The sequence below is a fragment of the Biomphalaria glabrata genome, chromosome 4 (assembly GCF_947242115.1).
Source record: "Biomphalaria glabrata chromosome 4, xgBioGlab47.1, whole genome shotgun sequence".
Taxonomy (NCBI): Eukaryota; Metazoa; Mollusca; class Gastropoda; family Planorbidae; genus Biomphalaria; species Biomphalaria glabrata.
In genome coordinates, this window is record NC_074714.1 from 28,557,101 (window position 1) to 28,629,189 (window position 72,089).

A 72,089-nucleotide genomic window follows, 5' to 3' on the forward strand; every position below is an offset into this window, starting at 1 on the left:
CCACGTGGACTACACCGCAACACAGTGGTTACGTCCCCTTGCATCATCAGTGACGCATCCTCAGTGGTTACGTCTACATGCATCATCAGTATCTGACCAGTGATGACCACTGCCCCTTTCCCCAGATTTCCCAGATCACCCCGCCCTCGTGGTAGCCTAGGTACTCTGGTCCCGTGACAACAAAATAAACATTAAAGCACAAAAAAATACTTATTTCCCCCTTCCAATAATAAACAAATCTAATTAAAATATATTAAAACATAAATAATGACATTAGATCTAAAATATAAATAACAGAAATGAACTTAAAACTTTACACATTAACTAAGGGTCAGCTAGGTTAACATTCCTTAGCTAGGCCCGTAGTGGGTTACGGTTGTTCTGCTACACACACACAAACGGTTGTGGGCTCACAGCCATTTGTGACAGTCTTAATCTAAATCAACTTTAACAATCTGTGGGGTATTCTTTCTTTTAAACCAAACTCACCAACCACTAGCCAGATCCACTCCTGTTAAACCTAAATCTACTAAAATTAATACAACAGCCTCACTAAACAAACCTACTAAAGAAGTAACACCAAAATACCTTAAAACCTTAGTAATAAATTTTCAAAGCATTAGGAACAAAACAGCAGACTTAGAAATTTTATTAGAATGTGAGAAACCAGACATAATTGCAGGCACAGAAACTTGGCTATATCCTGAAATTTATAATGCAGAAATTTTCAATAGTAATTATGAAATTTTTAGAAAAGATAGGGCTGATAATCATGGAGGAGTTCTTTTAGCAATAAAAAACACTCTTATAGCAGAAGAAATTACCTTACCTAACTCAAAAAATATAGAATCAACATTTTGTAAAATTAATACCACCTCAACATCCCTAATAATAGGCAGCATTTACAGACCACCAAATTCTAGTTTAGAATACATGCAGGAACTATGTAATCAGATTACGACACTTAAAGAGACAAATAAAAATGAAGTTTTTTTGGATTATGGGTGATTTCAACCTACCTGATATAAATTGGAAAACACTAACCATAGATAAACACCAAAACCTTAAGGACATAAATGAGCTTTTCATAGAAACTTTACACAACCTAAGTTTAGATCAAATCATTAAAAAGCCAACTAGATTAAACAACACATTAGATCTCTTCTTAACTAACAGACCTGGATTAGTAGTTGATTATGATATTATCCCTGGTCTATCAGACCATGAGATCATAAAAATACACAGTCAGATAAAAGCAGTAGCCAATTCAAAACCCAAAAGAAAAATCTTACTCTGGAATAAATGTAACCTAACACAACTACACCAAGCTGCATTAAACTTTCAACAAACATTCTTATTAGAAAAAGACATTAACCAACCAGTCGATGACCTCTGGAATTTCATTAAAAACCATCTTAAAAGCATTATAGAAAATCAAATACCAACTAAATACACATCAAACAAAATAAATAAATGCTGGTTTAATAATAGACTAAAGAAGCTTTGTAAACAGAAGGAAAACCTATATAGAAAATTTAAAGAAACTAATGCAGAAAGAGTTTACAAAAAGTATATAAAAATTAAACACTTAACCCAAAAAGTAAGCAGACAGCTGCAGAGTGAATACATAAACAATGTAATATCTAAAGACAACAACAAAAACCTATGGTCATACATTAAGTCTAAGAAAATGGAAACAACAGGCGTAGCGCCATTAAAAGATGAACATAACATAATACATAATGATAATGAAACTAAAGCAAACATTCTAAACAAATACTTTGCATCAGCATTCTCAGCCCCAGGAGACAAAGACATATTACTGAATTTGAACCAAGTAGACAACATAGAAGATATAGCAGTACAAGAAAATGGAATTCAAAAACTATTAGCCAACACCAAACCAAATAAAGCTTCTGGACCTGATGGTATTCCAGCTAGATTACTCAAAGAATTAAGTAATGAGCTAGCCCCAGTGTTCAAAATACTCTTTCAGGCTTCACTTAACCAGGGCAGAGTACCAAAGGACTGGAAAAATGCTAATGTCACCCCCCTATTTAAAAAAGGAGAAAAATCTGACCCAGGAAACTACAGACCAGTATCACTTACCAGCATCACATGTAAAATCCTAGAACACATAATATGTAGCAACATCATAAACCACTTAGACAAACATAATGTCCTCACACCATACCAACATGGCTTTAGGAAATATAGATCATGTGAAACACAACTAATAGGACTAATTGATGATTTTTCAAAAGGTTTAGATAATAGTGAACAAATAGATGCTATCTTACTAGATTTTTCTAAGGCTTTTGACAAAGTTCACCACCATAGTTTGCTTAAAAAATTAAAATATTTCGGCATTAATGGTCCACTGCATCAGTGGATTAAAGACTTTCTGATAGGGAGAGAACAAACTGTAATAATAAATGGCTCTAAATCAACACCGATAACAGTAAACTCAGGTGTACCTCAAGGAACAGTCTTGGGTCCACTACTATTTTTAATTTACATAAATGATTTACCAAATTGCATTACTTCAGGAACAAAAGTCAGATTATTTGCAGACGATTGCATAATATATAGAACAATAAAAACAACACAAGACACAGATATTTTACAAAGAGAATTAGATGAATTACAGAAATGGGAATCAAATTGGAGCATGTCTTTCCACCCAGAAAAATGTCAGTTGTTAAGAGTAACAAAAAAACTAAAACAAATTAATTCCACTTATCTTATTCATGGCAAACCAGTAACACAGACTAAAAACGCAAAATACCTAGGTGTTATAATAAATGAAAAACTGTCATGGAATCCACATATTGATGAAACTACAAAAAAATCAAACAAAGCATTAGGATTTATTAAAAGAAATTTCTATAAATCAAATAAGACCATAAAACTAAAATGTTATTTAGCCTTGGTTAGGCCAATAATAGAATATGCATCCTCTGTTTGGGACCCCTCAACTCAAGAAAACATTAAGAAACTAGAACAGACACAAAATAGAGCAGTGCGATTCATAACAAACGAATATTCACATTTGACTAGAGTAACACCTTTAGTAAAATCACTAAATTTAGAAAGCCTTCAGGACAGAAGGCTCAAAAGTAAAGTAGCAATAATACATAAAACACTGAACCATAATCTTCAAATACAAAAACAAAATTTAATAAAATACTCTGAAAGACACAAAGATAAAGGCACATTCCTCGTCCCATATGCTAGGACAAATTTGTACAAATACTCCTTCTTCCCTAGTGCTATTAGAGCATGGAATGGGTTGCCTGAGCTAGCCAGGAAAACCAGTGACTTGGCAGAATTTAAGTCATTGGTTAATATGCATGACTAAATGCATGACGCGTAGGACGTAATCATCTTCTTTTTTGAAGTAACGTCTGTATTATATAAGATAAGATAAGAAGATAAGGAAGAAATCGGTTGTATTTGCAATATGGGCTTATAAATTCATATTAGAATTTTTTAAAGTAAAATTTTTATGTAAAAGTTTCTTAAAAAATTAGACATTTTACGCGCGTAAAAACGGTCGAATATCCATCGTTCTGTTGGTGCTTTATTCTGACAGAAACAGGCCAACTACAAGAGATCTCGATTAACACGAACATAAGTTACGAATGAATGAAATAAATTAATAAAGATATACTTACATTGCTTGTGTCTCGATTATCACTCACACTTTAGTATCGGCCCTCGCCCCCATCTTACTTTATTTGACTACTTTTGACCTGACTTTTTTAATACGATGAATAATGAGTTTTAGATGTCAGGAGAAAGCGTTTCTGTAGTTAAGAATGCAAACAAATGCTTACAGTGCTCCTTCAGACCGCATAGCTGTCAAGAAAAAAGCTACCAACGTAACTGTTTTCTTTTGTCGAACGCTGAAAAACACTTCTCTAAATGCAATAGTGACCATTTTTTGTTTTGTCCGGGACGGACATATATATATATGAAGAAAGAAGTTCCTTTAATTGTAAAGTGCCTTTTAATTGTGAAGCATTTCGACATAACATCTATACAAGGCTAACATACAGGACAACTCCACTAGATGATTTCCTTCTTCTTGTATACAACACACTCGTGACTTCCCGCAAGTCCCCTAACTCCCCAGTACCCAACACTTGACCGTGTGTCACGGTTGACCACATAGTAACCGTGTTACAACAGTCCTCCCAGGGCAGAGAAAAGTTTTGATCGTATCAAAATTTCATGAACCCAATAGTTTGGGTGTACATTAATAATGTTTTATATCGACAGGAAAAAACTAATATGTAATACAATAGCATCTTCTATTACGAGAAAACTGTTAATGTCAATGACGACTAATAAATCTTCAATAATATGTCATTGAAAGGAACATTTCCAATGAACTATCTCAGAAACATAAACTCTGCATATGTGTGACGATACGTAAACGCTTGCATATAAAAGTTTCATTTGTGCTTAAACGCTCGAGAGAAGAGTTGGATCCAATTGACATATTAAACTCAACACCCTAATAATAGTTACAATATGTAGTGTCTAGCTTTATTAAAATTTCCCCCTCCAGGTCACCCCGCCCTTGGTATGAGTCACCGGATCGCGTGATAATGGAAGGGACAAAATCTTTACACTATGACTCATACCATGATGGCGGGTTAAGGGTCAGTGGGTCATCATTCCTCGACCAGTCCCGCAATGGACTGCGGTCGCTCTGCTACACACACACCCACACACACACAAAAACAGGTGAGGGCACGCATCGGTTTGTGACGGCGGTAATTTTAGAAATTTAGTAACTTTAATCCCATTGGATCAAGCATGAATGTTATTTTAAAATTCAAAATACCCCAAATCCATTGGCCCGGCACCTCTGGCTATGCTAATGAGTTCGAGTCCCAATCTATATAAAAGGGGACGCGGGCTCTAACCCACGCTCACACCCGCCAGACAGATTTCTATATTTAAAAGGCAAGGCTGCAACTTAGTTTCTCTCATAAAGCCGCCTATAATTTAAACAACCGTGGTAGGTTGCTCCTGTTTATACAAATCTTTATATGTGTATTATTTTGTGCATTGATTAATGCTATGTAAATAGGTAACTTTTTTATTTTATCTTCAAAACATTTTTATTATCGATGGGCTATGTTCTCGCCTATTTTAATTATTTTATTATTTTCCTCAACCTAGCGTTGAGATGTTCTAATCTAGATCTACGGTCCTGAGAATACCCTTCCCACCTTTCGCTACAGACATACTCCTTTTCGACTCAAGCCTCATCCCTCTACAAGAAGATTCAGCTCCGAGTCCTTCCTGGCATCTACCAGATAAGCACAGCGGCCAACCGACCAGCAAAGAAAGTTAAGAACACAAAATAGAAACACTTATCCACTCCGTCATATGCAATCAATGATGAAATTAATCCACCTAATCTACCTAAGCTAGTAGTGATATTGTTGTTGTTTAATAAATTTGTATTTTTTTTATTCAACATATAGTCAGTTGATTTGTTCTAATTGTTGCTCGTAGTGTGCCTGCTCAATATTTACTTATGTGAGCGGGAAACTCAAAATTACTTCCCCTAGAGTAACGAACCAAAATCATTTTAAAATATTAAAACCTCGCCACAATATGTCCTGTTATATTATACAACAATATAACAAAATGCACGCATTTAATGTTTTTTTCTGTGTAACGATAATCTTTTGAATGGAAACATTGGAAGGTGAAAACTAGCCAATTAGTTAACACTTTATGATACATCAAATACATCTTCCAAATTAAGGGAATTGTTTACTTTGTGTTTCCTACATACTAGTTCCTCAGTCGACATCGACGACTACAATCAATGCAACAAACAAAAAGAATTGCTATATGAAAGTACACATTTAACATTTCTGGAATGAAAATAAAAAACAAATTCAGAAGCTTAATATCAATTCAATCTTGACAAGACAAAATTTAAAGCTATCATACAAAGTATTTGTTAATTTTCTCGGAAGGTTTCCATGCTGATCTTAGGTGATCACTTAACGCTACTCTACTTATGCCTGAAGAGTAGGAAGAGTCTTATCAAAGAGACGTGTTGCACTGTTTGCTTTAATGTGAAAAATAACGCCAAATTTGTACAATCTCTTTACACGATCAAAACAAGACTATGGCTTGAATATATTTCTCATCCATTTGTGAATTCGATGGGGGCCACCTTAGAGTTTGTGTGATAACACAAACTCTTTTTGTAATTTTGTTTAATTTAAAAATAGCTATCCTAGGGGGACAAACTCAGTACTTACAATTATGTCTCAAGAATGTTGAAGTTATTTCGTGTTTTCAATGTCAAATAAAATAATTAATTACCTAAATTTAATTGAGTAATTGGTTAATTGTCTAATTAATTCATGTTTTGTAAGGTGCAATAAATAATTTTGAATTGTGGGAGAAATAACGAGTACAATTATCTAATGGGACAAAACCTGGCATATTTAGCAACATAATGATGAAAGATTAATTACCCTTGTTAGTATTGTTATAAACCTGGTGGCGGCACAGATGGGGGTAGTGGTGTGTGTGTAGTCAGCCGACGCAAATCGCCCCAGGCCAGCGCTAGACGAGCGGTCAACCGTGACGAGTTACGACGATCGGCCGAAACGAGTATCAACATGATGGTTCGGGAAGGATCGACGTCGTGAACAGAGCTCAGGAGTGTCACGAGGAATGTAGTCATCTGACCACCCAGAATGGTCGAGCGACGCCAGCAGGGACCCTATATAAAGAGCGAAGGTATCAGAGGCCAGTCAGTCACAACGTCCCGATCTACAGTTCGTTACAACGGCTCAGTACAAGTCCGAGGCGAGACAGAGAGAGACCAGTGCAAGAGTTGACACGGCGGAGAGATATTTGTACAGTCTTGTGTTACGTGCTGCCAATTGTACAGTATTGGCTGTTATTTATTGACATTAAACTGTTACGTTATTTTGAAGCCCAGAGTTGTCAAGTCCTTTAAGTTGGTGGTGTCTGGTGCAGTTTGCAGAGAGCCTGGGTAGCGAGATTCGTAAAACTGGTGTCAGAAGTGGGATCGGATCTGCAATGGCTACTACGAAAACGTTAGACCAACTCCTTGTGAAGGAACTGAAGGAAGAGCTCCGTGGTCGAGATCTGAAGACAAGCGGCAACAAAGAAACCTTACAAGCACGCCTTCGGGAAGAACTGGTGAAGGAAAAAGAAGATCCGGACACATATCTTTTTGAAGTCGAACCGGACTTGCTGGAACAGCTCACCAGTAGCATGCAGCAACAGATCACCAGTACCATGCAGGAACAGATGGCAGCTATGCAGGGACAGATGGCAGCTATGAACTCGGGGCAAGAAAACACCAATTACAAGATAGACGCCATGAACTCGGTAATCAAAACGGAGTTATTGGCAATGAACCAACGCATACATGCTGTGGAGGAGAGAATCACCAATATTGACGAGCAGAGGAATCAGAGGGTCGACGCAGTAGAGAAGGCCATCGACGAAATGAAGATTGAAGTCCAACGCAAGCACACAAATGTACCAGAAGCAGATATGACGTCATTTGTACCTGAAGTATTCGGGAAAATGAAGCCCCCCGTATTTGATGGTTCCGTGTCCTGGTCAGTATACAAGAAGCAATTTGACGCAGCAGCCAAAGTTAACAAATGGAACAGTGAGGAGGAGAAAGCAACAGCCCTTGTGTTATCCCTAAGAGGAAAAGCCTCCGAATTGCTACAGTCTCTACCGAACCAGCAAGACTTTGCCGCCCTTGTCCAGGCTATGGAACTCCGATACGGGGATGAACATCTACAAGAAGTATATCGTGTGCAACTAAAGACCAGACAACAGCGCCTCGATGAAACACTACAGGAGCTAGAGAGAGACATCGAACGCCTCGCACATCTGGCCTACCCAACAGCCGCACAAGATTTTCTGGAGGTCATTATCACAGACGCCTTCATTGATGCGCTTCGAGACCCCGAGTTAAAGAAAGCCACCAGAGTTAGTGGTAGACGTAAGGCCAGTGAAGCCCTCGTATACGCTCTCTCATATGAAGCCGCTAAAGACGCATCTGGGGGCGTTCATCAAGGCCGAAAGTTGGAAGTCAAAGAGGAAGAATTCGAACAACTTGTTAGAAGGGTGACAGAGGCACTAGATGAACGACGAACAAACCAGATACCAGAAAATCAACCTAGGGCTCCTGTACGATGCTGGAATTGTGGTGAACTCGGTCATATACAAAGAAGCTGCACTAGAAGATTTCCACAAACTGGAACCCATTACAGATCAGAAAGGTATGCACGACCAAGTTCTCGGGGCTACCAGGGAAACTAGCACGCGCCGGCTTCAAGGGGCGGAACCCGGAGACACAGAGAATGAGAGCCCCTACAACCATCATCCCGGTCGCCGTGCTAGGACAGAGCAAGAGTCTGAAAATCATCGGAAAAATTGAATGTCAAAATTATCACTTCCTCCTAGATACTGGTGCCTCACGATCAGTCATCCGGACGGATAAAGTGGACAGTAGCAAGAAAACGCCAGTTAGAGTCTACTCGTTGAAAACAGCCAGTGGAGAACTGATGCCCATAAAAGGCCTGATCGACATAACAGTCGAGATCGGGAATCAGTCATTCGAACACGAATTCCTGATTGCTGACGTCACAGATGACTGCATAATAGGGCTCGACTTCATGCTGAAATATGGCTTTTCCTTAAATATCGGCGGAGGCACTTTACAATGTGGAGACCTCGAAGTACCCTTGCTTGGCGGCGAGAATGAAGAAGATGGCCGAGTCAGAAGGATTAAGTTGGTAGAAAATACAACCTTGCCTGCCAAGTCTGAAATGATCATTTGGGGGAAAATTGGGAAGGCTATCCCACGACAGGAACAGCGCTGGTAGAAAGCTTTGACACCAACCACAACGGGATAGCAGTAGGAAAGGCACTAGTCACGATTGGGAAAGACCTAATGGTACCAGTAAGAATTATGAACCTCGGTACAGTAGAGAAGCACTTTCGGAAAGGTAGCACCATCGCTGGTTGCCATGCTCTTGAGATGATAAGAAACTGTAGCAGTGAAAACCCCGTCGAAAGACTCGAGTCCAGTGAATCGCCGGTTACTAAATTTCTGACAGAAGTCAAAACGATATTGTCGAAAGAACAGTACACCAAAGCAGAACAATTCCTCAGAGAGTTTTCCGACATATTGCCATCTGATGAAATGGACTTTGGGCGGACAAATCTAATCCAGCATCGAATAGACACATGAAACACTAGGCCTATACGACAGCAACCACGTCGCCTGCCGCTAGCAAAACACCAAGAAGCTATGGACATCATAGAACGAATGAGGCAGCAAGGGGTTGTTGAGCCATCCAACAGTCCATGGTGTTCATCCATCGTCTTGGTAAAGAAGAAAGATGGATCCACGAGATTTTGTGTCGACTATAGATTATTAAATGACGCCACACACAAGGACAGCTACCCGCTTCCTAGGATTGACGACACATTGGACACACTTGCTGGGTCACAGATCTTTTCCACCCTTGACCTGAAGAGCGGTTACTGGCAAGTAGGACTACATCCCGAGGACAGAGATAAAACGGCCTTCTCTTCTGGCAATGGTCTCTGGCAATTTGCCGTGATGCCTTTTGGACTCTGCAACGCCCCAGCCACCTTTGAAAGACTAATGGAGCATGTGTTAAGAGGACTCAACTGGACCACGTGTCTTGTCTACTTAGATGACATTATCGTCATAGGCAGAACCTTCGAGGAACATATCGCAAACCTAAAGGAAGTATTCGAAAGAATCAGAAACGCTGGAATGAAATTGAACCCAAAGAAGTGCTCCTTGTTCAGAAGGAGCGTCAAGTACCTCGGGCACATCGTGTCGAAGGAAGGAGTCAGCACAGACCCGGATAAAGTTGAAGCCGTAAATGAATGGCCGATCCCCGCTAATATCCAGGAGTTAAGAAGCTTTCTTGGACTCTGCACGTACTGCAGACGTTTCGTACCAAACTTCTCTAGCCTCTGTAGCGCCCTTCATCAATTGACAGAACTGAAGCGGCCGTTTATTTGGACAACGGAATGTCAGGAGGCCTTTGAGCGACTTAAAAAGGCTCTTGTTTCATCACCCATTCTGGCCTACCCGATACCAGGCGAGACGTTCATACTTGACACCGATGCGAGCAATACTTTAATAGGCGCTGTCTTATCCCAAAAGGTAGATGGAACTGAGAGAGTCATAGCTTACTTTAGTCGGAGCTTGTCCAAAGCCGAGAGAAACTACTGTGTTACAAGACGTGAGCTACTGGCAGTTGTGGATGCCATACAACATTTCCACAAATACTTATATGGGCAAAAATTCATCCTTAGGACAGATCACGCTGCTCTTCAATGGCTGTTGTCATTTAAAAGTCCTGAAGGACAAGTCGCCAGGTGGATTGAACGTCTGCAAACCTATGACTTCGGGACACAGCACCGAAAAGGACAAACTCACCAGAATGCTGACGCGCTGTCCCGACGACCTTGCAGAATGGAATGTAAACACTGCAGCAAGGTTGAAGAAAAGGGGGGTATCATTGATTGCCAACGTCTTGGAGTACAAGCTTGTGGATCATGGTCCGACGAAAGAATCCGAGAAGACCAGTTAAACGATGAAGATCTGGCTCCCATTCTGCTTATGAAGGAAAACGGACAAAGACCGGAATGGCATCACCTTTTTGATAAGGGAGCTGCTACCAAGGCATATTGGGCGCAATGGGACTCACTGACAATTGACAACGGTGTTCTCAAGAGGGTCTGGGAGACCGCAGATGGAGAAAGCAATCGCCTGCAGCTGTTGCTGCCTAAAGTGAGAGTTGCCGAGGTGTTGCAAGAAATCCATAATAATTCTAGTGGGTCACACTTAGGTGTCAACAAGACCTTGGAAAAAGTACGCCAGCGGTTTTACTGGTTCGGCTACCGGGATGATGTAGAAGAATGGTGCCGAAGGTGCGACGCGTGTGCAGCAGCGAAGGGCCCGCACAGGAGAACGAGGGGACGTATGCAGCAATACAACGTCGGTAATCCCTTCGAAAGAATAGCGATCGATGTAGCCGGACCGTTTCCTGAGTCCCAGAGAGGAAACAGGTACGTTCTAGTGGCAATCGACTATTTTACTAAGTGGCCTGAGGCGTATGCGATACCAAACCAAGAAGCCACCACCATAGCGGAAACACTTGTAGAAAATTGGATCAGCCGATTCGGTGCTCCCATAGAGTTACACTCCGACCAGGGCCGAAACTTCGAATCCAAGATCTTCCAAGAGATGTGCCAGGTACTCGGCATCGAGAAGACACGCACAACCCCTCTTCACCCCCAGTCAGACGGGATGGTAGAACAATTTAACCGAACACTGGAACAACACCTGTCGAAAGTCGTCGATGATCGCCAAGATGACTGGGACACCTATATACCAATGTTCCTTATGGCATATAGAGGATCGATTCACAGCACCACTGGTTACACTCCAGCAAAGATGTTGTTCGGCCGAGAGCTGCAACTACCATGTGACTTGCTATTCGGGATCCCGGGAAATGTGCCAGCCTCTTCAACAGACTATGTCGCAAATCTCCGAAAACGGATGGAGAAAACTCACGCTCTTGCCCGCAGGAACACTAAGATCAGCAGTGACCAGGTGAAGACAAGGTACGACAAACGGGCCAATGCCGCTGGGTTTCAGGAGAACGATCTGGTGTGGCTTTACAACCCACAAAGACGAAAAGGCAAGTCCCCAAAGCTTCAAAAGGACTGGGAAGGACCCTACCGAGTGATAAAAAGAATCAACGATGTTGTGTATCGAATACAGAAGAGCCCAAGGTCGAAACTGAAGTCGTCCATATGGACAGACTCAACAAGTACTATGGTGAAGCTGGATCTGCCCGGGACGGACAGATCTAAGGAGGGGGCAGTGTTATAAACCTGGTGGCGGCACAGATGGGGGTAGTGGTGTGTGTGTAGTCAGCCGACGCAAATCGCCCCAGGCCAGCGCTAGACGAGCGGTCAACCGTGACGAGTTACGACGATCGGCCGAAACGAGTATCAACATGATGGTTCGGGAAGGATCGACGTCGTGAACAGAGCTCAGGAGTGTCACGAGGAATGTAGTCATCTGACCACCCAGAATGGTCGAGCGACGCCAGCAGGGACCCTATATAAAGAGCGAAGGTATCAGAGGCCAGTCAGTCACAACATCCCGATCTACAGTTCGTTACAACGGCTCAGTACAAGTCCGAGGCGAGACAGAGAGAGACCAGTGCAAGAGTTGACACGGCGGAGAGATATTTGTACAGTCTTGTGTTACGTGCTGCCAATTGTACAGTATTGGCTGTTATTTATTGACATTAAACTGTTACGTTATTTTGAAGCCCAGAGTTGTCAAGTCCTTTAAGTTGGTGGTGTCTGGTGCAGTTTGCAGAGAGCCTGGGTAGCGAGATTCGTAAAACTGGTGTCAGAAGTGGGATCGGATCTGCAATGGCTACTACGAAAACGTTAGACCAACTCCTTGTGAAGGAACTGAAGGAAGAGCTCCGTGGTCGAGATCTGAAGACAAGCGGCAACAAAGAAACCTTACAAGCACGCCTTCGGGAAGAACTGGTGAAGGAAAAAGAAGATCCGGACACATATCTTTTTGAAGTCGAACCGGACTTGCTGGAACAGCTCACCAGTAGCATGCAGCAACAGATCACCAGTACCATGCAGGAACAGATGGCAGCTATGCAGGGACAGATGGCAGCTATGAACTCGGGGCAAGAAAACACCAATTACAAGATAGACGCCATGAACTCGGTAATCAAAACGGAGTTATTGGCAATGAACCAACGCATACATGCTGTGGAGGAGAGAATCACCAATATTGACGAGCAGAGGAATCAGAGGGTCGACGCAGTAGAGAAGGCCATCGACGAAATGAAGATTGAAGTCCAACGCAAGCACACAAATGTACCAGAAGCAGATATGACGTCATTTGTACCTGAAGTATTCGGGAAAATGAAGCCCCCCGTATTTGATGGTTCCGTGTCCTGGTCAGTATACAAGAAGCAATTTGACGCAGCAGCCAAAGTTAACAAATGGAACAGTGAGGAGGAGAAAGCAACAGCCCTTGTGTTATCCCTAAGAGGAAAAGCCTCCGAATTGCTACAGTCTCTACCGAACCAGCAAGACTTTGCCGCCCTTGTCCAGGCTATGGAACTCCGATACGGGGATGAACATCTACAAGAAGTATATCGTGTGCAACTAAAGACCAGACAACAGCGCCTCGATGAAACACTACAGGAGCTAGAGAGAGACATCGAACGCCTCGCACATCTGGCCTACCCAACAGCCGCACAAGATTTTCTGGAGGTCATTATCACAGACGCCTTCATTGATGCGCTTCGAGACCCCGAGTTAAAGAAAGCCACCAGAGTTAGTGGTAGACGTAAGGCCAGTGAAGCCCTCGTATACGCTCTCTCATATGAAGCCGCTAAAGACGCATCTGGGGGCGTTCATCAAGGCCGAAAGTTGGAAGTCAAAGAGGAAGAATTCGAACAACTTGTTAGAAGGGTGACAGAGGCACTAGATGAACGACGAACAAACCAGATACCAGAAAATCAACCTAGGGCTCCTGTACGATGCTGGAATTGTGGTGAACTCGGTCATATACAAAGAAGCTGCACTAGAAGATTTCCACAAACTGGAACCCATTACAGATCAGAAAGGTATGCACGACCAAGTTCTCGGGGCTACCAGGGAAACTAGCACGCGCCGGCTTCAAGGGGCGGAACCCGGAGACACAGAGAATGAGAGCCCCTACAACCATCATCCCGGTCGCCGTGCTAGGACAGAGCAAGAGTCTGAAAATCATCGGAAAAATTGAATGTCAAAATTATCACTTCCTCCTAGATACTGGTGCCTCACGATCAGTCATCCGGACGGATAAAGTGGACAGTAGCAAGAAAACGCCAGTTAGAGTCTACTCGTTGAAAACAGCCAGTGGAGAACTGATGCCCATAAAAGGCCTGATCGACATAACAGTCGAGATCGGGAATCAGTCATTCGAACACGAATTCCTGATTGCTGACGTCACAGATGACTGCATAATAGGGCTCGACTTCATGCTGAAATATGGCTTTTCCTTAAATATCGGCGGAGGCACTTTACAATGTGGAGACCTCGAAGTACCCTTGCTTGGCGACGAGAATGAAGAAGATGGCCGAGTCAGAAGGATTAAGTTGGTAGAAAATACAACCTTGCCTGCCAAGTCTGAAATGATCATTTGGGGGAAAATTGGGAAGGCTATCCCACGACAGGAACAGCGCTGGTAGAAAGCTTTGACACCAACCACAACGGGATAGCAGTAGGAAAGGCACTAGTCACGATTGGGAAAGACCTAATGGTACCAGTAAGAATTATGAACCTCGGTACAGTAGAGAAGCACTTTCGGAAAGGTAGCACCATCGCTGGTTGCCATGCTCTTGAGATGATAAGAAACTGTAGCAGTGAAAACCCCGTCGAAAGACTCGAGTCCAGTGAATCGCCGGTTACTAAATTTCTGACAGAAGTCAAAACGATATTGTCGAAAGAACAGTACACCAAAGCAGAACAATTCCTCAGAGAGTTTTCCGACATATTGCCATCTGATGAAATGGACTTTGGGCGGACAAATCTAATCCAGCATCGAATAGACACATGAAACACTAGGCCTATACGACAGCAACCACGTCGCCTGCCGCTAGCAAAACACCAAGAAGCTATGGACATCATAGAACGAATGAGGCAGCAAGGGGTTGTTGAGCCATCCAACAGTCCATGGTGTTCATCCATCGTCTTGGTAAAGAAGAAAGATGGATCCACGAGATTTTGTGTCGACTATAGATTATTAAATGACGCCACACACAAGGACAGCTACCCGCTTCCTAGGATTGACGACACATTGGACACACTTGCTGGGTCACAGATCTTTTCCACCCTTGACCTGAAGAGCGGTTACTGGCAAGTAGGACTACATCCCGAGGACAGAGATAAAACGGCCTTCTCTTCTGGCAATGGTCTCTGGCAATTTGCCGTGATGCCTTTTGGACTCTGCAACGCCCCAGCCACCTTTGAAAGACTAATGGAGCATGTGTTAAGAGGACTCAACTGGACCACGTGTCTTGTCTACTTAGATGACATTATCGTCATAGGCAGAACCTTCGAGGAACATATCGCAAACCTAAAGGAAGTATTCGAAAGAATCAGAAACGCTGGAATGAAATTGAACCCAAAGAAGTGCTCCTTGTTCAGAAGGAGCGTCAAGTACCTCGGGCACATCGTGTCGAAGGAAGGAGTCAGCACAGACCCGGATAAAGTTGAAGCCGTAAATGAATGGCCGATCCCCGCTAATATCCAGGAGTTAAGAAGCTTTCTTGGACTCTGCACGTACTGCAGACGTTTCGTACCAAACTTCTCTAGCCTCTGTAGCGCCCTTCATCAATTGACAGAACTGAAGCGGCCGTTTATTTGGACAACGGAATGTCAGGAGGCCTTTGAGCGACTTAAAAAGGCTCTTGTTTCATCACCCATTCTGGCCTACCCGATACCAGGCGAGACGTTCATACTTGACACCGATGCGAGCAATACTTTAATAGGCGCTGTCTTATCCCAAAAGGTAGATGGAACTGAGAGAGTCATAGCTTACTTTAGTCGGAGCTTGTCCAAAGCCGAGAGAAACTACTGTGTTACAAGACGTGAGCTACTGGCAGTTGTGGATGCCATACAACATTTCCACAAATACTTATATGGGCAAAAATTCATCCTTAGGACAGATCACGCTGCTCTTCAATGGCTGTTGTCATTTAAAAGTCCTGAAGGACAAGTCGCCAGGTGGATTGAACGTCTGCAAACCTATGACTTCGGGACACAGCACCGAAAAGGACAAACTCACCAGAATGCTGACGCGCTGTCCCGACGACCTTGCAGAATGGAATGTAAACACTGCAGCAAGGTTGAAGAAAAGGGGGGTATCATTGATTGCCAACGTCTTGGAGTACAAGCTTGTGGATCATGGTCCGACGAAAGAATCCGAGAAGACCAGTTAAACGATGAAGATCTGGCTCCCATTCTGCTTATGAAGGAAAACGGACAAAGACCGGAATGGCATCACCTTTTTGATAAGGGAGCTGCTACCAAGGCATATTGGGCGCAATGGGACTCACTGACAATTGACAACGGTGTTCTCAAGAGGGTCTGGGAGACCGCAGATGGAGAAAGCAATCGCCTGCAGCTGTTGCTGCCTAAAGTGAGAGTTGCCGAGGTGTTGCAAGAAATCCATAATAATTCTAGTGGGTCACACTTAGGTGTCAACAAGACCTTGGAAAAAGTACGCCAGCGGTTTTACTGGTTCGGCTACCGGGATGATGTAGAAGAATGGTGCCGAAGGTGCGACGCGTGTGCAGCAGCGAAGGGCCCGCACAGGAGAACGAGGGGACGTATGCAGCAACACAACGTCGGTAATCCCTTCGAAAGAATAGCGATCGATGTAGCCGGACCGTTTCCTGAGTCCCAGAGAGGAAACAGGTACGTTCTAGTGGCAATCGACTATTTTACTAAGTGGCCTGAGGCGTATGCGATACCAAACCAAGAAGCCACCACCATAGCGGAAACACTTGTAGAAAATTGGATCAGCCGATTCGGTGCTCCCATAGAGTTACACTCCGACCAGGGCCGAAACTTCGAATCCAAGATCTTCCAAGAGATGTGCCAGGTACTCGGCATCGAGAAGACACGCACAACCCCTCTTCACCCCCAGTCAGACGGGATGGTAGAACAATTTAACCGAACACTGGAACAACACCTGTCGAAAGTCGTCGATGATCGCCAAGATGACTGGGACACCTATATACCAATGTTCCTTATGGCATATAGAGGATCGATTCACAGCACCACTGGTTACACTCCAGCAAAGATGTTGTTCGGCCGAGAGCTGCAACTACCATGTGACTTGCTATTCGGGATCCCGGGAAATGTGCCAGCCTCTTCAACAGACTATGTCGCAAATCTCCGAAAACGGATGGAGAAAACTCACGCTCTTGCCCGCAGGAACACTAAGATCAGCAGTGACCAGGTGAAGACAAGGTACGACAAACGGGCCAATGCCGCTGGGTTTCAGGAGAACGATCTGGTGTGGCTTTACAACCCACAAAGACGAAAAGGCAAGTCCCCAAAGCTTCAAAAGGACTGGGAAGGACCCTACCGAGTGATAAAAAGAATCAACGATGTTGTGTATCGAATACAGAAGAGCCCAAGGTCGAAACTGAAGTCGTCCATATGGACAGACTCAACAAGTACTATGGTGAAGCTGGATCTGCCCGGGACGGACAGATCTAAGGAGGGGGCAGTGTTATAAACCTGGTGGCGGCACAGATGGGGGTAGTGGTGTGTGTGTAGTCAGCCGACGCAAATCGCCCCAGGCCAGCGCTAGACGAGCGGTCAACCGTGACGAGTTACGACGATCGGCCGAAACGAGTATCAACATGATGGTTCGGGAAGGATCGACGTCGTGAACAGAGCTCAGGAGTGTCACGAGGAATGTAGTCATCTGACCACCCAGAATGGTCGAGCGACGCCAGCAGGGACCCTATATAAAGAGCGAAGGTATCAGAGGCCAGTCAGTCACAACGTCCCGATCTACAGTTCGTTACAACGGCTCAGTACAAGTCCGAGGCGAGACAGAGAGAGACCAGTGCAAGAGTTGACACGGCGGAGAGATATTTGTACAGTCTTGTGTTACGTGCTGCCAATTGTACAGTATTGGCTGTTATTTATTGACATTAAACTGTTACGTTATTTTGAAGCCCAGAGTTGTCAAGTCCTTTAAGTTGGTGGTGTCTGGTGCAGTTTGCAGAGAGCCTGGGTAGCGAGATTCGTAAAACTGGTGTCAGAAGTGGGATCGGATCTGCAATGGCTACTACGAAAACGTTAGACCAACTCCTTGTGAAGGAACTGAAGGAAGAGCTCCGTGGTCGAGATCTGAAGACAAGCGGCAACAAAGAAACCTTACAAGCACGCCTTCGGGAAGAACTGGTGAAGGAAAAAGAAGATCCGGACACATATCTTTTTGAAGTCGAACCGGACTTGCTGGAACAGCTCACCAGTAGCATGCAGCAACAGATCACCAGTACCATGCAGGAACAGATGGCAGCTATGCAGGGACAGATGGCAGCTATGAACTCGGGGCAAGAAAACACCAATTACAAGATAGACGCCATGAACTCGGTAATCAAAACGGAGTTATTGGCAATGAACCAACGCATACATGCTGTGGAGGAGAGAATCACCAATATTGACGAGCAGAGGAATCAGAGGGTCGACGCAGTAGAGAAGGCCATCGACGAAATGAAGATTGAAGTCCAACACAAGCACACAAATGTACCAGAAGCAGATATGACGTCATTTGTACCTGAAGTATTCGGGAAAATGAAGCCCCCCGTATTTGATGGTTCCGTGTCCTGGTCAGTATACAAGAAGCAATTTGACGCAGCAGCCAAAGTTAACAAATGGAACAGTGAGGAGGAGAAAGCAACAGCCCTTGTGTTATCCCTAAGAGGAAAAGCCTCCGAATTGCTACAGTCTCTACCGAACCAGCAAGACTTTGCCGCCCTTGTCCAGGCTATGGAACTCCGATACGGGGATGAACATCTACAAGAAGTATATCGTGTGCAACTAAAGACCAGACAACAGCGCCTCGATGAAACACTACAGGAGCTAGAGAGAGACATCGAACGCCTCGCACATCTGGCCTACCCAACAGCCGCACAAGATTTTCTGGAGGTCATTATCACAGACGCCTTCATTGATGCGCTTCGAGACCCCGAGTTAAAGAAAGCCACCAGAGTTAGTGGTAGACGTAAGGCCAGTGAAGCCCTCGTATACGCTCTCTCATATGAAGCCGCTAAAGACGCATCTGGGGGCGTTCATCAAGGCCGAAAGTTGGAAGTCAAAGAGGAAGAATTCGAACAACTTGTTAGAAGGGTGACAGAGGCACTAGATGAACGACGAACAAACCAGATACCAGAAAATCAACCTAGGGCTCCTGTACGATGCTGGAATTGTGGTGAACTCGGTCATATACAAAGAAGCTGCACTAGAAGATTTCCACAAACTGGAACCCATTACAGATCAGAAAGGTATGCACGACCAAGTTCTCGGGGCTACCAGGGAAACTAGCACGCGCCGGCTTCAAGGGGCGGAACCCGGAGACACAGAGAATGAGAGCCCCTACAACCATCATCCCGGTCGCCGTGCTAGGACAGAGCAAGAGTCTGAAAATCATCGGAAAAATTGAATGTCAAAATTATCACTTCCTCCTAGATACTGGTGCCTCACGATCAGTCATCCGGACGGATAAAGTGGACAGTAGCAAGAAAACGCCAGTTAGAGTCTACTCGTTGAAAACAGCCAGTGGAGAACTGATGCCCATAAAAGGCCTGATCGACATAACAGTCGAGATCGGGAATCAGTCATTCGAACACGAATTCCTGATTGCTGACGTCACAGATGACTGCATAATAGGGCTCGACTTCATGCTGAAATATGGCTTTTCCTTAAATATCGGCGGAGGCACTTTACAATGTGGAGACCTCGAAGTACCCTTGCTTGGCGACGAGAATGAAGAAGATGGCCGAGTCAGAAGGATTAAGTTGGTAGAAAATACAACCTTGCCTGCCAAGTCTGAAATGATCATTTGGGGGAAAATTGGGAAGGCTATCCCACGACAGGAACAGCGCTGGTAGAAAGCTTTGACACCAACCACAACGGGATAGCAGTAGGAAAGGCACTAGTCACGATTGGGAAAGACCTAATGGTACCAGTAAGAATTATGAACCTCGGTACAGTAGAGAAGCACTTTCGGAAAGGTAGCACCATCGCTGGTTGCCATGCTCTTGAGATGATAAGAAACTGTAGCAGTGAAAACCCCGTCGAAAGACTCGAGTCCAGTGAATCGCCGGTTACTAAATTTCTGACAGAAGTCAAAACGATATTGTCGAAAGAACAGTACACCAAAGCAGAACAATTCCTCAGAGAGTTTTCCGACATATTGCCATCTGATGAAATGGACTTTGGGCGGACAAATCTAATCCAGCATCGAATAGACACATGAAACACTAGGCCTATACGACAGCAACCACGTCGCCTGCCGCTAGCAAAACACCAAGAAGCTATGGACATCATAGAACGAATGAGGCAGCAAGGGGTTGTTGAGCCATCCAACAGTCCATGGTGTTCATCCATCGTCTTGGTAAAGAAGAAAGATGGATCCACGAGATTTTGTGTCGACTATAGATTATTAAATGACGCCACACACAAGGACAGCTACCCGCTTCCTAGGATTGACGACACATTGGACACACTTGCTGGGTCACAGATCTTTTCCACCCTTGACCTGAAGAGCGGTTACTGGCAAGTAGGACTACATCCCGAGGACAGAGATAAAACGGCCTTCTCTTCTGGCAATGGTCTCTGGCAATTTGCCGTGATGCCTTTTGGACTCTGCAACGCCCCAGCCACCTTTGAAAGACTAATGGAGCATGTGTTAAGAGGACTCAACTGGACCACGTGTCTTGTCTACTTAGATGACATTATCGTCATAGGCAGAACCTTCGAGGAACATATCGCAAACCTAAAGGAAGTATTCGAAAGAATCAGAAACGCTGGAATGAAATTGAACCCAAAGAAGTGCTCCTTGTTCAGAAGGAGCGTCAAGTACCTCGGGCACATCGTGTCGAAGGAAGGAGTCAGCACAGACCCGGATAAAGTTGAAGCCGTAAATGAATGGCCGATCCCCGCTAATATCCAGGAGTTAAGAAGCTTTCTTGGACTCTGCACGTACTGCAGACGTTTCGTACCAAACTTCTCTAGCCTCTGTAGCGCCCTTCATCAATTGACAGAACTGAAGCGGCCGTTTATTTGGACAACGGAATGTCAGGAGGCCTTTGAGCGACTTAAAAAGGCTCTTGTTTCATCACCCATTCTGGCCTACCCGATACCAGGCGAGACGTTCATACTTGACACCGATGCGAGCAATACTTTAATAGGCGCTGTCTTATCCCAAAAGGTAGATGGAACTGAGAGAGTCATAGCTTACTTTAGTCGGAGCTTGTCCAAAGCCGAGAGAAACTACTGTGTTACAAGACGTGAGCTACTGGCAGTTGTGGATGCCATACAACATTTCCACAAATACTTATATGGGCAAAAATTCATCCTTAGGACAGATCACGCTGCTCTTCAATGGCTGTTGTCATTTAAAAGTCCTGAAGGACAAGTCGCCAGGTGGATTGAACGTCTGCAAACCTATGACTTCGGGACACAGCACCGAAAAGGACAAACTCACCAGAATGCTGACGCGCTGTCCCGACGACCTTGCAGAATGGAATGTAAACACTGCAGCAAGGTTGAAGAAAAGGGGGGTATCATTGATTGCCAACGTCTTGGAGTACAAGCTTGTGGATCATGGTCCGACGAAAGAATCCGAGAAGACCAGTTAAACGATGAAGATCTGGCTCCCATTCTGCTTATGAAGGAAAACGGACAAAGACCGGAATGGCATCACCTTTTTGATAAGGGAGCTGCTACCAAGGCATATTGGGCGCAATGGGACTCACTGACAATTGACAACGGTGTTCTCAAGAGGGTCTGGGAGACCGCAGATGGAGAAAGCAATCGCCTGCAGCTGTTGCTGCCTAAAGTGAGAGTTGCCGAGGTGTTGCAAGAAATCCATAATAATTCTAGTGGGTCACACTTAGGTGTCAACAAGACCTTGGAAAAAGTACGCCAGCGGTTTTACTGGTTCGGCTACCGGGATGATGTAGAAGAATGGTGCCGAAGGTGCGACGCGTGTGCAGCAGCGAAGGGCCCGCACAGGAGAACGAGGGGACGTATGCAGCAATACAACGTCGGTAATCCCTTCGAAAGAATAGCGATCGATGTAGCCGGACCGTTTCCTGAGTCCCAGAGAGGAAACAGGTACGTTCTAGTGGCAATCGACTATTTTACTAAGTGGCCTGAGGCGTATGCGATACCAAACCAAGAAGCCACCACCATAGCGGAAACACTTGTAGAAAATTGGATCAGCCGATTCGGTGCTCCCATAGAGTTACACTCCGACCAGGGCCGAAACTTCGAATCCAAGATCTTCCAAGAGATGTGCCAGGTACTCGGCATCGAGAAGACACGCACAACCCCTCTTCACCCCCAGTCAGACGGGATGGTAGAACAATTTAACCGAACACTGGAACAACACCTGTCGAAAGTCGTCGATGATCGCCAAGATGACTGGGACACCTATATACCAATGTTCCTTATGGCATATAGAGGATCGATTCACAGCACCACTGGTTACACTCCAGCAAAGATGTTGTTCGGCCGAGAGCTGCAACTACCATGTGACTTGCTATTCGGGATCCCGGGAAATGTGCCAGCCTCTTCAACAGACTATGTCGCAAATCTCCGAAAACGGATGGAGAAAACTCACGCTCTTGCCCGCAGGAACACTAAGATCAGCAGTGACCAGGTGAAGACAAGGTACGACAAACGGGCCAATGCCGCTGGGTTTCAGGAGAACGATCTGGTGTGGCTTTACAACCCACAAAGACGAAAAGGCAAGTCCCCAAAGCTTCAAAAGGACTGGGAAGGACCCTACCGAGTGATAAAAAGAATCAACGATGTTGTGTATCGAATACAGAAGAGCCCAAGGTCGAAACTGAAGTCGTCCATATGGACAGACTCAACAAGTACTATGGTGAAGCTGGATCTGCCCGGGACGGACAGATCTAAGGAGGGGGCAGTGTTATAAACCTGGTGGCGGCACAGATGGGGGTAGTGGTGTGTTTGTAGTCAGCCGACGCAAATCGCCCCAGGCCAGCGCTAGACGAGCGGTCAACCGTGACGAGTTACGACGATCGGCCGAAACGAGTATCAACATGATGGTTCGGGAAGGATCGACGTCGTGAACAGAGCTCAGGAGTGTCACGAGGAATGTAGTCATCTGACCACCCAGAATGGTCGAGCGACGCCAGCAGGGACCCTATATAAAGAGCGAAGGTATCAGAGGCCAGTCAGTCACAACGTCCCGATCTACAGTTCGTTACAACGGCTCAGTACAAGTCCGAGGCGAGACAGAGAGAGACCAGTGCAAGAGTTGACACGGCGGAGAGATATTTGTACAGTCTTGTGTTACGTGCTGCCAATTGTACAGTATTGGCTGTTATTTATTGACATTAAACTGTTACGTTATTTTGAAGCCCAGAGTTGTCAAGTCCTTTAAGTTGGTGGTGTCTGGTGCAGTTTGCAGAGAGCCTGGGTAGCGAGATTCGTAACAGTATAAAACAAAATATTTAATTACCAATAATTAATTGGAGGCATGGTGGCTGAATGGTAAAGCGATTGGCTTCTGAACCGGTCCCGGGTTCAAATCCTGGTGAAGACTGGGATGTTTTAATTTCGGGATCTTTGGGCGCCTATACTTCCACCCACTGGCGGATTCAGAACTTTAGAGTGGGGGGGGGGGGGCGATTTTTTTCCAAACCCTAACCCTAACGCCCAGTAAACCCTAACCCTATGCATAAACGTGCGTACATATATATGACAATAAAATAAGACTGTTTCTCAATCTTCGGCGAAAAAAAACAGACATGTTGAGGCCTTTCTCTTGCAAGATTGGGGGTCTGGAGAGCGCCAAAAGCTTTTTCTTGCATTTTCAATGCAGAAACGCATTCTCCTGACATCTACAGCTCATTATTTATCAGTGGGTTCCAAAAGCGTTTTCTTGCATTTTTTACTGCAGAAACGCATTCTCCTGACTTCGCCCGACGCCAAAAGCGTTTTCTTGCATTCTTCACTGCAGAAACGCATTCTCTTGACATCAAAAGCTCATTATTTATTAGTGGGGTTCGGGGCGAGGCCCCGACGCCAAAAGCGTTTTCTTGCATTCTTCACTGCAGAAACGCATTCTCCTGACCTACAGCTCATTATTCATCTTATTATAAAGGACCTTTTGAAAAATGTTGGAAAATATTCTAATATGAATTTATAGTCCCTTAATACATTGCAAATAAAACCGATTTGTTCTTTGAAAAGATAAGGTTCCCTACATATTTAGATTAAGGCTTTGAGGATCGCCGACAAAAAAAAATTATTCGATAAATAATATGCAATAAAATTCAAGCATAAATTGTGAGTTATAGTCCTAAATTTATTTAACTAGAAAAATATGAGATAGAGTAAAGGTTGGAAAAAGGCGACTAGGAATACATTGTCTGGCTTTAGAACTCATCTCAACCGTGACTCTTATATTGAAAAATTTCGGTTGAATTTTAACTTTTCCAAAGCAAAGTCTTTCTTAAAATAGTTATGATAAATTCATGTGAAATTACACAAACTCTGTCTGGAAAGGGAAGGGCGGTAGAATGATTGCATTTTGCATTAAAGAATATTGGTTGGGCGACTCGATATAAGAATTTACTTTATAGCATATTGTAATAACTTAAGTGAGGCAACTCAACGAGGACATAGACGTTTATTTACACTGAGACATGACAAACACAAAGGGGCATCTGCCTTGAGCACAGCATCTCCATATTGGCTCTCTACTTGGGCGGAAATCGTTAGTCTCTTCTGTCAACATCCGACTTGTCTGGTCACTGATAGTGCGCACCTTCTTTCTGCACTATTTTGGATGGTGGTGCGCATGGCAAAGTCATAACAATATATTTAAATTATATTAGTGACAGATTTTTTTAATTTTGTAATTTCTTACTATAATACAAAAAGAAAAAGTATTGGTTTGTCTAATAGGGGGAAGGTGAATTCCACCTGTTTCTGTTATATAGATATTCGACTAATTTTGTTCACATACGATGATTTCTCCATAAAAGTAGGACCGCCCCCCCCCCCACTCAAAGGGTTTAGATGGGAAGGGCAGTAGATGTATTCGCTCCCCCCCCCCACCAATCGGCCAACAGGTGAACGACATAATATAAAGACCGGTTAAAATACTAATAACAAGTTTTATAATCATATAGATATTTAACTGATTCTGTTAGCAAGCTGTGATTTCTACAAATAAATAGGACCGCCCCCCCACTCGAAAGTTTATGGTGAGGGGGGGGGCGGATTGATCCCATCGCCCCCTCCCGACCCTACCAAATCGGCCAACATACTAGAAAGGGGGGGGCGAAATAATCTAAAAATATGTTGAAATATAAATAATTAGTATATATTATTAACATAAGTAATAAATTCGTATACAAATTGTATGAATTCTATACTAAAATTCGTCCGCCCCCGGCTGACTGGGGGGGGGGGGGCGATCGCCCCTACCGCCCCCCCCCCTGGATCCGCCAGTGCTTCCACCCAGCTCTAACGGGTACCTGACATTAGTTGGGGAAAAGGTAAAGGCGGTTGGTCGTTGCGCTGGCCATATGACACCCTTGTTTACCGTTGGCCACAGAAACAGATGACCTTTACATCATCTGCCATATAAAACACAATTTCTGAAAGGGGAACTAATTAACTGACCCATTGGTTAATTTTTGTATTATTGGTTTATGTTTTGATAGGTTAATACATAATTGTGTAAAGTTTCAACTTGATCCAAGAATAGGTGTGGGAGAATTAAAGTTCTAAAATTTTTACCAGACAGAGTTCATATAAGCTTTGTAAAAATTACGTGTTAGGATTAAGCTTTACATTTCTAGATACAGCTTTATTTGTATAAAAAAATGTCCCATATACACACTTCTATTTTTTTTTTGTTTCGTTAGATATGTAAATAAAATACGTTTGCTATGCATTTCTCATAGCTTATCTTAAACCAACATAACCTATCTTATACCAAAACACAGCCTTATCTTCTAGCCCAATATTATGACAATATACAAAACACTATGTTTACTAAGAGACTAAGACTAAGACTAAGACTGCTTTATTGATCCTTACGGAAATTTGTTGTGATTACTAGAAACTAGAAAAATTAGCAGATGATTTAAAATACATTTACAAAAATAATAATTACACATTTTGAGAACCTCTTTTTATCAGCGCTATTAAACATTGGAATTAGGGTCGATTGTATCAAAGCAGTGTGTAGGGCTGTAGGCTGTGTGTCGTTGTGACCTAGTTAAAAAAAAACAAACATTAATAACCTGTACTTCTTGTATTTTTTTTTTACCTGAAGCGAGATAACTCCCAAGACAGACAAATCTTGTTTCGATATCGCCTACCTTATTGGGCCATTAGACAGAGCTTAGGTGATCTGCTTACTGAAAGTTAACATGATCGCCAAATTTAGTAAGTAGCATTACACTTGTGGGGATTACATTTTTTTAAATTTATTTTCTTCATCAACTATTACTTATTTAGTTAATGTACTATCACCATTTGTCATCACTATGTAACATACTTTATGGTCTTCAAAAGAAAATATTAGGTGACTTTGCTCTTACAATTCGTAAACGTATCTACACTCTAGAAGTAAATATCGCGGACCTGTTTTAATTTTGTGGAATATTCGGTGTTGACATAAAAATTGAACTATTGGCGTGTCATGTGTGATGATTTGCCTGATAAAACTTCATTAAGCTATCTCTCCAAAGGCGTTGTTTAGATGTGTGACTCCGTAGTGTTTTAAACTGACCGTTTTGTCCGATTTTCCCACTGATTATTTTCATTCACCCTAAGCAGCAAACTAAAATACAAAATTACACAATTTGCTGTTGATGAATTTTTCTATAAAACTGAACGAATGTCTACCCATAGGTTACTTGAAGAAAAAAACAACCACCCTAGTGCTGACTCAATGACCAATGTCTTTTGCAATTATATTATTTACAATTCAAGCTCACTCACATGTACTGACTTTACTATATCTTATTTCAAAGTATGAGAATAATCAAATCTAATATTTTGAAATTTCTCTTGAAATAAAATTACTTCCTTTTTTTTTTGTTATTCATGAAGCCTCATTAATCAAACAATATTTGTTGGAAATGGCTGGTGGAAATATTTTTTTGGTGTCATCAAATGTGGAAAGTTTTATATTCTTCCTTTCAACCACATCTCCTCTCTCTATTAAGCTACTGTTCATGAAACATAATAGAAGTATCCACTGTATACAACTAGTTTCAACGTAGCATTAATGCTAATTATATAAAAAAATATAACATTGAATAGTCAAAATATTTTTTTACAAAGCTTATATCAACTCACTCTGTCTGTCTGGTAAAAAATTTGTATACGTTATTTTTCCGACGCCCAATATTGGATCAAGCTGAAAATTTTGCACACTTATTTCTTTTACCTGACAACACAAGAATCAATAAAAACAAAATAAACCAATTAGTTAATAAACTAATTAATTAATTATTTTGTTTGGTATCTTGAACAAGAGAAAGAAATTGTAGTTGACTGAAGCATCCGTAAACGCTGTCAAAATATGAGCATTACTAACATGCTTCTTTACTTTGCTCATTATATAGGGGATAGCCCTATATAATGATTCCTTCACATTTGGTTCTTGAACATTTGTATTTTGGGTAAAAGTACCTTTAGGGGTTATGAATAGATCTATTACGGAAATATGTAAATGTTGGAGGCTTACTGGGAGCTACGAATTAAAAAATTACGATCTGCATTGATGTTTGGTTATATTAACATGTGCGATAGAAAACTGTGATCGACATTTCTAGCACGCACTTCACTGCGGTTGTTGGTTTTTCTTGCTTTCTTTATAAACGGGAACTCTGTTTGTGAATTTCTATGTTTGGTGTATGACATCCATCACCCTGTCATCGACTTGAACAGAAAGAAAAGCTAAGCCTAGGAATACTGTATGCTGGAATTGATGCGGAACAACACTCCAAGAGTCGATAGGAAATGTGCTGATGTCAGTTTCTGAGAAGAAGGCATGATGCTGTCAAGTAAAATCACTACTCATGCCCCTAACACAAGAGTTTGCTTGGCAGTGAACATGAAATATGGATCGAGAAGAAATTGGTTACTTTAAAGTTATTATTTAGATTTTAGAAAGATTTTCAAATAAAAGATTGACATTTATCAATTTTTTTTTATGAAAAGCGTGATAGACGGGACTGTAACTACTAAGTCGGGAACGTATCTAAATTTGAGTATATATAGATATATTAATTCTAGATCTAGCTTCGATACTATGCTGTTAATATACCAAAACATCTAAAATTGCTCTGCTGATATATATAGCATTTAGGTTTTATTTAGGTCTAAAAGTATTCTCATATATTATAGGTTATTTAATTTGTTTTCAAATTAAAATTAACGCCAAATGATTTTTTGAAATTCTATTACCTTAGATGAGTAAAAAAAAATCTAGAGCTCAATATTCCTTCCCAATTGGTGGATCCTATGGGGGCGGCCTCTGAGTTTGTGCGATAACACTATTTCTTTTTTGGAATATTGTTTATTTTTTTGTTTGTTTGCACTTCCAATGAGACAGCCCGAATTTTAACAAGCCCTCTAACATACTTTTAAACTTGTAATTTCTAGTATCTGTACAATTGAACGGCCCGCTCATTCTTTCTTTCTTTCTCTCTCCTCTTTCTCTCTATCTATTCCTCTTCTTCTCTCTCCTTTTTTTTCCTTTTTCACCCTCTATCTCCCTCCCCTCCCCTTCTCTCTCTCTCTCTCGACTCCCTCCACCTTTTTTCCCCACCCTGCGCATTCTAATTCTCTCCCATTTAGACTTTTAACTTGAATTGGAGCGGTCAGCTATTTCTCTCTTGGTCTTTCCATATCTTCCTCTTTCGCCTTATATCTCTCTCTCTATCTCTTCCCCTCTCTTCTTCTCTATCCTCTACTCTCTCTCTCTCTTTCTGTGGAACTCTTTTTTTGCACGCATATAGTCATTGTCTCTTTCCCTACAAAATTTTCTAATTTTGCTTCCCAACAAATAATTTTGACTTGAATTAAAACTATTAATATGCCCTAAGGTATTGGTGTCTTCGAGAGAAAAAAAAAATGAAAATATTAATTTGCTTTTCTTAGTTGTTTTTACCATACCTCTATTCAACTCAACTCGTACCTTCGTGGAAACAAAAATCTTCTTGGTTGGTGGGCTCAAAACCTGGGTGGACACGGATCTTGGCAAAAATTCCAGTTTGACCGTTATAATTTTTCAAAGTATAAAAATACATTTAAATTTGGCTAGAAAACTAGAAAATATATATATTGAACGGACTATATGTTTTTGTTTTTCCTCATTCATTAAAGAGTTTCAGAATTTAATTTTGCGCATGGGGAAGCATTAGTTATTAAGAGAAAATAATTGCACTATTAGTTATATTTTTTATTGTTTTAAAGTGTCCACAATGGCGAGTTACGCACCATCATAGACATAAATATTTATGTCTACATAAATATTTATGTCTATGCGCACCATATAATTAATTTCATTTTGTTGTAAGGAAGTCTTCTAAACTTTTGTATTTATGGTTTATATTTAGACTGCGGCCATTTGGGGAAATACCGAAAAAAAAAAGTTGACTAAAAAGCCTGTGTTTTGTTTCGCATATTGAGGGGTTCATGCTGCGAATCAATCAAAACTGTTGCTTAGCAAGCTTGCGAATCTGTTTGGCAGTTGCACAGATCTCATTGTATATAAATCAATCAGTCAGCGGTATTTTACAAATATGTATATACAGATTGAAACTGAGATGAAACGAATTGTATATTTATTCCTTATATATACTAGCCGGGTATGAAGCGCGGTCTGCGGGCAGTAGTTTGGGTATTAATGATCTACTGGATTGAATTTAGATCTATGTCAAAAATGGAGAATGTTCCATCACATTTTAGCCACGAAAATAAAAGTAGAGTATGATAATCGGTTTACCTGTTCAGCCGACATATTCATCTATACTATAAAGTAGAAAGTAAGGTCTATGTATGTATGTCCCGCATAGAAAAAAAACTGTTTGACCAATCTTGATAAAACTTGGTCGTTCCGACCATAAACAATGCCCAGGCTTTCATCTCACTTATTCAAAGCCAAAACCCCAAAAAAAAAACAACTGGAGAGTACTCCTTCTTCTGGCAAGGCAAAGCCGAAAGTGAAGTAAGGGAACATGGCGTTGGTTTTGCAGTTAAGAACACACTGCTGAACACAGTAGAGCTGAAGTGCAACGGTTCAGAAAGACTCCTATCACTACGCATTAACACATCTATTGGACATGTGACTTTGATCTGTGCCTACGCTCCTACTGAGTTCCACACCAGAGGCCAAAGATATGTTTTATGACAACCTTTCGTCAGCTCTTAGCGAGATCCCAACTACGGAACAGGTTATCATCCTCGGCGACCTCAATGCACGCGTTGGATCTGACAACTCTGCATGGGACAACTGTATTGGGCGTTTTGGTGTCGGAAAAGTAAATGAAAATGGACAAAGGCTCCTCGAGGTTTGCTCACTACACTCCCTCTGCGTCACTAATACCTATTTCAAGACTAGACCGCAGCACAGAGTATCTTGGCAGCACCCTCGCTACAAACACTGGCACCAACTATACCTATTCATGGTAAGTCAAAAGTGATTAAAATTTGTCAAGCTTACCAGGTCCTATCACAGTGCAGACTGCGACACAGATCACTCCTTGGTTTGTTCTAAGATCAATCTTCTCCCCAAAAAAATCCACCATACCAAGCAGATTGGAAGACCCCAATCGGATGTAAGCAAGATGTGTCACCCTGATCTCCAGATACAGTTTGCGGAATCTTTTGAACGCGAGTATAAAAATATCTCTGAAAATACAGCAACTGAAAAATGGGAACACCTCAAGTCCACCATACAAAAGACTTCCCTGGAAATCTTTGGAAGAAAAATTACAAAACAAAATGATTGGTTTGACTCTAAAGCAGCTATTTTAGCACCTGTCATCAGAGCAAAGAGAGATGCATTCGCTACTTACAAGGCAAAACCTACCCAACGCAACCTGTTAAACCTGAAAGAAGCTAGAGCCAATGCACAGAGGACAACAAGGATCTGTGCCAATGAATACTGGGTAGAGCTCAGTGAGAGTATTCAGCTCGCAGTCCAAGTGGACAACATAAGAGGGATGTACGAAGGAATCAAAAAGGCTCTCGGACCCTCCCAAAACACCTCTGAAATCAACCACTGGAAAAATTATCACAGACAAGTGCCAACAAATGCACAGATGGGTTGAGCATTACTCTGAGCTCTACGCCACAACAAGCTCAGTCTCTGACTCAGCCCTTAAGGCCATCAGACAATTACCCACAATGAACGAGCTAGATGAAACACCCACCCTTTCAGAGCTCAACAAAGCCATAGACAACATTGCTGCCCGCAAAGCATCCGGATGCGATGGTATCCCCCCAGATCTTCTAAAACAATGCAAATCTACTCTTATCCAACCTTTACACGAACGGCTTTATCAATGTTGTCAAGAAGGTGCTGTGCCACAAGACCTGCGGATGCTAAAATCATTACACTGTATAACAACAAAGGTGACAGAAGCGACTGCAACAATTACAGGGGAATCTCCCTCCTAAGTATTGTAGGCAAAGTCTTTGCTCGAGTGATACTTCCCAGGCTACAAAAACTCGCTGATCGGGTCTATCCAGAATCACAATGCGGCTTTCGCTCAGGGAGATCCACGATTGACATGATTTTCTCCATCCACCAACTCCAGGAAAAGTACATGGATGTAATAAAACGTGACCTCAAATCAGTGAACATCAATACTGACAATTGGGAAGACATAGCTCTAGACCGCAACAGGTGGAGAGAGACAGTGACCAAGAAAGCTATGGACAGTGAAAGTACATGGATCTCAGCCCAGGAAGAAAAACGCACAATCCGAAAAACGGCCAGCTCCTCTACCACCGAAGCAAAAGCCACCTTAACCTGCGCTATCTGTGGACGGGAGTGTCTCTCCAAAATAGGGCTCCACAGCCACATGAGGAAGTGTGCTCTGAGATGAACCATAGTCGCCCTACGACTGAAGGAGGCCAATGAAATGAAGACTACTATGGTATTAAAATTTTTAGATTCTAGATTGAATCTACATAAAATTAAACTAACAATGTTATATTAACAGTTACATATGCATTCTTTTTTATATATAGAAATACTAGCCCGCGGGTCGTAACTTGCGTTTTACTGATACAGTCACTGGTATAGTGTATTAGAAACAATTAAACAAAATAATAATGTTAAAAGTAAAGCTAATGTGAATGTAAAAATGGTATGAATGGAGATATTAAAATAGCTAATCGACATATATACATTTTTTAAATAAAATCATTTGCTTGTAGGCCTATATATATTTAAATCTAGTACTAGAGTCTAGATACTATTATAATAGATGTAGATTTATATATTACAAGAGTGAATTCAAGGTCTCAATAAGCTTATTAATTATTGTATGTTGGTATATTTAATATCCTCATATAGGGCCTCATCTTGTCTGTCCAATCATAGTGTGTTTAGATAACGCATGTTAAGATTATCGCGACACATGAATGGAACTATTAAAATGTATGTCAAAGCGGCTAAAGACACATTTCGCAGCTATAGTGAACGAATTTATGTAAAATTGTTTTTAAAACACAAATTTGAAGGTTAATTTTATTTATAATGAAATGAATATACTATATTTTGTACGTTCATGTGTTAAAGTAAAAATTAGTCGACCTAGGGTTCGAAAGATTTTAAGTTCTGCGCATGCGTAACCTTTCGATCTTTTGTAATGAAAGAAGCGCACGACGAATGAGACTATAAAATACGTCAGGACGTCGAAATTCATAGATATAATGAACGAATTTATGAAACACAAATTTGAAGTTTAATATTTTATTAAATAATGGAATCAATGTACTATCCTTCGACAAAGTAAAAAACTATCTATGCAAATATAGTTCTTAAAATTAGATCTAGATCCTTTCGGTCTTGTCTCATGTAAACGTGGCTATATGACCTAGATCTATGTAATAGTAATACTTTCATAGAGTTGATCAACTTTTTTTTGAGTGTCTTAAGCTTGATTAGGCTACTTTACATACCTTACTCTTCCAGGTAGTACCCAAGAAGGAACATTTATGCCAAGTTTTATCAAGATTGTTAAAATGGTTTTGATTTCTATCCGGAACATACATCAACACGCTTTACTTTATGATATATATATATATATATATATTGTAACGGATCTCATTATCCAGGCTCTCTGAAAACTGCACCACCAACTTAAAGAACTTGACAACTCAGGGCTCCAAACATAACACTTTAATGTTCGATAAATTACAGCCATTACTGTGCAATCGGCAACACGTAACACAGGCTGTACAAATATCTCTCCGTGAACACCGTACCGCCGTATCAACTCTTGCACTGGCCTCTCCGCCTCGTGCCGGGCTTGCACTGGGTTCAACTGTTCAGGACTGACTTAACAAAGTGGGCTCCTTTTGTCGGACTCGATCGCAGACCAAGATCAAGACGCCGTTCGTCTTGACTAAACTTAACAGTACTCCGCACTGAACCATCGTAACGCGCCGTACAGACCCACAATGCTGAACCACTCTGAACTGTGCTGTAGTCGACCGGACTGTAGTGAACCGGGCTGTAGTGAACCGTGTTCTGAACCGCACCTGACTGTGACTAGCCTACTAGCCTTCCAGAACCGGACGGAACATCGCTCAACCCTTCTAGTAATCACATGAAGTCATCCCTCGTGACGCTCCTGAGCACTATTCACACAACTCTGATCTTTCCCGAACTGTTTTGGCTGACCGTCGTAGCTCGTCACGGTTGACCAAGGAACATTTCTGCCAATTTTTATCAAGATTGGTCAAACGGTTTCGATTTCTATTCGGCACATACACACATGCATACATACATACATACATACATACATACATACATACATAAATACGCCTTACTTTCTACTTTATAATATACTAGCCTGACATTACCCGCGGCCTGCGGGTCTAAGTTTGTGTTTACTAATCTAGTGGATTGGATTTAGATGTATGTTAAACTTAGCTAATGATCCTTTCAAGTTTTTTTCTCTTTTGCTACGAAAATAAAATTAGTTTTGTGAAAATGGGTTTACCCGAAGCCGATACATTCATATCTATTAAAAACGAAAAGAGCGATAGCTTTGTTAAATGAATGGGATTATAAAGTGAACAATTAAACGAAATAATTTTTAGTACGCGATTCATGAATGAATATAGGCCTATCTCAACTCGGCTTCGCAGCTTTCGTAAACGAATGTATTAAAAATGCTTTAGAAAACCAAATTTAAATGTTAATTTAATCAAAATATGAAATGAAACATTAGTATGTTCATGTGTTAAAGTATAAAACTATCTGTGCGAAGAGAAGTTAAATCATCTTAAGAGTTGAATTAGAGTTTTAGATCTAGGGATGGCAAGATGTGTAACATTACGGTATTGTCTAATGAAAGAATGTTCGTCAGGAAATCTGTAGTCACAGATATAAGGAACTAATTTATGTAAAAAAATGGTTTTGAAACACAAATTTGAAGGTTAATTTTATTATATAAAGAAATCAATGGACCTTCTTTTGTTATTTTCATGTGTCAAAGAAAAAAACTATCTGCGCAAAGTGTATTTCTTAAAATTATATCTAGATCTAAATCCTTTCGATCTTTTCTCATGTCAACGTAAACAAAGCCTAGATCCATAAATACTATAGCTTTAATAGAGTCGGACAACTTTATTTTTTTTTTAGGGTCTTAAGTTTGTTTTAGGGCTACAATACATACACTACGGTCTAAGTTAGTACCCAAGGAACATTTCTGCTAAGTTTGATCAAGATTGGTCAAACGGTTTTGATTTCTATTCATCACATACATAAATACATAAATACATACATACATACATACATACATACATACATACATACATACATACATACATACATACATACATACATACATACATACATACATACATACATACATACATAAATACATACATACATACATACATACATACATACGCCTCACATTCTACTTTATAGTATAGAAGATATATATGCTTGAAAACAAGTTGGTTTTCTATTTCAGTACAACAAATAAACTTAGATCCATAAAGACACATCCGTATTCAACATGTTAATATCAATATACCAAATACTAGACACATGCCCAGTTCTATATAAAACTCATTATCTTTTGCTTATGTTTTGTTAGTAAAATTAACAACGATGTTTCTGGCTTTAATCAGATGTTTTTATTTTGTTGCTTTTGTAGTTTAAATGCGTTTTCAGTTGACTTATTGTTTTTTTAACTATACGCTGTGTGAACAGGAATTTTATTTATTCATTGGCTTTTGGAATCTCCTGGCTTTTACATAGAAAAATATGTAAAAGGAGATAAATTTTAAAAGTTTCGTGCCCCTGACCAATATGGCGGTTTGATTAAATTTAGTGACTAAGATAAGCAATGTTTTCGTTTTTTTTAGCGGCCCCCATAAGGGGAAAAAGCCGCTATTAGGTTTGTGCAAAATGTCCGTCTGTCCGTCTGTCCGTCTGTCACACTCAGATCTCGAAAACTAGAAGAGATATGAAAAATATTATTTCATCATTAAATCCGGCTTGAAAAGTTTAGGTGCAACGGCTACTTTTGGTTTTCTAAAAGCAAACCGTTTAATTTATAAAATTAATTATGCAAGCGATTTTTTCATAAAAATACACCAATTCTAAAACAATTACGTAAATGTAAGGGAGGCAATGTTACAATATGCTAACAAAGATGGACAATTTTTGTGTATTTTCAGTATCACTAAGTCAAATATATTTTTAAAATGTACAGGAAATGTTTACAACAAATACAAATAATAGTTAAAGACGTTTTTTCTGGTTAACTAGCTGCTAAAATTAAAAGAAAACATTTCTGTTTGTTTATAAAGGCTAATAATGCACTTTGTATGTAAATATCACGCACATTTTTTTAAATGGACTTTTTATGCAGCGATTTTCTTGCAGTAGCGTAACGTCGCAACATGATCAGGTGCTAAACCAATTCCTTAAACTTTTTTTAAAAATCAGATTTTATTTATTTTTTGTTTAGTGCCCCCATCCGAATAAAAGAAGCTTATTTTTGTGCGTTTTGTCTGTTGGTCGGTCTGTCCGTCACGATTAGATTTAAAAAACTAGATTTCTAAAAGCTATTGAAAATCTGATTTACCCTTTAATGTTCCTCCCATAACATCTCAATAGTTTTAAGTATCTAAAATTGATTGTTCCGGATTTTTTTGTGCAAAACTAATCAACGCCAACAAATGTTTGTTTGCTCTTCTAACTTATATTACATTCAATTGCCATGCTTAAACGTTGCAAAAACACATTATCAATAATATGTTGTTCCGTTTTTTATATAATAGCATATTAATGCTAAATCATAATCTCTATACTGACTTATATTTCATTAAGTGTAAAAATGTTCCGGATATTGTTTTATAAAACATGAATTATGCCTAATGATTGTTTGAAATCGCATAAGGCTTTTAAAAAAAGTAATTTACTAGAATTGATTACTGAAAATTACTTTTTAGACATTTAATTTTCTTGTAAAACATAACATAGAAGTTTTGTAATCGATAAAGAAAGTTCCGGATTTTGTTTCTTACAAATCGTCGCCAGAAATTTCCGAATTTATTTAAAAATCTACTAACGCCAAATAATTATTTGAACTCCCTCTTCTAATTAATAAACAAATAATCTTCTCATTTACGAAATAATGTTTTTACGGATTTTTATGAAAAATTATTTAACTCACTACTCTCTTACAGTACATTTAACTTTCTACCTAAAACATTAAAAAATCTAATTATCGTTAATATTATGTTCCGATTTTTAAGGAAAACAGAATCCAAACACCAAAGTAAGGTATGAAAATCGAGACCATCCAAAAAATTTAATCAACGGTATTACATTTATCTGAAATTCTCTTTTTCTTTTACTATTTATACAAACATCCGGAACAATCTATTATATAAACTTTTCAATTGTGTTCATACCTAAAAATTATTGCGATGTTTTGAAACGTAAAATAAAGGTTAATCAATTTTTAATAACTTTTAGTTGTTTTTTTTTATATCAAGATAATGGACAGACCGACTGACAGACAAAACGCAAAAACAATGTGGCTTTGATCCTTTTTAAATAATATCTATTAGAACTCAGTGCACCAATGTCTATGAACCCTCGTTAAATATCTCGTGTAAATAAAGACATTTTTTTTTATGGTACCGGTACTAGCCTATTGTGAGGTAATGGAATTTTTTTTCTTTGACGTCATATGAATGGACTCTTTAAATGTAATGTTAAAAGAACGCACTCGGTGCACCAATGTCTATTAACCCTCGAAAAAATTGCTTGTATTAATGAAAACATATTTTAGTCTAACTAAGCCGTGTGACGTGTTTTTTTTTTCCTTTGACGTCACATGGAATGAATTCTTTAAATGAAATGCTAAAAGAACGCACTCGGTGCACCAATGTCTATGAACACTCGAGAAATGGCTCGTGTTGATAAAGGTGATTTTTAGTCTAGCTAGGCCTTGTGACGTAGTGTTTTTTTTTCCTTTGACGTCATATGGAATGAATTCTTTAAATGAAATGCTAAAAGAACGCACTCGGTGCACCAATGTCTATGAACACTCGATAAAAGGCTCGTAATGATGAAGGCGATTTTTATTCTAGCTAGGCCGTGTGACGTAGTGTTTTTTTTCCTTTGACGTCATATAGAATGAATTCTTTAAATGAAATGCTTAAAGAACGCACTCGGTGCACCAAAGTCTATGAACACTCGATAAATGGCTCTTATAGATGAAGGCGATTTTTAGTCTAGCTAGCCCGTGTGACGTAGTGTTTTTTTTCCCTCTGACGTTATATGGAATTAATTCTTCAAATGAAATGAAAAAAGAACTCGGTATCGTAATGTTTATTAAGCCTCGTTATGTGACTCGCGTTTAAAAAAGGAATGATATCTTGATTTAGATCTAATCTAGATTTTTTAAACTAGATCTAGATTTTTATTACAGTATATCTAGATCTGGATTTATATTCTAATTAAAATTATTTTAGAGTCTAGATCTAGAATTTCTAGATCTAGTTTAGACTAAAATAGACTAGATTAAGATGTAGAATTTCAATTTCTAAACTTAAAGTGTAAAAAAAAAGTGTAGATTTTCATTTCCAAACGTTTTGATCAATATTGTAATGTTTTAATATACTAAAACTAATCTACTATTTTTTTTATTAAATTTAAATTTAAATTTACGGCAAATGAATCTTTGAAACATTATTACTTTTGACCATCGGATGGCTGCCTGGTCGTGCGGTTTGCGCGCTGGACTGTCGTTCAGATTTATGGATGGCCCAGGGTTCAAACCCTGCCCGCTCCCATCCCCCGTCGTCCTGCGGGAGGTTTGGACTAGGAAGTAATTATCTTCAACTTTGAAGGAACATCCGAAACGTGTAAAACATTTTACATCAAAATTAAATCACCTCTTGAATATTATTTGCGAATATGCAGATCCGACTGGGATCCGACTTCGACGGGGGCCGCCTCTGAGTTTGTGTAACACAAACTCTCTTTGTAATCTTGTTTTTTATTAAAATTATAACTAAATTTATTAAACAACTATTTAAATAAAAACAAAACAACTTAATATTATTGTACCGTCTGTATCACAAAGATAAGAAGATAAGATAGTCTTCCTTAATATGATTTTCCAACTTTTAAACATTAAATATTCAGAGTGTCACTTATGACCAGTTGTGTCTATTCTGATTCTAAATCTAGTATTTCTAACTGTAATTTAATATTTCTATTATAATGTAAGTCACTCTGAGAGTAAAAATTAATAATAATTGAATTAAATAACATTTTGAGCCAGACTGGATCTTCATTCTTCATCATCAAATTCCATTTCAGTAAGGGCTTGAGAGGCTCAAATCCTCTCTTGCAAAAGCCCTGAACAGAAACCTTGCTGTTTTGCGTAGTGCGTACTAGATCTCGATATAATTCTTTGACTTCTAAATATAGTATCTCCATCTCATACTGAAAGACCTACTAGAATCTACCATGTCTAAAAAACTATTACTACTTAGCATAGTTTCCCAAAAACAGATTAAAGAAAAATTAAGCTAATCCAAAATTTGAAATCTGATAATTTGATAATAATACTACCCGGTGCTATACTGTTTACCACAGACGTTAAAAACTAGATATCTATAAGTTTAACTAGCACTAGTATAACTTATCAACCAGCATGAAATTGCTGTGGCTTTTTATTTTAATTCTTAATGATGATGATGACCTAATAACACCTAAAAAGATAGCAAAACAAGGACCTACCGGAATAAAATTTGGCCTGGATGAGCTGAAAGACCCCCAAATAGATGCCATATTCGAGACACAAATAGGAGGACGCTATGCAGCCCTGGAAGTACTAAAGAAGCTCCGCTCACCCAAAAAAAAAAACAACTACTTGGGTAACAGAGGATATACTCCAACTCTGTGACAAGCGACAGGAGCTCAAAAGGAATAAATAAATCCCAAATAAGTCCCACGAATACAAAAGTGTTAACACACGGAGGATTCTAAAGAAAATGAAAGAAACGAAGACGAAGTGGATAGAGAATGTGTCAAGAAATTGAGCAGAGACTGGACAGGAAAGCCAAAAAAAAAAAGCGTACCAACTGGTAAAGGACCTCACTACCTCAAAGCATGGAAAAACTAACACAATACAAGACGAAAAAAAACTATAGATGTTTAACGGAAGAAAAGGATATGATAAGAAGATGAACAGAATACTGTTCAGAGTTATACAACTTTGAAATCTCAGGAGATCCAGAACTACTAAATGTCCCGGCAGTATCCAACATCGACAAAATATTCTTCGTTCGGAAGTAGCATTAGCAGTGAACGCTCTGAAAAAGGGACAATCAGACAGAGTTGACAACTAGCTGACTTCATGATGCGCATAGACAAGACTTCCGCAAAATATATAGAAAAGACGAAGCTCCGAATTTAGGACTTCATTTCATACGTTTATAAAAGAGACGTATCTTTGGCTCCAAAGTCAGTCCATAAGTTTAAAGCTTATGCTTAGCCTATTTTTGTGAATGTATTATTGAATACATGTTTCGAATGTTCCTTCAGAATTGAAGATAGTTTACTTCCTAGTCCAAACCTCCCGCAGGACAACGGGGGATGGGAGCGGGCAGGGTTTGAACCCGTGACCATCGATAAATCCAAACGACAGTACAGCGCACAAACCGCACGACCAGGCAGCCATCAATAAGTGAATAGGAAGTATAAAGTGTATGATATGATATATATATATATATTGTGTGTGTTAATGTTGTAATGATTTTTAATTGAAGGATTAAAATATTTTATTTCATAAAAAGGAATCTGATATTTTTCTCACCCAAATAAAGATATCGGTATACATTTGGATATTGAGAATTCAACAGAAGCGTAACTAGGAGATACAAGAAGGTGCATCATTAGCAGAGGGACTTCAAAAGGTCTTCAAGGCATGGATCTTCAAAATTTTCTAAATTATTTGTTTTAAATCAATATGTTGGGAAAAAATAGCTAAAAATTGTCACATTATAATGTGCTACTTATTTCGTCTCTTGGTCTAAATTATAAAATACGGAAATGCTTTTCTTTTAGTTCTACTGTGAGACTTGGCAATTTTAAGTTGTAATTACCGTGCTGTTTCCATTAATAAGTGAATGTATCAAATATAGGAAACGGACTTTCAGTCACAGCGTTATTATTTACAAATCTGATTCTAGTTTATAATTCAGTAAACAGTCTATGAGTGAAATTGTTAGACCAGCGTTCAATAACACAATACAACTATATATACATATATACATTACACCCATATTTATATATATACTAATACATATCCAGTCCCTTCATTTTTTCGGACGTTTTTTATACCCTAGAATATTTTTTCTGTAGTTAGTGGAACGGCCTTAGACACACCTCCCTTGCCAGCTAAAGGGTCTGGGGGATTGCTGTGAGTTCCACCACCGTAGTCCCGCACCAAGCATAATTTCCTTTATTTGATACCAAAAAAATTGCAAATTCTGCGGTATCTATAGTGCAATATCTTGGTACTCTTCTATTAAAATTTGTAGTTCAAATATCAATTATGTTATTCACTGCACTTTCTTAATGGACGCCATTGGCTAGTAGAAAAACAAATCAATGTAAAATGTGTTATTTGAGGTAGGATTGAACCTCAAATGAATGTAGTTTGCTTTAGTTTTTCTTTTAGTCCTGTGACTTGAATTCTCGTTGATTTACTTTATTAATGGGTTCCAGCTTCTTAAATAAAAAACTCTTTAGCTAGGCTCAAAAGGTATCAATAGTTTTATTGCAGTTGAGGAGCTTAACCGTAACCACCCTGGGCTAATTTTATGGAATTTAGAGATGGTAGTTTCCCTTAACGTTGTTATTGGCGGCGGGATTCAAACTCACCCCCACCCCCTTCTATTTAGTTTTGTATCAAATTGGAGTGAGGAGGTTAATTTCAAAACCCATTGGCTAGTAGAAAAACTCGAAACCCTCTGGAGAGGGGCTTTAAACACAAAACCTCATGGTTACGCTCCTGAAATTTGGTGACTATTTTTTTTTTTCATTTTTTTTATTGAAGAGGGGGCTTTAACCTTAAAACAAACTAATAACCCTCTGGAGGGTGGTTTCAAACTCAAATGCCTACTCTTATAGAATGTTGTGACTGAAGTTTACTGTCGTTGTTTTTTTTATTTTTATTGATGAAAAGGTTTTTAAACTTAAAACTCAATTGACAACGTCGGGGCTACTAAAATCTCCTCTTCTATAAAAAAAAGTTAAAGCAAAACGACAGTCAAACAATTTCACCCAACTAGCGGCGGGGGGGAGGGGGTTGAACCCCGACCCCCCGACAACGCCCATGCTTAGATTAAACTCCAGCCCATATTACTTCTCTCTCTCTCTCTCTCTCTCTCTCTCTCTCTCTCTCTCTCGTAACCGTTAGTGAATATGTATATGTATATATATATATATATATATATATATCAACTATAGGGAATCTTGTAATTTGATAAGAATCAGCCTAAATTAAAAACATGTACTGGATGTGTGTAATAACAATGGCTCGTTGCGTTGTATAAGTCTTTATAAATTCTCTCTAATGAGACAGTGTAATTTATGAGACAGTAGAGCACTAAACATTTACAGAATCTACACCTATTATTACAAAATCGATAACCTGGCCATAAGACTAGTACCAAACACCTTTGAAGCCATGTTTTCAAATCATTCTCTGGTCCAGTTTTCAGAGTGTGCCGTGCTTCAGCTACAACTGAAGTTTTCCAACCTATGGTCACACATCGCTGAATTCCTAGTACCAGCAGCGTACAGAAATTGCTTTCCTTTGCATTATTGATTTGATCGTTTTGATCCAAATGATTTGGTCCATGGTAGAGTTGTTTCTTTGGAAATGATTACATTAGACTTTCATATATATTTCATATTCTATTCTACTAAGGATACACACACATAAAGCTAGATGTTCAGTTTTTGTAATTCACTTTAGGAGTTTCAAGGAATAATGCGTCTCCAAATTACAGACTGTAAACCGTGTCTCGTACTTCGGTGTAAGTGAAACATCTGTTTGTGTGTTGTCTTTAATTGATATGCTTGTTTCTTTGTGTTATGGGTATATTACACCTCCTTAAAAACATGCAGTTAGCCTTGTGTAAAAAAATCTTTACTGAAATAGTTTCATAGATTCTTCATTTGCTTTCAAATGGATAGTTTAGTTTCATCAGAATGTTTATAGAGTTCAACGCTCTTAACTCAACAATGGAACAAATCGAATAAAATCGATACTTTTATTTATATAGCCTAATTAATTTTTAAAATATTTCTTTATTTGTAATACCAATTAAGCTATCTATTTAAAAGAGCTTTCAAGCTAATATTTGCTTAGATTTATATTTTAAAAAAAACTAACAGAGAAAAAAAAAAGAAAAATCGATATAGGAAAATGTGTTAGAAATGAATGAAGACATTGTCTTGACGTCTTGCAGGTCTAGGGCCTAATAGTGTGCATATGTGAAAGAACGTCTGAAACGAACATAAGTTATGTGAACCCTTTCGGCAATCCCGTTTTCTTTAATACTGCTTCTGGCAGTGATTCGTCGAAAATATTCAATCTAATTGTCGTGCGATAGCTTATCTCTATGACCTTGCTAATGTTTTCTTCGAGAATAATTTATTAACAGCTTTGAACTCAACTCAACAAGTTACAAAATTAAAAAAACAGAGTTAGTATGACACATTCAGTGATGTAGACATATCTATAGCTCGTCCTGTATGACACATTCAGTGATGTAGACATACCTATAGCTCGTCCTGTAAGAGACATTCAGTGATGTAGACATACCTATAGCTCGTCCTGTATGACACATTCAGTGATGTAGACATACCTATAGCTCGTCCTGTATGAGACATTCAGTGATGTAGACATATCTATAGTTCGTCCTGTATGACACATCCAGTGATATAGATATATATATATATTGTCGTGTGAACGATTTGTCGTGAACAAGTTGACGGTGAACGAATTGTGGAACCGGACAAGGGACATTACTGCTAGTTCAAACAAATATGACATGTGTTATGGTCATGTGATCGAAATCCTTCACGGATGAGAGACAGTGTGTAAGAGAGAGGCAGTTCAAGACAGGACAGTGAGGAGACCGGGACTGTGTGTCGGTCATGAAGTCGGTCCTGGCGGAGTCCTCAAGTAAAACGTACGAGTCCAGGAAGAGACAGTACGGTGGTGTACAGTGTAGCATTTTTAGTTGTTGATTATGTTGCGAATTGTCTAGTATTAACTGTTATCTATTTGACCATTATTAAAGTACCAGATTATTTGGGGCTCTTATTGTCAGGTTCTTGTGTTAATGTGTGTTTAGCAGTGTTTACAGAAGGACTGATAGAGAAGATCGTAACAATATGTATGCTCGAAGTAGGATAACAGTTTCGGCATCCGATCGTGTTGTGGCATCGACTCGGCGAGTAATTCAAAGGAATCACTAATGTGTTCTTCACTTACCTAGGCCAAAGCCGAAAGACTTCTAACCATGCCACGTAACTCGTTACAACTGCCATAGTCGCTTTTCATACCCAATTCATTGACTTTACGTAATACAGCTTGACAGAGGTGAAAATAACATCCCGTTAATCTGCATGTCTGAAACTTCTCTTGAAAAGTTGTCATGGCGGCTTTCTCGAAGTCTCTAACAATAATTTCTGGTGTTACGTTTGGTACAAGTTTTTTAATTGCTTCCAGCAATCTATCATACATAACTCTGGTTTTGTCCTGAAGCAAGCAGTACAACACTGATGGAATCACACCCTGAGCGTATTGAAAGTGAATTGTGTAGAGTTGATAAAATAAAAAGGGGACAACTTTAAAAGTACCATCGACAAACCAACATTTGCTACGTCCGAGCCATTCTAGTAACTGTCGGTCACCGAAAACTAGAAATCGATTATTTTCGCTTTTCTCCAAGGAGTCGTATAATAGAAACTCTTTGTACACTGCTGGTACCTCAAAGTTAGCCTCAGCCGGAAGAGATGGCCAAGCTCTACCAATGTCTTTGTTTCTGAGTCGTTCACGATGTCGTCTGAGAGTCCTGCTTATAAAACTTTTTCTGGGCACAGCCATCAGAACAGGAGGGGGTAAGTCGACGATTACAGCCTGACAAGCCCCCGGCATTGCCGTGGTTTCCGACATCTTCTCCTTCATTTTTTCTACTGCGTTCTTTGCAATGGCTTTATCTCTGTTACATTCATGATTGTGAGTAGATGATTGCTTGATTACATCATCTTGGGCAGTAACTAATGTTACCGGGCATTTGTGTGTTTGATATTTGTTACATCTCCAGTTCATCTCTCCGTTTAACGCCTTCTTCTTGAGCCAGAATTCATATCCTTCATAAAATAGAAGAGATCTGCCTTTACTACTTAATGTGAACTCTAGAGGCATTTCTCAACAGTTCGGTGAGCCAGGCAATGAAATAGAGAACTGCTGATCACTTATAAACCTAAAAAACGATGCTGTGTAGTGGAAAAAATAGATCAGATCGACGCTACTGGCAGAGAGAGAGAGAGAAAGAGTCACACCTTAATTATACATGAAAGATTATTTCCAACGAGCACTCAATTAATTAATTTTAAGGCTATAGGAACCTCATCATGACGGAAATATAGTATAAACAGGTATTTATTTTCACATAAATATAGGCCCACCAGTTTTGATATCTAAAGTGAATATCAATAAATAAATAGATCTAAACAAGGATGGTCGAAAGGCCTGGACCCTTCTGCACCGGCTAGCAGGAAAGAAACAAATAACAAACCCCCAACCTATAAAAGGCACTGACGACATAATAACAGAAAACCTTAAAAAGGCTGAAACCTTCAATAAATATTTTGCCAGCATTAACAAGTCAAAGCCAAGAAAACAACTCGACCAGGCCTTCAGTAATATCTTAAAGAAAGAAGAAAAAGCTCCAACAGTCAACTGTCAGATCTTTGACACTCCCTTCACTCTACATGAGCTCAATACTGCCCTAAAAAGCCTCAAGTCATGAAAATCCCCTGGACCCGATAAAATAACAAATGAAATGATTCGGGGACTAGGACCACAGGCCCAAAACTGTATACTTAACTTTATCAACCATACATGGAAAACTGGAGACATACCACAGCAAACATAATACCCATTTTAAAGAAAAATAAACCACCTGGAGACCCAAAAAGTTATAGACCAATATCTCTAACATCCAACATTGGCAAAATGGCAGAAAAAATGATCAATAACCGACTTTATTGGTGGCTAGAAAGTACTTGCTCACTCCACAATGCACAAACTGGCTTCAGGAAAGCAAGTAGAACAGAAGACCACCTCTTTCGTTTTATCCAGGACACAGTAGAAGGGTTTCATGAAAACAAGCACACTACAGCAGTATTTATAGATTTGCAGCAAGCCTATGATAGAATGTGGAGAAAAGGTCTATTTTTGAAGATGAAAATAAATGGGCATCCATGGAAAAATGTACAGCTGGATCAGGGCATTCTTAAAAAACAGAACCATCCAAACCCGATTCGAAGGTGCCATCTCTAGTAAAAAAAGTTTGGAAGAAGGACTACCACAAGGTTCAGCCCTTAGCTGCACTCTCTTTCTAATCTTCATGAATGACCTCCCGACCTCATTTCGGTCAATAAGGCACTTTATGCAGACGACCTTTTAATTTGGACTACAGAGAAATATCCAGTGCTGACTAGATCCAAACTAAATAGAGCCCTCACAACTATCTCCACATATTCAAAATTATGGAAAATGGAAATAAACAAAGAAAAGTCAGTTTATTCAATCTGTAGCCACAGCAACAAAACAGCAAAAAGAAACTACATCCTAAAAATAGACTCTCAGCCAATAAATAAAGAAGAAAATCCAACATATCTTGGTGTAAAACTAGACCAAAGACTGTCTCTAAAACACTTTATGGCAGATTTAAAAGAAAAGGCATCACAAAGATTAAACATAATAAAACACCTAGCAGGAACATCCTGGGGAGCCAAAAAGAAAACCTTAAGACAGTTATACACTGGATATATCAGATCTGTAATGGATAACTGTCTCTCCATACAAGTAGCTGCCAACAAAACCTATCAATCATCATTAGATACAATCCAAAACCAAGCCTTGCGGTTAATTAGTGGAGGTATGAGAACTACTCCCACAGCAGCCTGTGAAATAGACTCCAATATTGAACCTCTTAAGTTAAGGCGCAACAGAGCAGCATTAGAAGCTATTGAGAGATACAGAAGGTTGGAGGACGATCATCCAAATAAATTACTAACACAGAGAAATAGGAAAAACAACCAAAAAAAGCAAAGGACTCTTATCCAACTTACTGACGAACTAGCCCTAAAACACCACCTACCCAATAACAGAGAAAAAATTACCAGGTTTTCAAACATTACACCCGGACTAAACTACAAACAACCAACCATCAAAACACATTTACTAAATAACACCTTAACAAAAGAATCAAATCCACTGGAGCTCAAAGTAGGCACGCTTGAAACAATCGAAAGCTATCAAAAAACAGATATCCATATTTATACAGACGGATCGGCTTTCAAAGCTACCATCAATGCTGGTCTTGGTGCCTTCCTGGTCTTCCCTAAAAATAAACACTTTGTGGTGATTACTGCTCAAACTTCCAAGCCGAAATTGAGGCAATTACCATAGCACTCCAGACAGTGGAAAACAAATTATATGAAGGAGTGCAACCACCATCAGATATTGTTGTCTTTACAGACTCCCAATCTACTCTGCAAGCACTTAACAGCAGCACCTCAAACAGCCCAAGAGAGTTGACAACACTCATTGTGATAATCCACCAGATGATAGCAAAATTAAATATCAATATTACACTACAGTGGATCCCTGGACACGTTGGCATCATGGGAAATGAAAAGGCAGATAAGCTATCAAAGGCAGGTTTATCTATGGAACAACCAGATAGACCTGTTAACTACCTCACCCTAAGGTCAATGTTAGTCAACAATCACAAAGAGGAGTGGCTCAACCAATGGGCATCAGGAAACACAGACAGAGCCACGTACAGAGAAATGACTACGCCTAACAAACTGGACAGTATTAACTTCCTCCCCCGCAAAGAACAATCTACAATCTTCCATCTAAGAACAGAACACACACCACTATTAAATTACCACCTGAACAAAATAAACTCCACACAACTACCCCTTTGCAGACACTGCGCCCACCCCTTTGAAACCGTAAACCATATCCTCTTTGAATGCCATTCCCTAATCCACCTTAAGCAGACCCTACTTCCACTACAGCCCAACATAACCAACACCCTGTACAGCAGTGCTGAACAGCTGAAGAAAACAGCACACTTTTTTTCCTTGGCACAGTCTGCAAAAGAGCTCACAGCTCAGCAGCAATAAAGCTGGCTAGAAGAAGAAGAAGAAGAAGAATATCAATAAACAAATACATACTACATATACATGCAGAAATGAAATATCGATAGAAATAAAGACCTATAACACAATTTATAACTTAAATGTTTAAAAGGAATTAAAGCAAAACTTACATAGGCGACATGATATCCTGAAGATGGGTGAAGTCAGCCTTTATTAGAAAAAAAAATAAAACCTTATTTCAAGGCTAAAAATGACGCACCCATTTTCAAGAAAGAGCGATTGAAAAATAAAATAAAGTGAAACATGGTCGTACTTTCACCACACCTTGGCTTTTGATGATAAGTTATCAGCGATAACGGTACGGTCATAATTATTCTAATCGCACTTCTATCTCTCAAAAGATTTCCACTACTCTTGCAAAAGCCCTGGACAGAAACCCTGCTGTCTTGCGTAATGCATAAATGTCGCCATACAGTTCAAGAATTTTTGGTTTCCCAGACCTGTCGAGACGAAGATCAGCAAGTCTGGGGCAGTCAAACAGAATATGAGGCACGGTTTCCTCTTCTCCGCAGCGGGGGCACCGTGAATCGAAATTTGGCCATAGCCGTGAGAAATATGAGCCAATAGGACAATGGCCTGTACTGCACTGTGCTATAATAGCTTGCTCCCAGACCCCACGGGATTTTTTGGGACTTGTCCCAGCACTCAAACCACTTTTCCATTTCTGTTTTTGAATTATAGCCAGAGCATGATGAAAACTTATAGCCTGTTAAGTGGGTGGAATTTGCGCTCCCTGGTGGGCCAAGGAGTCTGCAATAGTGTTGCCAGTCACACCTATGTGACTCGGTACCCACTGCATTATTACAGGGGTGCCATAGCGTTGTTTGATGTTGTGCGAAGCCATGATGACAGTGTCGATATAGGGAGGCCAAAGTCCGGGGCTTTGCAAAAGCCTGTAGTACAGATTTTGAGTCAGTGACCACAACAATCTGTGCTGCCCTCAAATGTTCCTCGCCGAGTTGCGAGTCAATGACTTTTAATGCTTCACAGACTGCCATGGTCTCCGCATCGAAACTGCAAACACTACCACATGGTCCAAAGATTTTGACTGAGTGAGAGCCAAGAAAGTCGATGTAGGCTCCATAGCCTGCTCTTCCACCAGAATCTATCGATGCCAACTCATCAGTGTTTGTAAAAAAATAGCACTGGGCTTGAAGGTATTAATGGTCTTCAATGCTAGAATTTGAAAGTCGTTAGATGAACGACTTAGCTTAGTGGCATTAGGGTCTACTAGTTTCAAACGTATGTCTGGGGTCGTTGGGCGACATCAAAGGGGAAGGGTATGAAACGTTGAATGTCTTGTCGGTCGGTGGAGATGCCAGCTTTATCAGATAGTCTAGTGGTATGATGCATAAAAGACTGCATCTGAATACGTCTTCTGCATCTCCAACCATCCACTAGTTTTCTAGCTGGGAGGTATTCATCCAGCCTTTTATACCGCTCAAAGCAGCCATTATTTCAGCCGCATTTACTGGACTTGTCCTAAAGGTTCCACATACCAATATTAGTGCTTGGGGCTGTATTTTATCAAGTTGTTCAAGAGCTGTCCTAGAGCCATAAATTTGCACAGGTAGGCTGTAGTCTATCTGTAATCGGACTGCTCCTAAATAGTGATCGGAGCATGTCTGCTTGGGCTCCCCACTTCGTGAATGCCAGCTTCCGCACAATTCAAAGTTTCCCTGAGGCCTTTCTTGCAACATCCTGGATGTGCTCACACATTTTTAGTTTGCGATCTAAAGTTAAAGGTACTTGGGTTGCTTTTCCATGCTGACAGCCACTCCGTTGAGGGAGAGCCGGAAAGGTTGCCCGAGAATGCCAGTCCCGAGCGTGAACAGAGAATAGACCGTCTTGGAGGTGTTTATTTTTAGCCTCCATTTTTGTGTGTATGAGCAGAGCGTATGGAGAACTTCTTGCAACACTTTTTGTATAGAGGTTGCGCTCCTTCCGGATTTCCAAAGGACAAAATCATCAGCGTATAGCAGCTTTTGGCATTTAAGCTGAGCCGGTAGGTCATTTATGAAGGCCGTGAAAAGGGCGCATGACAGGACGGAGCCCTGGAGGAGGCCGTGCTCGAAGGTCATTTCCCCTGATACTTCTCCGTACATTCTTGTTCTTATTTTACGCTCTTGTAGGAAGTCTCTAATCCAGTAATATATCCGTCCCCGCACCCCCACGGCTCTTATCTTATGAAGCAAACCAGGCCGCCATACTTTATCATATGCCTGTTTTAAGTCAATGAAGACTGCGTATGTGCTTTCGATCCTTTGGAATCCAACTGCTACGCTCTGCACAAAAATGTTGACTTGGTCTATAGCGGACATTCCAGCCCTGAAACCAGCCTGTTCTCGAGCTATAAGACGGGCACTCTCAAGGTACCAAACCATACGCTCATTTACCATTTTTCAGTTATCTTTCCCACACAAAATGTGAGTGAGATGGGCCTCAGCAGTGGAAGCATCTTTCCCCTTTTTTGGTATAGGAATAATGGTGGCACGTTTCCAGGCCCTGGGCAGATGACCATCAGCCCAGGTTCTATTTACAAATACCAAGAACACTGCCCTTCTTTCCCCCTTACATGCTTGAGCATTTCGGGGGTGATACCATCCGGCCCGGGAGCCTTTTTAAGCTGGCATTTCCTTATGGCAGCATTAAGCTCACCTATTGAGAAGGGGGAGTTCATCGTTCCCTCAGCACCTTTGGTCTGTGGTTCCTTTCGGTCTTTTTTTTTATCAGCTTTAATAGCTTTATCAATGGCTTTGGACATTTGAGACTTCTTGGCAGCCTTGTTGAACTAAGCAAAATATTTGTTCAACAAGGTGGCAATTTTCTTCTTTGATGAAATGGTTACCCCACTGGGTACGCCCAGAATTTTCGAGATTTCTTAGAAGACTCCAGACCTTAGAGCTATCCCTTAGGTTTAACCTTGCACATGTGTTGGTCCAACGTTCTCGGTTTTCCCTGTTAACAGACGTTTTGACTAGTAGGCTGAGTCTGTTATATTTCTGCCTGAATATTGGATTGTTTGGGTTCTTTTGGACCTTTTGGTATGCCCTTTTCCGAGCCATAACAAGTTTGCTGATTTCAGCCGTCCAAAAGTTTTTGAATTTTGTAAAATGGTAAGTTCGAGGAATAAACTTTTTAGCCATGCCCAGGATAGCTGCTGTCATTTGACGGTATACAAGGTCGACAGAGCTAGACTCTACATGGACTTTTTCAAGGGCATTGTCGACAGCTGTCTCATCCTTTCCAATTAGCCTTACTATAGCACCACTTTCGTGGTTCTTTAGTGGTCTTGGTGTTCATTTTAGAAAGAGTGGCAGTTAGTAATATTGGAAGGTGGTTACTGCCAATATCGCCTAGTACCTGATAAGTTATGACAGATTCCAAGTTATTAATAATTAAATACATTAAATAATTAATTACCAATAATTAGTTAACTAATCAGTTTACATTTTTTTGTGTGTGTTGTCAGTTAAAAGAAATAATAGTGCAAAATTTCAGCTTCATCCCAGATTGGGTGTGGCAGAAAAAACGTGTACACACTTTTTAAAAGGCAGACAGGCAGAGTGAGTTGATATAAGCTTTGTTAAAATATACACATCTGGGGTAAAACACATGATAGATACTGCTAACCTGGATCTGTTTTGGTATAAACTCTTCGCAATTGTAGAGAATGTTTTCTTTCTTCTCCATCAGTTACTTTGAAATTTACAGCTTACTGCAGTCTTCAATTTAATAATAGATTTGCAAAATGATTAGAATATATAAGGAAAAACGATAATTTGACTCAAAATTATTTTTTAAATAGAATGTAATTCTGTACACACCGACTACGTCCGTTGATTTGTTTTATTTTATTTATTATGGACGGAACACCTCCTTCTCTCTCTTTTTTTTTAGCGGCCACCGTATGGAGAAAAGCCTCTATTAGGTTTGTGCAAAATGTCCGTCTGTCACACTCAGATCTCAAAAACTAGAAGAGAAATGAAAAATATTATTTCACCATGCGATGCGGCTAATAAAGTTTAGGTGCTACGGCTACTTTTTGTTTTCTAAAAGCAAACCGTTTAGTTTATAAAATTAATTAAGCAAGCAATTTTTTTTTTCATAAAAATACACCAATTCTAAAACAATACATAAATGTATGCGAGATAATGTTACAATATGTTAACAAAGAAAGACAGTTTTTGTGTATTTTTCAGTATCACAAAGTCAGATATATTTATAAAATGTACAAGAAATGTTCACTCTCTTTCTCTCTCTCTCTCTCCCCTGTGTAACATACACACACAACCGCTTTCACACTTTTTGGCCCATTTTTATTACGATGACAACTTTAACTTTTTAAACATCCTCCGATTGAAACATTTTTCAGCTGCTAAATTCTATATATAACACATTTGGATAGTTGTACTTTTTTAAACATCATTTAATCTTAAAGCAATTAATATACGGTAATAGACAAACATTTCTTAAGACCATCAGTTTCAGGCTTAGAGAACAACTTGCATTTTCCGAAGGCCCCAGTGGAATGCCACATTCCCGTTCCGCACTCTACATTTATTTAGGTATTGTGTTCTCTAAATAAAAATATTTTTGTTTTATTAAATGAAATAGTTTATTTGACCCTTTTTAAATGTAGCGAAATGACAACAGATATAGATCTATTTTATTCTGTAGACATTAATAATAACAATTAATGAACAGAGACATTGAAAACAATCATTTTATTACGTCACATCCTTTTAAGTATTTTCTCACAAAACTATTCACAACAAACAATGACGCATTATAAACATTTTAGCACATCCTTCCTTTTAAAACTGTTATCACATCCTTCCTTTTAAAGCTCTTAACACTGATATCTACTAAGAACTTTAACAACTCGACCACTTCTGGTTGTCTTGACTGGCACAATAAATTCTCTTAGGTAATCTTGCACGAGCATCGTATTTCACTTTGCTTCTCATCTGTCGTTATTTGAGTAATGTCTCTGCATTTCAGGTAAGGTACCAATGGTTTCAATATTTGGGATCAGTTGGAATGATGTCCATGAGTCTGTTTCATTTGTTCCAACAGTTTGCTGTTCATTGTCTTCAATGGTGTCATAGTACCCATAGAGGATTTCGTCTGCACGTTTTTCCATCGTTTGTTTTAAAGATCTGGGTGATGACTTTTTTATCGACAACTGCTTTCTACCATGTTTGTCCTATACTGTCTATAGGAACTCTCACTTTCTCTCCGACAGAGTATTCTTTAGGTAATCTTGCACGAGCATCGTATTTCACTTTGCTTCTCATCTGTGGTTATTTGAGTAATGTCTCTGCAATTCAGGTACGGTACCAATGGTTTCAATATTTGGGATCAGTTGGAATGAGTCTTCTATTCATCAGCAGTTATGATGGTGAATAAGACAGTCCGCTTATCAGAGTAATTCTTACCTCAAGCATAGCGAGATGTGGATCTTTCCCACGTGTGTATGCTTTGTTAAAAATCTGTTTTACGATACCTACAACTCACTTTGACCATTTGATTGAGGGTACCCTAGGCTATCTTGATATGATCAGAGCGTATTGAGAAAGCTTAAACCATCAAATTGCGCTAAACAAAAACAATTGGTAAAAATATTATTAATCGCACATATTTATTGTTGTTGGTTTAGAGTGATTACAAATTTAGTTACATGACTGATGCAAACTAATTGATAAAACTACACTTCGTATAAGCTTTTTTTAAAAAGTATTTTTTAATGCTTTTATGGTTTACAGTTACACTATCCACATTTTTTCTGCATTTTTTGTTCTTATTCAAAATATTGGAGAGGCTCTATGATATTTTTTTGGCCAGGGCTTTTTTTTATTATTACCTCCTTCAAATGCTCACATAATACTTTAGCCGTACCCCTATCCCCCCCTTTTATTTTGCACTTTCAATAAAACAACCCAATAGGCCATTGTATTTTACTATATTTTACGTTTAATTGGAATGCCCCGCTTTAAATCGCCCTCCCAAAGCCATTCATCTGTGGCGTGTGAACTGTATATCACTTTTCTTCTCCCCCCCCCATTTATTTTTCACTTATATTTTAGTGTTTATTACATATAACTGACATGACCCGCTTTGTAACGCTAACCCTGCTAAACACATTTTTAGCGGCCCCCGAAAGGGGAAAAGACGCTATTAGTTTTGTGCGAAATGTCTGTCCGTCTGACCGTCCGTCCCGTTTAGATCTCGTAAACTAGAAAAGATATTGAAAATCCGACATCATAATATTTTAGACCATTCAAAGTTCTGATGCAACGGCTACTTTTTTTTTTCTGAAAGCGAAAAATCTAATTTTTAAAATCAGTTATGCAAGCAGTTTTTTAAAGAGAAAAAGCTAATTAGTATACATTATAAGTTAGACCTAATTTAAAATGAATAGTGATCTTATAAACTTCATTTTTGTGAACATTTTTTTTTATTGCGGAGTTTTTTTTATTTTTTTATTTTTTGAGGATTCGAATAAGAGATTGAGCCTTTTCAAAACAATTAGATCAATTATAAGACATCAGTTAGGCTAGGGGAGGCGCGGTGGCTGAGCGGTAAAGCGCTTGGCTTCCGAACCGGGGGTCCCGGGTTCGAATCCTGGTGAAGACTGGGATTTTCAACTTTGGAATCTTTGGGCGCCTCTGAGTCCACTCAGCTCTAATGGGTACCTGACATTAGTTGGGGAAAAGTATAGGTTGGTCGTTGTGCTGGCTACATGACACCCTCGCTAACCGTATGCCACAAAAACAGATGAACTTTACATCATCTGCCCTATAAACCACAAGGTCTAAAAGGGGAACTAATTAGGCCAGGTTCACATCTAACTTTACATTCACTTACACCTATCCTTTGATCTGCGGGACCGTTGGGGCACTACACAAGATCTGTTAACCTTCTTTCTCCATTCTTATCTCTCATTTGTCTTTGATATAATTTCATTTGGATGTTCTTTCTGAAAATATTGAAGCCTGCATGGGTGGACCTCTTTGGACCTCTATTTTGAGTTTGTGTTTCCACACAAACTGTCTTTTGTAACCTTGTTTTTTTTTGCTAAAGAATTCTATCAAGTGCTAAAATACATCATAGGATTGTGGCTATAAATTCCTTTTCAACTTTTATGTAGATCGAAGTATTAAAATTAAATTGTGCGAATAACCGCTATTAAAAATATTTATGAATATAAAAAGTTATCGCGACTTGAGCCACTGAGCGTAAAGTATGATACTTTACCGCCTGAGCTAACCAGGTGTTATCAATATCAGAGTAAGTTATGCATAAAAAGTAAACTGCTTAAAAACTAAAGTATAATATATAATTTTGTCTTTTTCGGAATGTCTGCTTTAAAAAAAATGCAGGGTCTAAATTGCAAATAAAAAATCGTTCTGGTAAATTTAACCGCTGAGTCAGTTGTATTTCATTGGTCTATGGCAAGAGATACATTTTTTTTTGTCCACGCAAGGGGAAGAATTAGTGATCTGGGATAAATCAGTCAGGGCCCTTACGAATATATAACAGATTAATATATCATTTTTTACTAATATATTTGTTTTTAAATAACAAATTAGACAACTATGATTAAAAACCAGACACCGAACTATGATCATCTTTATAAAGTCTATATGATTATTTATATTTATTTCATGATTTTAATCATTGCAAAGAATTCTGTTTTCTTTTTCAGATCGAGGTATTTTCACTATAACTCCAAGACGATTTAGGTCATATGGATGTTTAATTGCTGTGATTCTCTTTGTTAATATAATTCTTTTAACCATTGTTATTGAGCGTAAATACTTCTCTGCTGTGGAGGAAATACGAACAGGAAAGAGAAATTTAAAAACAAATGAACACGTTGAAACTCAAGACATCCTTGACAAAGACAAAAGGTCAAACAAAGACGTTTTCACTCAGCACGAAAGTTGGCAAACAGCGTGTAGCTACAGAACTACTTCCTACTTCAACGACAAAGTGATTGTCTTAGATCAAGCTCCATTTGTTGATTATACTAAACAAATGGTATGTCTTGAAAATGGCAATATAGCATCATTTGCTGATCGCTTTGTCCTCTTTAAAAATGCTCTGTTACATCCTACACAATTAAGAAACTATAGAAAGGGCGGCGAAAAAATAGAAGATGTTTGGGATCAGAAGGAGCAAGACGAATATTTTGACCTACTCCCTGGTTATTTTAGTGTACTTTGCACTATGGCGCCTTCATTCAAGTTTGAATCTCCTGATCATCTTATTTATTGGCAAAATGCACTATCGTGCTATACATTCAATAAAACAAATGTGTATAAATTCCACCAAGTGTCTGGATTAACTATAGCAATTCAAAGATATGAATATGTTAACCTCTATCATACTATGACTGATTTCTATAATGCGTTTGTTCTAATGTTAATTTTCGGACAATCTTCAGCCAAAGTAAATATTTTGTTTGTAGATGCCCATCCTGTTGGAACATTAGATGAAGTCTGGTCGACATTGTTTAGTAAATACATTCGAGCCGGCAGACTTACAAACACAACATTTTTTTCCAGTTTAGTCTGGGGAATGTTAGGTTACTTTAGTCCTTTAAATAGTCACGAACTTCTCCAAGTACCATATCTAACAGAGTTTAGAGAGTTTGTTTTAAGTAAACATTATATATCAGCTTCTCACGTGATCAACTGCCAGAACATAAATGTCGTTATAATCTGGCGCAGAGATTATGTAGCTCACCCACGGAACAAGCAAGGTCAAGTGGTCAGAAAATTTGATAATGAGCATGAAATAGTCCAACAAGTAACAAAGTGGTTACCTTCAAAAAGTAATGTTACAGGCATACAGCTGGACTCCATGCATATGAAAGATCAACTTGAAATCATTGCTCAGTGCGACATTTTAATTGGTATGCATGGGGCAGGCTTATCTCATATACTATTTCTACCTTCTTCTAGTGGAGTTATAGAATTTAAGCCTAGTTACTCAAATCCATCTTTGCGTCATTTTGAAGCTATGGCCAGATGGCGAAAAATTCCCTATTCTATTTGGATTAATAATGATCCATCCAATGAGAGACAATTTTATAGGACTTATATACCTGCTGATGTCATAGAGAGTGAAGTAAAATCAATGTATAGCAAAATCTGTCATCGGCGAAGTTTTTAACAAAATGTTTGTTTTTAATACAACGATGATTTTAATACTTATGTTGTTTCAAATCTCGCTTCTCCTACGAATGAATGGGCTTTGAACTAATTTTTAGAATGAAGAAAATGTATTTTTAGAAAAGTCTCCTTCATTCTCACTATTATTTTTTAAACTGTTGACAACTTACTATGGCGAAAATCCACAGATACACATTATATATATATATATATATTACCTCCAACCCCTATGTGTGGCCAGATCGCGCGCTAACTGGATGTTCATTTCGCGAAATGGTCGAAGCGTGTGGCCAATACCCGATGTACTCGAAATTAAACGTGTTTATTCTACTTTGGCCGATCACCTCTCGAAATGCAAGGCCAATACCCAATATGTTGATTTAAGACTGCCCGGTAAGCAGTGTAGCAGTAGATTCCTTTGTAATATCGGTTGGCTTGGCTGTGACAATAATTTTCAGCTTGTCTGTTGCTTTTGTTTTCAGAAAATGTTCTGCCTCTATTCACCTCTGTGATTTCTTGTTATTACTTTGACAGCGGTTTCATGGTATTATTCCTCGACTTGTGCAAAGCAGAAGGTTTTGTCACTTAATGTTTGAGGCACGTTATATATGTTCTTGATTTAGTATGGATTTTAAAAAAAATACATATCTATGTTTTTTATGTTTTTCCTTTTCTGTTGAAATGATTTTTGTGAAGAACAATTACTGTTTTTTGTCCATTAGATTTGGAATTAAAGTTGATTTTGTGTAGTCATTAACATCATAACGCTGTTTCATATTGTCCAAAACAAAACAACGATGGACAAGGCACAAAGAATGGTTGATTTTATTTATGATATCGCCAACAAAATAAAATTGAAATCTTATCTTAACCCTGTACATTTCGCCTGTAATATATGGTGTGTGTGTGGGGGGGGAGAGAACATCGTGGTCTTAGGTATAAATCTGACTATAACAAGATGTATTTATCAAATAGTGAAAACCCTTTTTATTACAACTTTTTTAGGATAGTACAGGGAAAAAAATGTTGTTTTTTTAAGCAAACTGCGAAAATGACCCTCGCCACAATGACTGCGCCAAAGTTGAATACCGTCGCTCGTGCAAGTATAGTTTTCTATATGCATGCTTTCCTGTTAAAAGGTAGGTCATGCTGCAAGTATCAAAAAGGTACGATCATAATTGTTTAATAAACTTTACATAATTTGATGAATCACTGACAGTTCACAAAGTCCACAGTCTCCTAAGTCACAAACTGGCGACCAAGCTACTCGATGCTATTACACAACAAATCAATGAAGATTATAAAATCACAATCTGCTGTGTAATTCGAAATGTCATAAATGTTCATCATAGAAATTGATTTCTTTTTCAATTTGAGACTTTTTTTTATATCGTATCATTAATTATTTTATTTTAAAAAATCTGCACATCATTCCTCCTGGCCTGGCTGAATGGCTAAAAGGCGGACTATTTCGCGCATCTGGCGTTTAAAGTTAATCGCGAATTGACCGTAAAATATATTTATAACAGCCTGAAAAATAATCATGTGTACAAATTTGTCACAATTTTAAAGCATCATAATTTTATAAATATAGTATGTAGAGATGTTTAAGCAAACAAACACATTAGACAGAGTTTTTTGTTTTTTTTTGCAATTATAAAACCCCTTTAGACGCTGGGGCCCAGAGGTGCGATAAAAGTTCACACAACGAGGTCCATGAGTTTTGTTTTTTTAAAGAATGCAATGAAAAAGAAAAGAAGCTTATTCATAATTTTTAGCGGCCCCTGTAAGAGGAAAAGCCGCTATTGAGTTTTTGCAAAATGTCCATCTGTCACACTCAGATTTAAAAAACTAGAAGAGAAATGAAAAATATTATTTCACCATGCGATGCGGCTTGCAAAGTTTAGGTGCAACGGCTACTTGCTACTTTTTGTTTTCAGAAAAATACACCAATTAAAAAACAATACATAAATGTAAGGGAGATAATGTTACAATATGTTAACAAAGAAAGGCAATTTTTGTATACTTTTGGTATCACTAAGTCAAATATATTTATAAAATGTACAACAAATATTCACAACAAATACAAATATTAGTTAACTGTGTTTTTTCTGGTCAACTAGCTGCTAAATTTAAATGAAAACATTTATGTTTGTTTATAAAGGCTAAAAATTCACATTGTATGTAAATATTACGCACATTTTTTTAATGGACTTTTTATGCAGTAACTTTCGTGCAGTAGCGTGACGGCCGCTGCAATACACCCTACTATGCTAGTTCCCTCAAAAGTTTTAAAAAATCTGATTTATTTATTTCTTGTTTAGTGCCCCATCAGGAAAAATACTCTTATTTTTGTGCGTTTTTTCTGTTGATCGGTCTGTCCGTCATGTTTACATAAAAAAACAACACTAAAAAATATTGAAAATCTGATTAACCTTTAATGTTCATACCGAAACATGGCAATAGTTTTAAGTATCTATAATAGATTTTTCCGGATGTTAATATGTATATATATATGGCTCCTTTTTCTCGAAAGGCAATGGATGCGCCCAAATGAGTCAGTGGTTTTGGCTTAATCTTGAGACGGGGTATAATCTGGTGTGGCTAATCTAGCCAATTCTAGAACGGCAGACTTTGCCACAATTCGTAATGTGTATGCCTCTGATTTAGGGCTAGCGGACAGGGTAGCTTTCTTTTTTCCCCTCTTGATTAAGGCCGCTTCAATTCTTTTGTTCTCAGCAAGGGTTGTCCCAGCACGCACAGTCTGTCTCCATGCATTCCGGTCTTTGGCTATGTTTTCCCACATACTTTCGCTGATGCCTGAGGCTTTCATGTCTCACTTGCAGACATCTCTATATGTTAGTCTTGGGCGGCTCTTGGGTCTGACTCCTTCCACAAGCTCAGCATATAAGATATCTTTCGGGATTCTACCATCTGGCAAGCGGGTGACATGTCCAAGCCAGCGTAATCTTCTTTGTGTCAGGAGAGCATACATGCTGTTTATATTGGCCAATCTCAAAACTTCCTGATTGGAGACATGGTCCCTCCAAGAAATGCCCATTATACGTCTCAGGCAGCGCAAGTGGAAACTATTCAATCTGTGCTCTTGGTACATGTATGTTGACCAGCTTTCACTGCCATAAAGGAGAGTGCTCACAACACAGGCGTTGTAGACTAGGATTTTGGTCGATGTGGTAAATTTACTATTTTCCCAGACGCGCTTGGAGAGTTTTGCCAATGTTGTGGTAGCTTTTCCTATTCTTTTTGTCAGCTCGATGTCTAAGTCTAGGTTACTGACAATTGTTGAACCCAAGTAGGTAAATTCTTGCACCACTGAAAGGGTGTGGTTCCCAATTTGTATTATAGGTATTTCTGCGACGTCTTGTGCCAGGATTTCGGTCTTGGAGAGACTTATAGTAAGGCTAAACTCTTGACAAGCAGCTGCTAAGGCGTTCACTAGTTTCTGCAGACCTCCTTGTGAGTGAGATACAAGTGCCGCGTCATCGGCAAACAGCAGCTCCCTTATCAAGATACGACGCCTTTTCGTTTTGGCTTTAAGACGTGCCAGGTTAAAGAGCCTTCCATCGGATCTGCTATGGATATATATTCCGTCTTCCAGGGATTTAACAGCACTGGTTAGTACGACTGAGAAGAAGATGCCAAATAGTGTAGGGGCCAGTACACATCCTTGTTTTACACCGCTCTTAATGGAGAATGGCCTGGAGGAATCACGATCTGCCAGGATCTGTAATCGTTTTAGTAATACTCTAGCAAAAGCCTTTCCGACTATGCTAAGCAGTGAGATGCCTCTGTAATTGTTACAATCAGAGCGGTCGACTTTATTTTTATAAATTGTAACTATGTTGGAGTCTTTCAATTCCTGGGGGACCATTCGTTGTTCCCAGCACAAGCTTAGCAGTTCATGGAGTGGTTTGATTAGGGCATGTTTTCCAGCCTGAATGACTTCAGCAGGAATGCCATCTCCTCCGGGTGTTTTCCCATGTGCAAGCATGTCAATGGCTGTACTCAGCTCCTTTACTGAGGGCGTTTCGTCTAATTCCGTCAAAACTGGAAGTGATGGGAAGTTGGAAACAGCATTTGGTGAGATGGTGTTTTCAATCTGGTAGAGTTCTGCATAGTGTTCTACCCATCGTTCCATTTGCAGTGCACGATCGCTGATGATTGAGCCATCTTTTGACTTGAGCGGAGCACACTTGCTGGTGTGAGGTCCAAAGGCTTTCTCATGCCCTCATATAGTCCTCTTATGTTACCAAAGTCGGCACAAGATTGAATATCTTCGCATAGCTCCTGCCAGTATTTGTTAGCACATTATCTCGCTACTCTTTGAGCATTGTTACGTGCAGCTCTGAGCCTTTTTAAGTTGCTTGGGTTGGGATCCTTCTTGTAGATTAGCATGGCTGCTCTCTTGTTCGTAGTGGCAGTTTCCATTTCTGGTAGGCTAGCTTCAAACCAGTCTTCGCTTTTCTTGGTTTTGTTTCCAAAGACAAGTGATGACGTTTGGTAGATTGTATCACGCATAAACGTCCAGCTTTTTTCTACCTCAGTCACAAAGAAGTTTTTAAAAGCTTCCTCTAATTTGTTCTCAAATTCGGTGAAAAGATCAGGATTTTTGTGCTAGTAGTATTCAGGCGTGATTTTCTTTTTCCCTTTATGTGTGGATCTTAGTTGGCAGCAGTCTTGTCCGGCAGGACACTAAAGTATGATCAGTATCACAATCCGCGCTTTGGTAGCTACGTGTCAGCAGTATATTTCCAATGTCCTTTTTTCGTGTCAGTATCATATCCAGCTGGTGCCAGTTCCCAGACCTAGGGTGCCTCCATGAGACACAGTGCTGTGGTTTTGTTCTGAAGTATGTGTTGGTAATGCAGAACTTATGGTATGTGCAGAATTCAAACAGTCTTTGTCCGTTCTCATTCATCTTTCCGATTCCAAAAAGCCCAAGGCAGTCTGGCCAGGTAGTGTGATCTGATCCTACTCTGGCATTGAAGTCACCTAGAAGGATCATATGTTCTTTTGGTTTCAAAGGTTGTCATGGCCAGGGGTGTCAATGGAGTTAAGCTCCCATTGTCTATAAAATACTCCTAATGGCATGCGTCTCAAATAGCCTCTGACAACTAAGTCCAGCACCTGGCCTGCTCGTGTGGATTAGATATTAAGCCCGGCGAAACTGCTCTTACTAACAGGTGAAGGCGCCACAAAACCGGGAGCTTCGGGCAGATGGAGCTCGTCAGCCTAGTAAGGCAGTTCATCTAGGAGAGGGGTACTCTGACTTCAAACCCCCGCTGCCTTGCGGTACTGAGGCTTCAGGAGACAACCTCGAGGAGAAATCAGGAGTGAAGCCCCTTAGGCGTTGTGAGTATCAGCTATGAAATTCCCTCCGGCAGCTTCTGCAACTGAGTTGGTGCCAAATGTAATGCGATGCGTTCCTTTGGATCACATCAGCAAGGTCGAGAGAGGGATCATGACGCATGGGCCACCCATGGCCCCTTTATCCAAGGCCCAGGAATGCGCCCCGGAGAGGAAACTCTGTTGCTGCTACAAAGCGGCTAAAACAACACGGGAGACAACAGTTACGGGTTATAAGTCCAACTTGATTGGCGTAATGTATGGACGCAACGGGTTGTCTCTGACGGTGGGAGAGGTCTTCGCGCCTCACTGATCAGCTACCGCCCGCCTCAACCTGGGCAGCCCCCAGTCAGTTAGGTGCTGATCCGCCACAGCCTGCCTGCTCTAATGGGTGCTTAGAGCTTAGTTTAAAACGACAAGTAGGCTGGAAACTTGCACCAAGCAACAAAAGAAGAAAAATTAAACTGAAAAAGAAAATCCCTGTCATGCGACTGGCAACTTGGAATGTCAGGACAATGTGTCCTGGTCTCACTGATGATCTAAGGCAGATCGACGACGCAAGGAAGACGGCAGTTATAAACAACGAGCTAAAAAGGCTACATATTGACATTGCAGCCCTGCAAAAAACCCGACTGGCGGAAAACGGCATGCTCCGCGAGACTGACTACACTTTCTTTTGGAAAGGGAAAGCACAGGATGAGACTCGAATACATGGTGTGGGCTTTGCTGTCAAGAACAGTCTTCTTCCCATGATAGTCCCTCCAGTTCGTGGCTCGGAACGGCTCTTAAGCATAAGTATGATGACAGCATCTGGAAAAGTCACTCTAATTAGTGCCTATGCCCCTACACTATGTTCACTTCAAGAGGACAAAGACAAGTTCTATGAAGACCTCAAAGAAGCCATAGCAAACATTCCTCAAAAGAGAACATATGATCCTTCTAGGTGATATATATATATATATATATATATGCCATCTCCTCCGGGTGTTTATATATATATAATCGCACTTCTGCCTTACACTACATTTAATTTTCTAGCTAAAACGTTCCAAAATCTAATTATCGTTAATATTATGTTCCAATTTTTAAGGAAAACAACTTCCTAACACCAAAGTAAGGTATGGAAATCTCTCCACAGAAACAGATGAGCTTTACATCATCTGCCACAAGGTCTGAAAGGGGAATTTTTTTGAAACTAGATTTTCAATAGCTTTTAGTCTTTTTTTCTTTCGATATTAACTTGAAAGAAAGACTGACAAACAAACAAAACGCACAAAAAATGCGGCTTTCATCATATATATATATAATCAGAGTTTCAATACCTTTAAGTCTTTATTTTTCTTTCGATATTAACATGGCGGACAGACAAAACGCACAAAAATATGCGGCTTTATATATAGATCTTTAAATGAAATGCTATTAGAACTTGGTGCTCCAATGTCTATGTACACTCGTTTACTTTCTCGTGTTAATAAAGACATTTTAGTCTAACTAGCCCATTGTGACGAAATGATTTTCCTTTGACGTCATTTGGAATGAATTCTTTAAATGAAATGCTAAAAGAGCTCGGTGCACCAATGTCTATGAACCCTCGTCAGCTTGCACGGATAAAGACACTTTTTAGTCTAACTAGGCCGAGTGACGAATTGCTAAAAGAACTCGGTGCATTGATGTTTATTAAACCTAAGTTTGAGTTTTAGGCACATCGGCACACTTTAGGCCATATCGTGCCCGTAATTCCTAAAGGGTTACTCTCCCTTCATACCACAAGAGCTAAATTTTATTTAGTTAAGTCATTAAAAACAAGGTCTACACACTGTTAAAATATTAAAGGTAGTAGATGGTTAAAATTCAATGTGAGCAGGTCAGGAGGCGCGATAGAGGAGACCTATTTTCTGCTCAACATTAAATTTTATACAGTAGGCTGATGTTAGCGCTACTGGGTGGGCTCAATCTGTGACACTTAGTCTACGACCAAGGGGCTAGAGTCGCCTAAGAAACCAGACATACTAACCTAAACTAAATGAAAGCAAGAACAAACTTAAATTGAAATTAAATAAGACAAAATGAAACTTTATTTAAATAAAAAAATCAATTATAAAATGTGTACACTAACCACTACAACTAACTAAAACCCTCTAGCTCTACGCCACTACAAACACCAACAAACTAACCAAACCAACTATCTAAAATCTAACACAAACTGATAAAACCAACTATCTAACTAAATCACTACAACTACTACACTAGACCTAGATCTACACAAACACACTACAAAAAAACTAGTCTAGATTAACAATATTCTACTACTACAACCAACCCATAACTAAAACCAAAACAAGAACACCTTAGACATTAGTTAGTCTTATTACCTTACTATTAGTATTCACTAAGAACAGAAACAGACTATAACTAAGGCGAAGGCAACACTACAAAAACCAAATCAAAATAACACTAGATTCCCGATCTACAGAAGCAATAACGATAGCAGTAATAAATTCAGCAGAGGTTATAGCAGCTTAAAGCAGCAATTAGACAGCAGAATTATATTCAGCAGCTATATTCAGCAGTTAAAACAGCAGTAATAAAAGCCTGCAATACATAAATCATATATTCTATTAGATCTAGAACACTGATGGACGCCGCCATCTTTAATACAGCATGTTGTCAACTATTATGACAAATAGTCCAAGTAGAAAACAAAATAACTACCTTAAAATGTAAACTATATTTACATAGTGTGACATAGATCTAGTAAAAGAAAATATAAAATAGTTACAAACTTACAGGCCGTCCCAGGTACAGGAATAGAAATATTGAAAACAATTACTAGCATTTAAGATCACCAAGACCTCTCGTCACACAGACAGAGATGCGGTACTGACCGTACACTGGTCAACTGTCCAAGAAACAGCATGGAGGACATAGCAATATATACTATCCCGCACTAACCTATATAAAAACATGTGGTATAAAATCTGACACTAACCTATAAAACTAAAATATATAAAAATATCTCTAGGAGCGCAAGCTCACATTAATAAAAATCTTTTGTAAATATTATATGTTCACAATTTCACAAATCAAATCTTCGCAGACAACCCCACCTCCCGGACAAAGCCCAGTACCTTCCCAGAGTCGACATTATGAAACAGTGTTTTAAGTTGTGTGGTCTAAAAAATTTCGCTCTAATATCCTGGTATCTGGGGCAATCAATGAGGATATGTCCCGCAGTGAGACGAGAGTCACAGTACTCACAAAGTGAGGGCTCTTCTCTCTTCAGAACAAAGGAGTGCGTATGTAGGTGTGGCCAATCCTAAGTCTGGACATGGTCGTGCTTCCACGCCTTGTCAGACCCTTAGATGCGGGCCGCCACCTGACATCCGCTACAATCTGTCTGAATGTGTTGTGGGTCTCAGCCTTCCACCGATCCTGCCACTCTCGATAGGTGGCATAGACAATGCTCTGTCTCAGGTCCGAGAAGGGGATTTGGGTTTCTGACACCGCTTGATTTAGGGCTCTCTTTGCTTCTTTGACTGCCGTTTCGTTTCCCTCTATGCCCACATGGGAGGGGATTAGATGAAGGTGACATCCCAGCTGTTATTTGGCTCAAAAGTTTTAGGCTTTATTAAACCTCGTCATATTTCTCGTATTAAAAAAAGATATAGGCCTACTAGATAGATTTAGATCTAACCTAGATTTTTTATACCCTAGATCTAGAATTTGTATACACTAGATCTAAATTTTGTAAAATAGATCTAGATTTATATTTTAATTAAAATTATTATAGGTTCTAGATCTATAATTTCTAGGTCTAGTTTAGAATGATATAGATTAGATCAAGATCTATAATTTCAATAGACTTAAAGTGTAGATTTTTATTTCCAAAAGTCTAGATCAATATTGCTATGTTATAAAATACTAAAGCTAATATACTATTTTAAAATTTAATGTTGCATTCAGTCTATTGATAGGTTATCTAGGCTTTTTATTTTGTTTAAATAAATCTTATTTAAATTACATTTAAATTATTCCAAATTTATATTTTAGATCTAGATCTAGTATATATATAGATTTTAAGAGTGCTAAATCAGAAGTTTAGTTCAGGTAGACCTACATCCTCATACTAGTTCCATTTAAATGAAAATGCCAATAGCTTTATTGGTAACTGTGTTGGGACATCAAACAGACGTTGCCGAAGTACAAGTTCGATACCTGTTCTTTTTTTTTCCATTTACAAATCAATGCCAAAAGAGTAGGCCTATCTAAAATCGCTCGATTGACATATTGTACATATCCAGTAGTTGTCGTGCCTAATATATATCTTTATAAATAATAGGCTATTAGTTTGTTATCAAGTTAACAGCAATGACTGGTCGAGTGGTTATCGCGCTGGACTGATTATCTCGACGGTCCCGGGTTCATACCTTGCTCGCTGCCATCCCCCTTCGTCCAGCGGGAGGTTTGGACAAGGAAGTAAATTATCTTTAAATCTGAAAGAACATCCTAAACATGTAAAACATTTTACAGAAAAAAAACAACACTTTACAAAGCCAAATGAATCTTTGAAACATTATTACTTTTGACAATCAAAACAAAATCACGTCTTGAATATTCCTTGCGAATAGGTGGATCCTACAGTGATCCGATGGGGGCCGCCTCTGAGTTTGTGTAACAACACAGACTCTCTTTGTAATCTTGTTAGGTTTTTTTTTTCTTTTATTTTAATTTAACACTGTGTTTAGAATTTAAACTTACGGGGAGGATTCACCTCAATTATAGGCTATCAATTTTCTTTTTTTTTTTTTACATTTTTCAAATGATTGTCAATCCATTTCTCTACAATTTTTTAACATTATTTTTTAGTAATATTAAATGTTTTAAAATATTTTAAAATAATTTTACAAAATATCAAGTGTTCTAATTAATTTAGCTCATAATTATGCAAAAAAATATCGTAACTTTTTAATTTATTGACCGAGTTACACATTTTTTTCACTACCATTCCCATCTGAAATGCTAAGTTCTTATTTTATATCAACACTGTAACTAGTTGTAAAATGAATTACCATCGGTCGAAAAAATACCTTTCCTGTAAGTAACAATTATTCCGACCAATTAACGAGCTCTTTGCAAAAGCTTATGGAAGCTTTTTCATAAACAGTTCCGGCGCATGCTTTTGTTGTTTATTTCTTCAATATAATGGATAAAATGACAAAGTGTGTTCTAATAAAAGAAGGAAGAAGCCAATCAAGTGTAAATTTAGAGGGAATAAATATACTGGAAGATGAAAACAATCTAAACTTAGTGAGATGCTATTACTAGTACTAGATCTAGTACCGGTATGGAACCTAATGTTGATGACACAGCTGAGTCGCTGAGACTAGCCACACTAGGTCTAATGAAGAAGACTATCGTGAGACTGATGTTATTGATGTATGTTTCTGCATCTAATTCAAATCGTTGTAATGCTTGTACCAAATCTAAAAAAAAAGACTTTCATCAGAAATCTTCCTTGAAAGAGGTTTAATTGTTGGACACTATTGTAAGAGATTTCACTTGTTGAACAAAAGACAGATAAGGGCGGGGGTGGGGTGGGGTCCAAAAACACAGAAAAAAAGATAAAGTAACATCAAAAAGACAGGATAAAAGAATGCAAGAGTAGGCCATGGTTGATGTTTCACATCTCTGGGGGGCTTTTAAGTTAGTATTCATTGGAAAAAAAATGTTTTTCCCTTTATATTTCATTTTTCTCCATTTTAATTTTATTTTTTTGACTAATTTCCTGACATAGATTCAAATTATTCAAAAAGTAGTTTATGTATCTTCATGAAACTTGGCACATATCAAGAATGATATGTTTTGAACATATCCTACTACTTTGGTTTTAATTGAATGAAAAGTTGTAAAGTTATAGTCATTTATAAAATGTTATTTTTAGTGATGGGAACTAAACTAACTTTTAAAGGTTAAACTAAAACTAGTTTTCAACTAAAATAAAGTAGTTAAACTAAAAGTTTATCATGAATTTCATAATATAGTTAAACTAAACTAAAGGAAATTAATTAAACTATAACAAACTTTTCATAACTTTTTTTTTTTTTGGGGGGGGGGCGGGTTGAACTAGAAATATTCCATAAAAAAATCTGTAACAAGGAATATGTTTCTTACATAAACGTTAATGCACAATAAAATAAAATGTCTAAATAAATATGTGTGCTTGTATTTTGCCTTCAATTAAAACCTTTAGAAAAGAATGGTACTATTTTTAAAAAATATATTAACTTATTACATAACGAAATTTTAATTTACTAATTTACTAATACCGGTAAAGTTTAAAATCTCATTGAATAACATACAATTAGAGTTTAAAAATTAGATCTAGTAACCAATAAATAGAAACAAAATTGTTGGAGGTTTAAGAAACATTATAACTGTATAACTATTCTGTAGCGTAAAATAGATGCTTGACTTACCATGCTGATGTGCTTTTTTTTTTTTTTTTTGCCTGACCACTGAAAATACAAATAACACTATTGCATAACCGTTAAACGCGCAAAGGAAAAAAAAAACCCGGGTGGTCTTGTCATTATGGACTGCACACTTAGTACACTATATAGGCCTACACGCAGGGCCGCCGCGAGGGTTGTGGCCGCCTGCGTGCGAAATTTTAAAATGCCGCCTCCACCCTTTTTTTTCTAGAAAAGAAATTTCATTAAGACTGAGCTGGATACTGTTCCAAAAATGCCCTTTGATTTCAATCCATTTTTTTTTTGTAGACCATTCCATTTTTTCCTTTCATGTTCGCACCGTTGTCGTACCCCTCATGTACAACTATGAACCATGCACTAGGAACGATTTCGGATTTAAGTGTCTTCAGAAATCTGACATTTTGCTTCTTTGTGATAAGCACTAAAAACTGATCTCGTTCTTACCACGGAACTATATAGTTCCATGTTCTGACTACTCGCTTATGCTCCTGTATTTGTGAAGCTTATATATATAATTAATGAGCTACGGCAGGTATATTGCAAGGAATAGTGTAAATTATAACGATCTATTTACAATTTCTCGATAACTTTGACGGATCAACAGGGTTATATGGTTAAAAAAGTAAAGCAAAGTTCCCCTTTCAGACCTTGTGGTCTATAGGGCAGATGGTGTAAAAGTCATCTATTTCTGTGTCCTATGGTTTAACGAGGGTATCATGTGGCCAGCACAACGACCAACCGCCTTTACTTTTCCCCTACTAATGTCAGGTTCCCATTAAATGGGTGGACTCACTTTCATAATAATTATCACGGTTGTATTTTGGAGAGATGTGCATTGTATCATCTGACATAAGGGGATTCAGAGTTGCCTACAAATTTATCCAACAAATGAAGCAACTCAGCGCTGAATATTTTTATTGATACAAAATAAAGAATCCAAAAAAAAGTCACTAATACAATGACTTAAAATAAAAGGCAGTTTTTCTGACATTCCCTGGTGACGACTCAATAGATAACAACATTTCCGTTCGAGCCCCCTTCTAGAGTTGGTTATCCTATTGCTTTAAGATCTATATAGTCCTAACTGTCGATTCTTCGATTCTTAGATCTCAATAATAAGCCTTAAGACTATAAAAAGGGTGTACTTGATGTTCCTGCAGTTAAAAAAAACTATTGTTTGCCACAATAAATTGATCAAAACCACTAAATATAATATTGACCTAACTCACTAATCAGATTCCCACTATAAACATAAATTAAACACCACCACGTGGCTCATAAAAAAAATTCGGAATAATCCCATTCATAATATTGCATAGAAGCTTTTAGCAAAAAATGTTTAACATTTTATTATACTGCTACTTTCAATTGCAAATATTTAATCCCATGACTTCTACCAGAATCTTACTTTACCCTCTTCAAATGCAGACTGACTAAATTATTGTTAACTGCATCATTTTTTTGACAATCAAAATTATTGATATCACATGACCAGAAAACAGGGATCTGCGTTTCAACCCTGACCACATGTTGAAAAGTTGTACAAATTTTAATTAAACTTTTTAGTTAGTAACTATGCAAATTTATTAAACTACAATTTTGACAAACAATGGCCTTAACTATTTTTTTTTAGTTAAACTAAAAGTTTCTAACTTTTTAGTTAACTTTTGCCCATCACTAGTTATTTTGTTGTTTTTGCTTACAAAAAACACTCATAAACAAAAAAATATTTTCAGAGGGTAATACACTTCAGAATATAATAATTTTAGTAGGGCATGTTGATAATAAATGTATAAACATATGTACAAAGTTTCAGCTCAAAATCTTTTATACGTTTTGAGAAATTTGTTCCCAAATGTTTGTTGCTATTTATAGTAACACGCAGCGGAGACGTCATACTAAATTTCAAAATTGACATTTGACTTTTTTATTACTCACTTTGTGTGTTTATCAAACAATTTGGAAATGTCCATGGCTGTTGTACCATTCTAAGACATCCTTTGGTTTTAAAGACCAACTGAAGAGGTTTTGGGGTCAGACGCGGAAACCGGTGTAATACTTTTTTTTAGTTTCATAATGCTTAAAGAAACATACATACGAAATATTAGACATATATTCTTTGTAATTATTTAGATATAAGCAATTTAATGTACGTTTTAGGGACTATTAAATTTCACAATCTCGAAGCCATTCGAGATCAGTATTTCCCAGACAACCAAGGTAGATGACGTAGTTTAGGGGAAATTAGGTCAAATTTTTCAGTTTATGGCTTAGCGTATTTCCCTATTCCTTTTTACAGGAATGCCAGTTTTTGAAAACAAAGGCGACTAAAACACACCAATTTATAAAATGTGGATGGATGATAGAGTTGAGGAAATTAGGTCAAATCACGCAATTTATGGCTTTGCATGTTAGATCTACTGTTTGTCGGCGTATTCTTGATCTAGTCAAGCGAACAGCGTTTCAGCCCACGCAGTACCGCTCGCCTCAGTTCACATGTTTCGTTTTAGTCAAGTTACGCAATTTATGGCTTATGTTACTGCTTCAGGCTTATTCTAGTTCTACATCTACTGCTTTTGATCAAGAGCTAGATCTTCTTTTCTCAGATCATTAATGATGTATGAAGTAGACCTTAATTTAATTAGATGAAGTCTAGATCTAGTAATAGTAGTATTGGATATTTAGAGATTAGACCTATCTATATAGATCTATCTAGACTGAACCGATCGAGGTGCTGGGCCTAGATCTAGAAAAACAAAGTTTAAAATTATATACTCTATCTATACACTTAATAGTGATTATTGACCTATAGTCGTCCCTAAATAGGCCAAATATGGGAAAAAAACAACA

General features: G+C 39.0%; 1 protein-coding gene across 2 annotated transcripts; it reads left to right on the forward strand.

The window, feature by feature from the left end:
- The first annotated feature begins 26,157 nt into the window (after nt 1–26,157).
- On the forward strand, nt 26,158–58,257 carry LOC106080300 (uncharacterized). 2 transcript variants are annotated; one of them, XM_056026180.1, is made up of 2 exons: nt 26,158–26,367; nt 55,911–58,257. In XM_056026180.1, exons 1-2 carry the CDS (start codon nt 26,352–26,354, stop codon nt 57,380–57,382), a joined length of 1,488 nt encoding a protein of 495 aa, XP_055882155.1. In that variant the 5' UTR covers nt 26,158–26,351; the 3' UTR covers nt 57,383–58,257. The 2 variants fall into 2 exon arrangements, with proteins under 2 accessions (XP_055882155.1, XP_055882154.1); XM_056026179.1 differs by lacking the exon at nt 26,158–26,367 and adding an exon at nt 42,482–42,762.
- The last annotated feature ends 13,832 nt before the right edge of the window (nt 58,258–72,089 follow it).

Coding starts and splice junctions, on each gene's coding strand:
- LOC106080300 (XM_056026179.1), top strand. CDS start 42,717: ATGCGTCTCCAAATTACAGACTGTAAACCGTGTCTCGTACTTCGGT. Junction 42,763..55,910: donor ACCGTGTCTCGTACTTCGGT/GTAAGTGAAACA, acceptor TTTCTTTTTCAG/ATCGAGGTATTTTCACTATA.